This window comes from Miscanthus floridulus, chromosome 9 (assembly GCF_019320115.1).
Source record: "Miscanthus floridulus cultivar M001 chromosome 9, ASM1932011v1, whole genome shotgun sequence".
NCBI lineage: Eukaryota > Viridiplantae > Streptophyta > Magnoliopsida > Poales > Poaceae > Miscanthus > Miscanthus floridulus.
This window is the reverse complement of record NC_089588.1, coordinates 9,133,901-9,203,077: the sequence shown is the minus strand read 5'-3', so window position 1 is coordinate 9,203,077 and position 69,177 is coordinate 9,133,901. Positions and strand designations below refer to the sequence as shown.

General features: G+C 49.3%; 3 protein-coding genes and 1 long non-coding RNA gene across 4 annotated transcripts in view; 2 read left to right on the top strand and 2 right to left on the bottom strand.

The window, feature by feature from the left end:
- Positions 1-8,411: 8,411 nt before the first annotated feature.
- LOC136481309 (uncharacterized) lies at positions 8,412-9,261 on the top strand. Its single transcript, XM_066478668.1, has one exon. It carries the CDS (start codon positions 8,432-8,434, stop codon positions 9,047-9,049), a length of 618 nt encoding a protein of 205 aa, XP_066334765.1. The 5' UTR covers positions 8,412-8,431; the 3' UTR covers positions 9,050-9,261.
- A 20,777-nt stretch (positions 9,262-30,038) lies between these two features.
- On the top strand, positions 30,039-30,874 carry LOC136481307 (uncharacterized). Its single transcript, XM_066478667.1, has one exon. It carries the CDS (start codon positions 30,055-30,057, stop codon positions 30,670-30,672), a length of 618 nt encoding a protein of 205 aa, XP_066334764.1. The 5' UTR covers positions 30,039-30,054; the 3' UTR covers positions 30,673-30,874.
- A 19,247-nt stretch (positions 30,875-50,121) lies between these two features.
- LOC136481306 (uncharacterized) lies at positions 50,122-51,987 on the bottom strand. Its single transcript, XR_010764666.1, has 2 exons — positions 51,539-51,987; positions 50,122-50,610 (listed from the first exon to the last, which is right to left on the bottom strand). It is a non-coding gene; the product is annotated as an uncharacterized lncRNA (long non-coding RNA).
- A 17,050-nt stretch (positions 51,988-69,037) lies between these two features.
- Positions 69,038-69,177, bottom strand: part of LOC136479185 (pectinesterase-like) — a 1,277-nt gene continuing 1,137 nt past the window's right edge. Inside the window, exon 2 of the mRNA XM_066477131.1 lies at positions 69,038-69,177. This exon is cut by the window's right edge and continues 624 nt beyond it. Coding sequence (XP_066333228.1) covers positions 69,038-69,177 — 140 coding nt within the window.

Genomic DNA, 69,177 nt, shown 5'->3' with positions numbered 1-69,177 from the left:
TTCTGTGGGGAATGAGATGTGGATGGAGGTGGACTGACCGGCGATAACGACGGTGGTGGAGCGAAGTGGAGCCGGGGTGCGCCAACCAGGGAAGTCGCGGCGGCGGAGGCGGGCTCACCGACTGGGCGGCGTCGCGAGTCACGAGCGAGCGAGTCGGGGAAACCCTCCCGGCCTCACGAGTCATGGATTCCTACCGCGGGGAAAAGGAAGGGAATCTGGCTGAGATCCTCGGGTGGGTGGGCTGCCAAAGGACGCAAAAATTTGGCCCGGGGGAGAATGGCACGGGGAAAACGTTGGAATCCCTCCGGGAAAGCGGGCTGCCAAAGTAGGCCTTAAGTTGCAACATCCGTGCCACCTTGGAGCCATCCGTGCCACTGCTATCCTTCGCCAGGTAGCGCTCGGCGCCACCGCTTCGCCAGATAACTCGCGCTCTTTTGCGTCGCCGCCGCCGCCGCCGCCGAGACGAACGAGTGGAGTCGAGGGAATGGAGGTGGCCCGATATTCGTCGTTTTATTTTCTAGGCCTCACGAGACTTTTTTTATTTTCCAATGGTTTTGCCCCAAACCGGATGTAAACTTAGAAGGATGACCGGTCGTCCAAACAACAAAATCCAACTCAGGTCGAAAAAATTTACATGCCTGCGTAATTTTCAGAGGTTTTGAACCCAATACATGTCTTCCAAATAGGCCCTAAATTAACTATGGCTGGCTAGCTAGTTAGCTAACAACTAGTTAAGGCATGTCTTAAAAATTAACCTACCTATTAGGCGTCCTATTTAGCTACACTAGAGCTAACTTTTAGCTAACTTGCCATTAGCCCTTATCCAAATAGACCCTAAATCTAGCTTTGAGTGCCAGTTGCTTCATTATTGATGGTGCCATTTTCGAGTTACACATGAAATATTTTTTTGGGATAGCATGGGTGTATCATTCGGAATGAGGCGGTCATTCCGAATTACTCATCATGATGGAACATTTTTATGTTGACTGGGTGTGTACCAGTCAATCATTCGGCCCTGTTCGCTTTGCTGAAAAGCCATGAATGAAAGTACTGTTCGCTGATTTGTTCTGAGAGAAAAACACTGTTCGTTCACTGAAATAGTACGACTCATGAGACAAACGAACAGAGCCTAGGAAGCATCCATATCTAGTCATTCATCAGGGATCAAACACAGTACACATATTCAATATTTCTACTTTTGGCGAGTGAATATACTGTACACATCCGGTGAATCAAACCAAACGACTAAATTATTACTACTACATACAGCCAACAAACGCGACAGCAAAAGACAAAACAGATCGACACAAAAGGGAGATTATTCCCTACTATAATGCCTTGAATATAATGACGATGGACACTCAGTCTGCACTGGCGTCTGTACCGCACCCTTCCATGCATGATACACAAGCCTCGAGAAAAGCAATATCCATTCCCAGCTAGGAAGGAGCCGACAGTCATCGATCAACAGAACACAAGGGAAAGACAATATACTACAGTAAAAGGGTGGATTCTGCGATCGCAAGAGTGACCATCATATCACCACGCTCGGTCTGCACCGCACTCTTCACGGTACTTGCTTCACAACCATTTAGGCCCCGTTTAGATCCAAAATTTTTTGAATTTTGGCTACGGTAGCACTTTCGTTTGTATTTGGCAATTAGTGTCTAATTATGAACTAATTAGGTTCAAAAGTTTCGTCTCGCGATTTCTCATCCAACTATGTAATTAGTTTTTTTTTTCATCTACATTTAGTACTCCATGCATGTGCCGCAAGATTCGATGTGACGGGTACTGCGCAAAACTTTTTTGGAATCTAAACAGGCCCTTAATAAGCAGTGTCCCAGGCAGGACGTAGGAGTCACAGGCCTACCTTCAACAAGTGCCCCTTTTTATTCTTATCAAGCTGCTCCCGACGAAATGAGTCCCTGGACGTTGCTTTTGAATAATAAGAATATACCCCGTACTTCTTTGATGCTTTGGAGATATTCTAGCCCATAAAAGCGAACGTGCTGTGGAAGGCCCAGATGCAGCACCTCAAGTTGGCTTAGGTTACCCACGGAATCAGGCAACCAAAAAATATCACCACAACCTCCTAGAGAAAGGTATCTGAGATATGTAGAAGCTTCCCAATGTTCTCAAGGCAATGGTTAGCTAGGCCTTCTGTGTCTTCCAAATCCAATACTCGAAGAAACCTCATCTTTTCAGAAATATAAAATGGCTTCCAGTTTCCAAACACTGTTTTAGACCTTATGCATGATAGTTGCACTATGCTCTGGAACTCGCCCTCATCTCCCTCCCAGTCGCTGCTTATGGCAAGGTGACGTACTTTGCGGTGAGTGTTTGAGTTACAACCTTCCTCCAACCTGAAAACAAGATTTTCTTTCGTTGACATTGAAATGCTGATGTCGCGGATGAGATCATGTAGCTTGCAAGAGTCAGCCTTTCGTCTGCTGTACATTGAATTATGAGTTGGTAGTATCATGCTCCTCTCAATGAGTTTCTCAAAGTAACCATCTGCTATTTCCATGCAAGATCTATCTCGTGCCTCTGCTGAGTAACCCTCTACAGCCCAGCGATGTGCCAGACGTCTTCGGCTGATATTGCAGTCTTCAGGAAAGATAATAGGGTAAACCATCATAGCTTTTCATAAGAAAGGCTCTTACAAGCCCAATCTTTGGATTCATCTCCAACTCAGCAGTAATGTGTGCATTCAATTTTCTCCAATCCACAGCACTTTTTGTTTCTTGCTCTGCCAAGAAGCTTCCTATGGTGACTATTGCAAGGGGAAGTCCATCGCACTTGTTTAGGATCTGTTTTGCCGGTTCAACCAACTCAGGATATTCCTTGCATTGTTGAGATCTACAGTCTTCTTGAATACCTGAAATTGGTGGAATATAAAACATTCAGTACATTAAAATTAAATTATAAAGAAACACAAGGTAGGTTAGTATGACTAGGTTTAAGCATGAGCTTTTATGCCGAGGTCGGAAGTGAATTATGATTATTGTATCGACTTGATGAATCCTTCATTTGTATAAAAAAAATGACTAGAACACATTTTAATATGAATCCTTCAATAATGAATAGGCCAAGGGTAACATATATATGCGATTTGAAACAATGTGAAGTCAACACATTCAATATGGGATTTGAAGCAATGTGAAGTCAATATGCGATTATTTTCGGAAAATGCGAGACAGTCCCGTGAATGAAGATTCTTAAATGATTCTTAAGCATCACCAACTTTATTTTAGAGGGTCATAATTTTTTATCTGACAGCAAATCATGATAGAAAGTACAACAAAGTATATAAACACACAGAAAAATGCCTGAGGTGTTGTGCCAGATAGGAGAGGGGAAATGGAAAATAAATTGGCTATATTCTTGTCAGCGAGCTAGTGCTCTGTCTTTAGCCAATGTGTTAATGGAAGAAAATGGCAAGAAGCAACAGTGTTGACTAGGTCTATTATGTATCTACTACTATTTTTTATAATTTGTATTGGAAGGTATGAAATCAGACGGTTTCAACCTTTTGGAATGAACATTTATATTGAAGTGTATAATTATCACCCCTCCCATAAGATTATATGTACTGCAGATAAGTCTTTCCAGTTTTCATATTTTCCCCCACAAAATATTCTAAAGAATATATTTTCGAAGCCAGTTTCAGTACGGTTGTGCTTATACAAAGCATTATATCAAATGAATTAGACTGAATATGAGTCTTTTTCATTACCGTTTTTATGAAGAATTCACGAGCTTCCTCAGCTCCTAGAATGTTGAGCTCGTGTATACATCCCGGATTGTTGCAACAATGCTCAGCAATATCCTTTTGCCTTGTGGTGATCACTATGGTCCAGCTTTTTGCCTTTTTAATTTTACAGAATTCTTGTATTATTGTATCCCATTCTGGGGTATATAATAGGTCGTCGACAACAATCAAACACTTTCTATTCTCTGAAAGCCGGTCCAGTGCATCAGTCAAATCTTGTACAGACATCGATGCATAATTTTTTGTTGTTGTCACGAACAAAATCCATCGCACCCTTGTTTCCAGATGACTCTGCATCTAGTTGGATAGCTATACTCCTAAGAAGCTCGTGAAGCTTGAAAGGGCGCAAGACGGTCACAAAGGCATGCTTTGTAAACTTGTCATTGATGTCTTTTCTTTGGTAAACATCTGCAACTAGAGTGGTCTTTCCAATACCACCCATTCCCCACACTGCGATCACCTAAAGATGATTGTCAGAATGTTTTAAAATTAGTTTGGCAATACATTCTTTTTCTCCATTTCGCCCAGCGACCTGAGACTTCTCCACAACCCCTGCTGTCATGTTTGTGCGTGTGTGGCTCTCTCCAACCGTCATCATTTTATCAGCATCCTCGGATTGGTCCTCTTGAATCTCAGAAGTGGACCGTGCTGACCTAGACACCGACTCTGCCGAATATGTTAAGTCTTGAGAACTCATCTGTAAAAAGGGGAAAAAAATATCTTCAGCGGTGTATCATATAAGAAATTAGATTATAGTATTACTCTATAAACATGATAACCTTGGAAAAACGTTGTAACCAAACAAATTTATTTTTCTTTGACCAATAAAATATTCAAAAAATAAATTTATTCGGAAATGCACACTACTACAGATCCGAACATCAGTGCCGGTTCAAAATCCCCATCACTGCAGGTCTTTGAACTGGCACAACCAAAGCGACAGTGATGTGGTTCCTAGAAAACCAAAAAACGGACAGAAAAATAGGATTTTTTTAATACAATGAGAGACCCCACTGTCATGCGATTTTTCATGTGAAAAATGAGCGCTTCATGGCTGCCGGCACTTGAAGCCCCTACCTCTGGCTTCATGTGTTCGTACCTTAACCACTCCACTTGTAAGACGTTTGTGTCCATTTGGGATATTCACATCCTCCCCATTTTATGTCGCTCTGGTTTTGAAATAAGTATTTAGGATCCTAAACGAGTTCAAATGAAAAAGTTGTCAACTACAAAGTTTTATAACTTTTCGAGATCTACAACTTTGATTTTGATTATTTCTCCATCCGATGTTATTTGAAAACTTGGAATTTCATATGTAAGGAAATTTAGCCATAATTTTCCTCGGATAGATTATTTCAAATGAAAAGTTGTCAACTACAAAGTTGAACAACTTTTCGAGATATACAACTTTTTTGGACGTTTCTCCATCTAAGATCATTTAAAAAATTCAAATTTTAAATTTGAGAAATCAAACGTAATTTGGGTGCTTGATAGTTGATGTATAGATCATATGACCGGATAAAGGAGTATGTTTTCATCATATTCCCCGATGTCACACTCAAATGAGAATATTATCTTTGGAGACAATTCAAAAGGGGAAGTGATTGGTCTTGATAAAGTTGCTATAACTCTTGAGCATTGAATTACAAATGTTTTACATGTTGATTCGTTAAGTTACATTTTATTATCCATTTCACAATTATGTGAGATGAGTTACAATTGTCTCTTTATGGATAAGGGTGTGAAAGTCTATAGAAGGGAGGATTCCTCTATTGTCTTTACGGGTCGTCTAAAGAATAAGCTTTACCTAGTTGATTTTAATAAAAGTAAAGCTAAGCTTGAGACTTGTTTAGTAGCAAAATCTTGCATGGGTTGGCTATGACATCGCCGACTAGCTCATGTTGGGATGAGGAACTTGGCCAAACTTCTAAAAGATGAACACATCCTCGGACTAACCTATGTTCATTTTGAGAAAGATTGGGTATGTAGCGCATGTCAAGCCGGAAAGCAAGTAGGTGTACCTCACCCACCAAAGAGTATTGTCTCCACCAAGCAACCATTGGAGCTAATTCATATGGATCTCTTTGGACCGGTCGCCTACCTTAGCATCGGTGGTAACAAATATGGCCTTATTATTGTTGATGACTTTACTCGTTTCACTTGGGTGTTTTTTGTGTTTGACAAGAGCCAAGTACAAGAGAAGGCGAAAATCTTCATTAGAAGAGCACAAAGGAAGTTTGGTTTTCCCATCAAGAAAGTGCATAGTGACAATGGAACCAAATTCAAAAACACCTATGTGGAAGAATTTCTTGATGAAGAGGGCATCAAGCATGAGTTTTCAACTCCATATACGCCTCAACATAATGGTGTAGTAGAGAGGAAGAATCGGACTCTTATTGATATGGCAAGGACAATGCTAGATGAGTACAAGACCCTAGATATTTTTTGGTGTGATGCAATCAACACCACTTGTCATGCCATCAATTGTCTCTATCTACACAAGAAGTTGAAGAAAACTTCATATGAGCTTCTAATCGGTAACAAACCAAAAGGTGTCTTATTTTAGAGTGTTTGTGTGTAAGTGTTTCATACTTAACAAGAAACCCAAAACCTCTAAAGTCGCACCTAAAGTCGATGAAGGTTTTCTTCTTGGCTATCGATCAAACGAACATGCCTACCATGTTTTCAACAAAACCTCCGAGAGAATTGAAATAGCGGTCGATATGAATCTAATGGCTCTCAAGTAGAGCAAGTTGATTCAAGTGTTGTAGGTAATGAGGAACCACCGTGTGAAGCAATCAAGCAATTAGCCATTGGTGATATAAGACCACAAGAAGAAAAGGCTACAGAGGTGGAAACTTCTCAAGCTAGAGCCACTGTCGACTCAGCAACTGAAGCAAGAGCGGCAGAGCCACCCATAACAGCGGCAGTGCCGCCTAGGGAGCGGCAGTGCCATAGTCCACCAGTCCAGCAGTTGATGACTCACCTGTTCGAGGACAAGACATACAACAAATCCTTGAGCAAGATGAAGTCGAAGAGCCAGCAGACCATCAAGAAATCCTTGATCACCCAAGGCTAAGGCAAAATATACAAAGAGATCATCCTATTGACAATATCCTTGGGAGTCTTTGAAAGGGAGTAACAACTCGCTCTCATTTAGCAAACGTTTACCAAATTTACTCGTTTGTTTCATCTTTGGAGCCTCTCAAGGTAGATCAAGCACTTGGTGATCCGGATTGGGTAATGGCCATGCAAGAAGAGCTCAACAACTTCGAAAGAAATCAAGTATGGTCCTTAGTGGAAGGACCCAAGACTAATGTCATTGGCACCAAGTGGGTCTTCCGTAACAAGCAAGATGAGAATGGCATGGTGACAAGGAACAAGGCAAGATTGGTTGCTCAAGGTTTCACTCAAGTAGAGGGATTGAACTTTAAAGAAACTTATGCACGTACCGGTGGCAAGACTTGAAGCAATCCGGATGCTTCTACACTGACAATGTTACTCCCACTATGTCGGATGATCAAATGACCAAAATAAACTTTGTAGATCCTGAGAAGTTATAAAATTTTGTAGTTGGCAACATTTTGATTTAAAATCATCTTGTCATGCAAAAACGATGTTTGGATTTGAAAATTTTAAAATTTGAATTTTTCAAAAGACCTCGGATGGAAAAACTTTCTAAATGAAAATTGTAGATCTCCAAAAGTTATGAAACTATGTAGTTGACAACTTTTTGATTTGAAATCATCTTATCATGCAAAACTACGTTTGAATCTCTCAAGTTTGAAATTTGAATTTTTCAAACGACATCGGATGGAAAAGCTTCCTAAATGAAAATTGTAGATCTCGAAAAGTTATGAAACTTTGTAGTTGACCACTTTTTGATTTGAATTCGTTTAGAGCCTCAAACAACCAATTTACTCTCGGTTTAGTATAATATATGAGGATAGATAACGGAATCTAGACACAAGTGACAGTGTAGTGCAGTAGTAGAGCAACAGACACGCAAGGGAGATGTTGTGAGTTCGAATCCCGCCGGCCGCGTTAGCCGCGAATTTAGTGCAAAAAATGCAGCGACTTCGATGGAGACGGGCGGGCGTTGGCCGGTGGTGGCCTCCCCCGAATTTTTTTTTGAAAAATTTTGCTATTATTTTTGAGTTTTTTTCGTATTTTTATTTTGCCGAGTGTAAATCTTTGCCGAGTGCCCGACATGCGGCACTCGGCAAAAAAGTCTTTGCCGTGAAGGGATATGCCGACAGCTCTTTGCCGAGTGCAATTGCACTCGGCAAAGCACGCGTCTCGCGTAGTGTATGTTCCGGATCTTAAAAATAAAAGCTATCCAAAATGCATGGTGGATCATACATATGCGGCTGTCGTTGGTTATAATTGGACGATAAATATATATAATGTCCCAAAATGGCACTTGAACTAGCTAAAAGACACTTGTGAGGCCGGCCATTCATGACGTCGTTCTCCATGCACTAGAGAGGCATAGATGCAAGGAGAGCCAACAATGTCAATGCTGCATCCTAAGCCACAAACTCTGAGTGCAAGCCTGCAAAAATAGACGGTGACTGACCTATAAGTAAGGTCCGAAGAAGGTATATATATGCTCATACAGAGTTCATTGCGACCAACAACGAGTAGCTAGCCACCATGGCTTCTTCCTCTACTCATAGCTTCCTGATGCTTTTCCCCCTCCTACTGCTCCTCTCCACGGTCGTCGACTCCGGTAGCGCGCCAACCCCAGCCCCTGCAGCTACAACAGAAAAGTACCAGAAATGGTGCCAAGTAGCATCGGATTCTCAGTCGTGCATCAAGGTGATTGAGTCCATCCCTGGGATCCAGGAGGTTGATTACAATAACGCTGGCAAGGTCGCCGACTTGTGCATGCATTTTGCTGCCAATAAGACAACGGAGGCCAAGGGAGCTGCTGACACCTTGCTTGCTGCAGCAAAGGGCAAGCCTTCCAGTTGCCTCAAGGCCTGCGCCACCAACATCAAGTCAATGGCCGAGGTGTTGGTCAATCTCCCTACTGGGCAGGACGACATGAACGCCTATCTCACCTTTAAGGATGTCAGAGCCAAGTTCAAAGACGAGAAACCACCAGCCTGCGAGAAGGACTGCTGGAACAAGACGTCATCGTCTTCAGCTGACGAGACCAGCATCGTGGACAAGTTCCATGATATCTGGAATGTGGCCAAAGTTGGGAATATGCAGATTAATTATATCTTCCCTTGGCCAGACAGCGACGACGACGATAACATCCTTTAATTAATATCTGTTTTTCTATTCTATTTGTGTCTATTCCGTGTTGTAACAGCTATGACCATGCATGGTGTCATGTGAGATCACATTACTATTTGTATGTTTTGTTCTTTTTATTTTGTTTGAAGACATGGTCGATCTTGGCCCCCCAATATTTTGACAAATTATTGTAATTGTAATAAGTTGTGTTATTTATTGCAACAATGTGTGTTATGTTTGATGTTGTATTTATGTCTATGGCAACATTAAGGGGACATATAATATTCATTACACGCACCATGTTTGATGTTGTTCTTTTTTATGTCTATTGCGTCGTCTGGGACGGCCTGGAAGCAGCGGCGCGGTGACGGGAGACCGAGCTCTCCGTCTACTGCTCGAGGGCAATGTGAAGGAGCCGCCTTGCCTCATGGAGCCTCTCGTTGTTCTTCGGATCCGGCGTGTCGGAGATGTCTCCGAGGCGACAGGCGGCGGCTACCATGTTGTAGGCCGCGTGGGGGAAGCGCAGCGTGCTGGGCACCCCCGTGCGGTTGTCGTTGTCGCGAAGAGCAGCCTGCTGCTACTCCATCTCCTCCCTCGTTCTCTTGAGCTCGGCTTCGGCGGCGTCGAGATCCACCTGCCAGGACTGGAGGCGCGCATCCTTCTCCTTGAGGTAGGCCGCGTGGTTGGTGGGGCTCAGATCCGGAGGTGTGAGGTCAGGAGCATCGGCGGCGGCAGCCCCGTCGTTGATGAAGAAGCACTCGCGGGAGGGAGAGAAGTAGTCGACGTCGTCGGAGTCGTACTCCAGGCCATGCCCAGAGAGAACCTCTAGGAAGTTGCGCAGAGAGGGGACATCGGTCCCCGCTGCGCCCGAGAGGATGACGCCACGCGGTGCCTCTCGGCTAACGAGGTGCTCCAACTCGAGCTGGAACGACGCCGCCGTGTTCTGGATCCCGTACAGGAGATCACGGAGGTAGTACCAGAAACGGTCGGGTGGCGAAAGCACCTCGCCGGTGATGATTTGGTAGTGGACGTTCGCCAGCATGTAGAATATCTGGCGTTGTTCCGACACAGAGGGGTTTGGGCCTAGCCCGAGCCAGATCTGCCGGGCGAGGACCTCGAGGTCCGCTCCCACCGGCGCGGTCTCCTTGAGGGGGGTGAAGCTCGCCATAGCAGTCGACGACGTAGTCCAAGCTCCCAAAGTTGAGAACTTGGCTGAGGATGAAGGCGCCAGCGGCGACGTCGATCTTGCCGGAGAAGCAGACGCCGCCTTCTGGGGCAGCACCGCCTGCTTCAGCGATGAGGCGGGTGGCTTCGACCACCATAGAGTCGTAATCACACTCGACGCGCTCCCCTACCTGGCGCGCCAGCTATCGTGGGTTTGTTGCCGTGGCAAGCATCGTGATTGTTCGTTGGATGTCGGAAGTGTGGGTCTCCGGTGGCTCGGGTACTCAAAAACACAAGGGAGACATAGCGGTTTATCCTGGTTCGGGCTATCAAGGCCCTACGTCCAGCAGTTAGGTGTTCTACGTGTTCAGGAGCATGCAAGTCGGGGGGTTACAACGGAGGAGAATGGGGATTTGGTAGAGGATCGCTCGGTGCTATCCTATGGCTCGTCGACGGCGAGGTTTCTTCCCGGCGAGTGAGGAATCGGCCCTGTCTTTAGCCGGGTGGCCGAGGGGAACACTCAGTTGTTCCTCTGCTTCTAGGGATAGGATCTCTCTCTGGTGACCAATCGGGCTCTCAGCTCTATTCTGTTGCCCTCTCGGCCCCCTTCTCCCTCTCTATGGGAGACGACCCTCCCCTTATATTTTGAGGAAGGTTGGGTACAAGTTCGTTTGGTGTTTCGGTCTATGGTCTTTATGCACCGAGTTCAGGAGGGTGCTGTCGTGGCATGGATGGACCTCGGCTTCGTTGTCTATTGAGGAGCTAGAGGAGCTACTAGCGCCACCTGACACTGTTGTCATCGCCTGGCACTTGACAGTCAGGGGCTATTTGCTGCGTTCCAACCTCCCCCGGGTGAACCTTCTCGAGGCCTCCTTGGCCGCGAAGGAGCCTCGACCTAAGGGGCTGATGAGTGGGCCCTAAAGACCTACCATCCCTGGAGTCAGTGAAGCTGCTTGTCGTGTTGCATCACGCCGATTGCGTGACCCTATTGGAGGAGCGGTGGACGGCGCCTCGCCTCCATTGGTCTTGGAGGCACTGCGGAATCTCTGCGCCCACCGGGCTTCGAATGCTCGACGGGGTTGATAGCTCAGGATGCTGCCCGGACACCCGGGCGCTAGCCCGGGCCTGTGCTAGGTCGAAGTCAAGATAGGGCCACCGTCGCTTGGCATCCTAGGCCCTCGCGAGCCCTCCAGCCCTGAGTAGCGGCGGTAGACGCGCTCAGGCTAGGCCTAAGTCATAGCCCCCGAGCGATCTGTGAGATCAGTCGGGGGTCCATCAATTGACAATTCCTTACCAGGGACTTAGCGTACCCCTAGGTTTAACTCTCGTCAACTAGTTTAGCTCAGCTTTTCAATTAGAATATAATTTGACTAAATTAATATCATTCGCATGGTTTTGTTTAAGTAAAAATCAATCAAGCCTATAGTCTTTCTTGCGTTCCTGCAACTGTAGCAACGAGCCTCTCTTTTAGCATGCTATATTGAAGCTTTTGCTTTGATTGGTGTACTGTTCTTAGTTGTTTTTGCACTACAAGAAATGTGTGGTTTCTTGACGTATTTAGTATGACAACATGTCATAATGTTATTATATCATCTGGTTTATGACATTCTATTTTAGGCATTTCGACTTAGTGACAATAAAAAGTTGCTCGGGCTACGCAATCATAAAAAAATATGGGCAAAAAAAAAACAAAAATGAAATAATGGACCAGGCAATATCAACCCCAAAAAAGCTTGTGGCCCATGAAGAGGCTACCTGCTATGTGGGCTTTAGTAGGTCAAAATTCATTTTGTGACTTTTTTTCCTGCCATGTCAGTGCCGTGTCAGCTTTTGTCCTACGTGGCATTTGCCCATGTGGCAAGGCCTAGGATTTTGTGACTATAAACCAAAGTCATAAACCTTTATGACACTAAAATCCATTGTCATAAGCTTGTGACAATAAATATACAAACGTCACATAATCAATTTGTGACGGCGGTTTTTTGACGTTTGAATTTTCGTCAACTGAAAGTCATAAATCTTAAGTTGATATATTAATTCCATATATTTTGACATAAATAGAATGTAAAAAAACCACATATTTCTTGTAGTGTTGTTTTATGTACTTGTATGTTTCACTACCGGAGTGAGGAAGTTTGCCGTGTGCCCACGGCACACGGCGAAGCCCAAAAAACACTCGGCAAAGCCTTTGCCGAGTGTTACACTCGGCAAACGGCACTCGGCGTACACAGAGTCGCCAAACGTTTTTTGCCGAGTGTTTTTTTATCAGGCAAAGACTTTGCCGAGTGTTTTTTGGGCACCGACACTCGGCAAAAAAAATCGAAAAATATAAAAAAAACCCTCCACCGCCACCACGCGGCTCGCCCCACCGCTGCCGCCACCCCGTGGCTTGCCCCGCCGTTGCCGCGACCCCGCGGCTCGTCCTGCAGCTGCTCGCCACCGCCACCACACGGCTCGCCACCGCCGCCGCCACCCCGCCACCATGCGGCAAGTCCCGCCGCTGCTCACCACCGCCACCACGTGGCTCGCCCCGCCTCTACTCGCCGCCGCTACCACCACCGCCCGGCTCGCCCGCCGCTTCCCGCCGGGAGAGGGAGAGGAGGGAGGGGAGGGGGCGGCGCCGGGAGAGGGAGGGGAGGGTGGGAGGGAGGGGGGTGGCGGACGGGTGCTTTTATAACATGCTTAGTTTACCGAGTGTCAGATCGAGGACACTCGGCAAAGCTGGCTTTGCCGAGTGTCAGATCACAACACTCGGCAAACTAATCTTTGCCGAGTGTCTAGGGTTTGGGGCACTCGACAAATATATTATTTATTTTTTATTTCCTTGTTTTCCATAACGTGTTTTCCTTTTTTGTTCGATGTACTTTGAAAATACCTTGTCAAATTTACTTAACAATATATATGATTTTTCTACGAATATGATTCCATTATTTTATGCAGTTACAGCTCAAATTTCATTTATATCAATTAAAATTCTATAATTGCACTTAATAAATTAAAATTATGAAACAGATCTAAAAAATTACCAAAATTTCACATGAAACAATCTATGTTCTGTATTGCCTATACAAAAAGTTTTGAAGTCAAACCCCAATTCGACCGTCACTTTTACTCCAAATCTTACCGATTCCTTCTCAACGCTACGATTCTTCTTCTAAGATGCTTCGGTTTATAAACATCGTACGTGACAAATTGTGCGAAAACCTTCTCAATTTTTTACCATGGCCTCCACGTATGATATCATCATATCATGACAAATCTCATGATTTTCAGACTTCGTTTGCTTTTTTTAGAATTTAAAAACCATTCGGCCACACGTTCGTGGTCGTGTTTCCTAAACAAGATGTTCAAAATTTCTTTTCATTTCCTGGGTAAGGCCTCACACTGGACTCAATAACATGAATATTATTTTTCTACTCATTTTATTCTATTATTGGAATCAGTTACAGTTCAAATTTGACTTATACAAAAAAATTCCTAGAAATACAATAAATTAATTAAATATAGCAAACAGATCCACAAATATACCAAATTTTAACATGGAATACCACATGTTGTATGTTGAGAGTACAAAAAGTTTCAAGGTCAGAAGAGAAAAAAAATAAAATTATTTGCCGAGTGCCAAATAGTTACACGCGGCAAACATATTTCTTTGCCGAGTGCCTAGTTTTGCCAAGTGTTTTTTTTTCTAGTTTGCCGAGTGTCGAACTTTGCGAGTGTTTTTTTGCATCGTTTGCCGAGTGTTTTTTTCACAGCACTCGGCAAAGGGCTTGTTTGCCGAGTACCCGAGGAAATGCACTCGGCAAACATAAAAACACTCGGTAAATAGCCGGTTTCCGGTAGTGTTTGCTCCAGTTGCTTGGTGTTGCTATGGGTAGAAGGAGAACCATTCGTAAACACTGGAGACCAGAAGCTGAGTGCCAGAAGTTGTAGAATGGAAGATGAAGTTTGAAGATTCTCTAAGCAAGTTTCTTTGAGTGACAAGCAAGTGTAAAGAAGGAAGTATAATATGAGGTTCTCCTAGATACCTAATAACCTTAATGTCACTACACTCATCTATGCATGTGTCTAATTCGATCAACCTTTAAGGTCTTATCCTAGCTATTATTTTCCTGATCCTTGATACATATGAGGTTTATGCATATGTGTAGTTTTGCTAGTTGCTCTACTTAATAACGAAACCAGGCAGGTACGGAGATTCCTCACCGCCTGCCCGTTCAACGGGTGCGAGGCCCTATCGGCCACTTCTTCGACAATGTCACACAACTGGCATGACACATCAGAACAAACGGCTTCACTGACTCTAGGGGCAGCGGGCTCCAGGGCCCACTCGTCAGCCCCTCAGGCGGGGGCTCCTTCACGGCCAAGGAATCCTTGAGAAGGTTCACCTAGGGGAGGCCTCGTCGCAGCAGACAGCCCCTGATGGTCAAGTGCTAGGCGGTGGCAGCGGTGTCAGGTGGCAGCTGTAGCTCCATCGACTCCTCTCTACGCGATAAGGCAAGGTCCATCCACAGCGTGGCAAGGTACTCGTGCACCTCGGTGTACGTGGACCAAAGAATAGAACCCAAGCCGACTTGTACTCGACCCCTCCTCAGAATATAAGGTGAGGGTCAGCTCCCATAGAGGTGGAGGATCGAACAGTAGATGATTCCCAACTAGACCGATTTGACAACCCAGCTAGAGAAGGCCGGTTCCTTACTCACAGCGGAAGAACACCTCCGATGAGCCGTAGGATAGAACCGAGCAATCCCGTACCAGACTCTCAATCTCTATTGTTGTAACCACCGATTTGGGTGCTCCTCAACACGAAGAACACTATACTGCTGGACGTAGTGCTCAGAAGCCCGAATCGGGATAGATCGCCATGTCTCTCATGTGTTTGAGTGTCCGAGCCACCGGAGACCCACACATCGACTTTCGACGAACAACCACGATGCTTATCGTGGTTACGAACCCGCGACAGCTGGTGCGCTAGGTAGGGGAGCACATCGTGTGTGATTACGACTCTACGATGCCCAGAGCTAACCGCCTCGTTGCCGGAGCAGGCGGCATCGTCCTAGAAGGTGGCGTGCGCTTCACCGGTGAAGTCATCATCGCCGTCGGCACCTTTGCTCCCGGTCAAGTTCTCAACTTTGGGAGCTTAGCCTACGTCGTCGACTGCAGCGGTGAACTTCACACCCTCGAGGAGACCGCATCGGTGGGCGTTGAGTCCCCGGTGTTGTATCCTTCGTCGGGCCTCTTGGGACTGGACCTCGAGGTCCTCGCCCGGCAGATCCGACTCGGTCTGGGCCCAAACCCCATCTTGTCGGAGTGCCGCCAGATGTTCTACTTGCTGGTGAAAGTCCACTACCAGATCGACGCCGAAGAGGTGCTGCCACCGCCTGACCGCTTCTGGTACTTACTCCCGTACCTCCCGTATGGGATCTAGAACGCTGCGGCATCGTTCCAACTTAAGTTGGAGCAGCTCGTTAGCCGGGAGGCACCAAGCGTCATCATCCTCTCAGGCGTGGTGGGGACCGACGTCCCCTCTCTACGCAGCTTCCTCGAGATCCTCTCGGGATTCGGACCAGAGTACGACTCCAACACCACCTACGACTTCTCTCCGCCACGCGAATGCTTTATCATCGGTGATGGGGCCGGTACCGACACCGCTGCCAAGCTCACGCCTCCGGATCTGAACCCCATCAGCCATGCAGCCTACCTCAAGGAGAAGGCTGCGCGCCTCCTGGCTCGGCAGGACGATCTTGACGCCACCCAAGCAGAGCTCGAGAGGAGAAGGAAGGAGATGGAGCTACCGTAGGCTAAGCTGTGTGACAACGATGACCGCGCGGGGCCTCCCGACCTACTGCACAGCCTGCTCTGAGAAAGAAGGCTAAGAAGCTCCCGGGCACGACTCATGGCCACGATGGGTCAGCTGACCCCTTGCTCGGATACTCGGCTCCGCAGAAGGAACCGACCCGGCCGAGGCGCGTCCCGACTGTTCCCACCCAAGGGAAGGCCTCGGCCGAGCCACCGGCCTATGACCACGGCGCTCGCGGTAGGACAAGGAGCTCGGCCCTCCACGCCAACATCGCGTCCAAGGGGCAAACTGAAAGCTACGTGGCTAGAGGAGATGTTTCAAGGAAGAGTGGAAAGCAGTCTGTCATTTCTACTTCCACTATGGAGGCTGAATTTATGGCATGCTTTGAGGCTACTATTCAACCACTGTGGCTGCGGAAATTTGGGTCCAGTCTTCAGATTATTGACAATATTGATAGACCGCTAAACATACACTGTGATAACGCCACCGTTGTCTTCTTCTCCAAAAATGATAGGTACTCGAAAGGAGCAAAACATATGGATTTAAAGAACTGCAAAAGAAATGAGTATCAATCACAACTGGAATGAGGTTCTTTGCCGAGGGCCGGATACGCTCGGCAAAGAAGCCTTTGCCCTCAGCAAAGGATTTGCCGAGAGTTGCTCTCGGCAAAGGCCGGTCGGCACAGTACCTCACGGCAAAGGCTACTTTGCCGAGAGCCGCATCTCGGGCTCTCGGCAAAGGATTTGCCGAGGGTTAGCCGGCCGTCGGCAAAAATTTTCGCCGTGACGGGGAGAGGTCATGGTAAAGTTGATCTTTGCCGTGAGCCTTAGCAAGCTCTCGGCAAAGAATTTCTAAATTTTTTTCCAAAAAACTTTGCCGAGCGTCTGTCAGAAGAGCTCTCGGCAAAGAATATTGACAATTTTTTTTGACATTTTTTGTGCCGAGAGCTATGGCTCAGCTCTTGGCAAAGGCTTCCTCTTTGCCGAGCGCAATGGTCATGCGCTCGGCAAAGCTGGGATTCTGTGTGTTCCAGAATTCCCAGCTTTGTCGAGGGCATGACCATAGCCCTCGGCAAAGCCACAGCCAGTTTTAATTTTTTTTTGTTTTTGCATTTCCAGTCAACAAATAAACATATATATGACATCCACATCATAATAAGCACATCCACATATCAATAACCACATCCACATCACATAATTCACATCCACATCACATAATTCACATCCACATCACATAGAAGTCTCGAAGTTCGAAGTCACAAACAAATCTCGACACATAGACAACCGCAAGTGTAAAGTTCGACAAGCAACATAAACAAGAGGCACAGGAGGCGCCAAACTGGTCACGGCGACGGTCCGGGCTGAGAAGGCGGTGCGTGCGATCCTGGGGAGTTGACGAGGAGAAGGTTAGGGTCATTCGATGCCGCCGACTGACGCTACACAAACAAAGAAGATGCAGAACGTGTTAGACAACATAAATAGATAACCAAGCACTACATGTACTTTTTACCACCACCACCACCAACCACGCGACACCACCACCACGACCACACCACCACCACCACCACCACACCACCACACTACTACTAACCAACAAGCACACCACCACGCCACCACCACCACCACCACCACCACCACACCACCACCACAACCACACCACTACTACCACCAACAACAACCACACCACCACGCCACCACCTCCACCAACCACGCAGCCACCACCACAACCACGCCACCACCACCACCAACCACGCCGCCACCACCACCCACCACCATCACCACTAGCACTAGGTTTCACTAGGTTTTACTAGGTTTCACTAGGTTTGACATTTAGAGAAACTAAAACATTTGTCATACTCACCGGAGTAGAATCAAGCTGAGGTGGAGGTGTAGGCTGCAGCTGACTGAGCAGGAACTGTGGGACCGTTCCACCTTGGGTCATCGCAAGACCCCGCACGTAGGAGAGCACCTCTGCCATCTGCCGCTGATCCTGCTCCTGCTTGGCCTCTAAAGCTGCCAGCCTCTGCCGCTCGAGCTCCCACTCGGCCTCCAAAGCTGCCAGCCTCTGCCGCTGCTGCTCCCGCTCGGCCTTCATCGCCTACAGCTGTGCCTGCAACATTTGACGCCAATGTTTCAAGATTGCGGAGCTAAGGTATGTAAAAGTCAAAGAACTAGGAATGGAAGAGAACACTTACCTGGAGTGTCGACACCACGGTCGGGCGCTGGCGTATGGCCGGCATTGAGCTCGTGCTCGCTGCTCGGATCTGGTGTAGCGGAGGAATAGAGGTCGTGTCAAGGACACCGTCGCCAAGCCAGAACCTCCCGTGCTTCTTGCCTTGCCCCACCCTCATCACGAGTTCTGGATCAAGCCGCTCCTCGGTGGTTGGGTCATAGTCTGGCCCGTGGACTAACCTTGCCATCTCTGTGTACGCAGAGATGCGAGGGGCAATGCTGGCGTTGGTGAACGACTCGGCAGGGACTTCCGGGGTCTAGTCGGTGGCGGATGTCGCCTTGCCCAAGTGGGACAAGGCATATGACTTGAGGTGACCACAAGGGTGGCCACCATGTGACGCCGACTGCGAGAAAGACAATAACATTGTTAGAGTTGTTGCAGAATTGAGTGTTAGGTTAGAGAAATGGTTTCGCCTTACCCAAGCTTCTGAGAATTCAGAGAGGTTGCGGCTGCCTTGATGGTGTGGTACTCCTTGCATCAGCAAACGGCGCTCGCGTGCTTCATCATGCTCCTTCTTCTAGTCCTGGCTGAGCCACATGTCCACAATCCTCTCCCAGGCATCCGGATGCCGATTGCACCAGTTTGGAATCGCCTACAGGCCATCAAGCAAACGATATATCAGAAGATCAAATTAAGGAAACTTAATCTCAGAAGAAATCAATAGTAATGTTCTGTATTTACCGCAAGGTACTCCTCCTTGGTCAGCACCACCTGTCTTGCCTCGTCCTTTTTGATGCTATGCCCTTGGACCTTCGCGTAGTGCCAAATGTGCGCCTGATGACGCGCGTCGTGAATCATGTCCGTGATGCGCTTCTTACAAGAAGCGACCGCCACCTGGTACGCCCTGTGCTCCTTGCCCTCCTCGATTCTAAAGAAATCCTGCATAAAGGCACGAGGTATCAATTACTTATTAGAAGAATGCCCAATGAATACGATGTATCTGTGGCTAAAAGAATACAATGTGTGCCTGAAAGACTTACCGACAGGTCCCTGACGACCCGCTCCGCCTTGTTCCTGTATCTATGGCCACTACGATCCATGGCATCGGCGGCCAATTCGTAGTGGTTGAACTGAGTGGCCGGCTCGAACATGTCCGGGCTCACCTCCACCAGGCTAGGGAGTGCTCCCTGCACAGACCTCCTAGGATGCCATTCACTTTGCGTGCCTTGGCTCCAGTCTCCACAAGTTTCCAGTTCCTGCACAAGTGATTACAAAAAGTATTAGTTTGTATTTTGATTTTCAACATTTCAAATGAAGAAGTTTCAAGCACATCTTAAGTTACTTACCTATCCCCATAGGGTGTGATCAGCGGGCGGGCCGCTTCAGGTATTGGTCGATGCGAGAGCTTCGCGGTACCACACAAGTACACCGTCGACACACCAGAGGAAGTGGACCCCCCTGCAGTCGCCTCGTCCCCTGAGGTGGAGGACCCCCCTGCATCCGCATGCTCCATCGCGGCGGCAGGCTCCTCCACGACCGCAGGCTCCTCCACGGCCGGAGGGGTAGTCGGCTGCGTCCTGCTCGGACGCCTGCGGCTCCTCCGCCTCGGCACCGGCTCCGGCTGAACCAACGCCTCTGGCTCCTCCTGGCTGGCGTAAAGAGACTAGACGGACCTCCTGGGTGGCATCTCCTGCATTAAAAAAGAACAAAACAATTAGCATATATAAACGATACATAATTAGAAAGAGATGCAAAATGAAGATAATTACATGCAAAATGAATATAATTACAAAAACAGATAATATTACATGTATTAGAAACGATCTCCACGATCGGGATTAGCTAGATTGTACATATCGTCATCGCTATCAACCATGTCCAAATCTTCATCCGCCTCCTCATCATCACTATCAACACCTAAGTGTAATCGGTCAAGGAACACTATGTCCTTTGGATTTTCCACCTCATCTCCAGAGTCCTCGTCCACAACCCTTTCGATGTCTGTCTCCATTTTGACTAGCCCGGTTAAGTCTATCTCAAAGCTCCCTTGTAGCCCCTCTTCGTGTTGATAGAACTCTCCATCATGTGTTTCTGGGTTCAAGTTGTAATCTTCATCGTTTGGGAGAGGTAGTCTACCGTGCGGCGATATTGTGTGAACAACATACCAACCCTTAAGGTTTTCCTTGGTTTGGCAAGCATATGGACTATAATAGACTTGCTTGGCTTGTGTGGCCACAATCCATACATCATCACCTTCATAGACGGAATCCTGTCGAGTCTCGACTAGCCCAAGATGAGGGTACTGTCTCGATACCTCAGGATCAAACCACCGGCATTTGAATATGACAGGACTAAATGGTCCGGCTCCACGAAACTGGAGTTCGTATATTTCTTCAAGTATCCCATAATAGTCCTTGCCATCAGTTCCGGGCGTCATAACTCTGGTATTTGTGGTCCTTCGATGCGGCCGACTCTGCTCGTAGCTTGTTGTGTGAAAGCGATACCGAGTGACCCTTTCAAAAGGCTGAGGGTAGATTTATTTTCGTCCTCATTGTAATGAGCCGGTCGATTATGCACGCTAGGAAGGTTGCCCTTATAGTATGTTGTTGTGAAGTTTGACACCTCCTCGTTAATGAACGCCTCTGCCATGGAAGCCTCAATTCTGGCTTTATTTCAACATTTCTTGCGAATAGTCTTTAGACATCTCTCGATTGGATAGCACCAGCGGTTCTGCACGGGCTCCCCATTCGTGCCTTGTACGGGAGGTGCACAATCAAATGCTGCATCGACAAGAAGAAGCCGGGTGGAAATATCTTCTCCAACTTACAGATCAACTCAGGGGCTCTTTTTTCCAAGTCAGCCACCACGTTTTGAGATAACTCCTTGGCACAAAGCTGGCGGAAGAAATAGCTCAACTCTGCCAGCACGACCCAGACATGCTCAGGGATGAAGCCTCGAACCATCGATGGAAGAAGGCGCTCAATCCATATGTGGAAGTCGTGACTCTTCATCCCTAAGACTCGGCCAGTAGATGGGTTGGCCCCCCTCTTAAGATTCGCTGCAAACCCATCAGGAAACATTAAGTCCTTGATCCATTGGACTACAACCGTCCTGTGCTTCTTTTCCAAGACGTAATCGCCCCTAGGCCTTCTCCATGTCTTGCCGGCTCTTGGTGGTCGCATCTCTAGGTGTGGTCTATCGCATAGCCTTGCTAGGTCCGCTCTAGCCTTAGGGTTGTCCTTTGACTTGTCAGTGTCCATGAGTGTTGCCCAGAGAGCTTCGGCGACATTCTTCTCAGTGTGCATTACATCAATGTTATGTGGCAGGGCCAGGTGCTTAAAATAGGGAAGCCTCTCCAAGCCTGACTTATGAGTCCACATATGTTGAACACCATACCCCACGAAACCAACTCCGTCTTCCTTGGCGACAAGACCATCTATCTGAGCAAGAACCTCGGCGCCAATCATCTTCTGCAGTTCAGGGTCTGTCACTACGACACCTTTCGTAAAGTTCTTAATGTCTCGTATGAATGCATGGTCAAGAGGGAGGAATTGTCGATGTTTGTCGAACGAGGAAAACTTGACACCACTCTTCAACCTAATGAACTGTAGAGCTGCCTTGCATACCGGGCATGGGAACTTCCTGTGGACACACCAGGCGCAGAATAGACCATACGCCAAAAAGTCATGCATCGAGTAGTGGTACCAAACGTGCATTGTGAAGTTCCTCTTTGTAGCATGGTCGTATGTCAGTACCCCGTGATCCCATGCACTGATCAACTCATCAATCAAAGGCTCCATGAACACACCCATATGTTTCCCCGGGTGACCAAGAATTATCAGCGACAAGAATATGTTCTGACGTTGAAGAAGGACACCGAGGGGGGAGATTGAGGGGGATAACGAAGATTGGCCAACAAGTGTATGGGGCCGCCATCATTCCAAAAGGATTGAACCCATCTGTTGCAAACGCAACACGCACATTATGAGCCTCTAGAGCTTTGTCAGCATAAATGCCATCAAATGTTTGCCATGCTTCACCATCTGATGGATGTACCATCTTGTTAGGATTGTATCGGATACCATTTTTATGCCATGTCATCTGTTTCGCGGACTCCTCGCTCATGAATAGCCGTTGGAGTCTTGGTATGAACGGAAGGTACTGTAGGACTTTCATGGGGATTCCAAGCTGCTTCTTCTGCTTCCGCGTGTTCTTTCCTAAAGAGGACGCACCCGTTCTCACAAGTGTGTATCTGCTCATACGGCATCTTAAGAGCTTTGAGGAGCTTCACTGACTCGTACATGTTCTTCGGCAGCGCGTGATCTGCCGAAAGCAGGGTCCCAAAAACTGCCAGCATACTATCGAAGCAGTCTCGACTCATGTTATGCATGGACTTTAACCCCATTAAGCATCCAATGGCATCGAGTTGAGAAACATTTGTCTTGTCATGAAGGGGCCTCTTAGCCGACTCCATCATGCGATAGAATGCCCTTGCGGTTTCCTCTGGCTCCTGCTCCTCGATTTCGTCCGTACATCATACATCGAAGTGTGCTTGGTGGAAGTCATCCATCATGTCTGGTACCCCGCCATCACTATCAAACCCCTCCAAGCGTGGCCTCAATGCCTCATCTCTAATACGATGGCCTTCACCATGGCACACCCACCGGGTATAGTCTGGCGTAAACCCAAACTTGCAAAGATGTTCCTCAATGACCTTCCTGATTTTCCTATTCTTGTTTGCACATTCGCTGCAGGGACACCACACCTCTGTCGCTGCTTGAGCACCCACACCAAATGCTTTGTCCAAGAAATCCTCAGTCTTCTGTATCCATTCACGAGTGACCTGATTCTGACTACGGCGGCCCGTGTACATCCAATCACGGTTATCCATCATCTACCATATATATAACAAAGTAATATAACCATCAATAGCATATGCACCGCTTGCCTACTATCTAATAGGTAGGGATAGATCCTAATCCCACCCGCGGATGCGTAGATGAGGTTAGTTTCCATGCTCCGCTCCAATCCGAGATAGAATTTCGGCAGCACATCCCCGTTGTTCTCCCGATACACGTCCTAGAAGGGAGAGTGTGTATCTGGAGAACAACAGGGAGGTGCTGCCGAAACCCCATCTCGGACCGGACCGGACCATACAAACTAAATCATCTACGCATCCGCGGGCTGTCTAAATAATGTGGACAATCCAAAACAGATACGGTCGCAGATATGCAGAGATCCGCATACCTACGACCGTATCTCTTTCGGACGGGAGACACCTAACTGGTTTTTGCGATCTAGCTAGGGTTACGGACAAAGGGCTTATACCTAGGGTGGCGGTGGAGTGGAGAGGTGACGCGGTGCAGGCAGACCCAAAGGAAGACGCTCAGGGTACTCCGGGTCCCCTCCGTCGAGCTATTCTCTGCAAAACAAGAAACACAATTTATAAGTTTAAAATTTCGGTAGAACCTCCCCTGTACGGGGAGGCTTCCAAAACCTGCAAGGAAAAAGACGGCACGATGGCTGACATCCACAATTTTGGCACGATGGCCGACACAGCGACATATGGCACGATGGCCAACACATCCACAAAAGGCACGAAGGCCCACTAATCCTGAAATGGCACGAAGGCCAGCAACAGGCGGGAGGGGGGCTTTACCTTGCGTGGCAGTGTAGTCGGGCGACGCGGAGTCAGGATCACCCCCGTCTTCGGCTAGACGCAGGGAAAACGGCGACGACCGCTCGGCGTGACGCGACGACGCGGGGGCGTGACGGTCGTCGGCCTCTCCTTCTCCCCTCCTTCTCCCCTCCTCTCTTCTCCCTTCCTCTTCTCCTTCCTCCTCCAAATGCTCTCTGCACGGCCGGCAGGGGCGCACGGGGCCAGCTGGGGGCGTGCGGGGCCGGCCGAGGCCGCGCTGGCCGCGGGGGTGGGCCACCGGCGGGCATGGCCGGGGGTGCGCGGGGCCGGCCGGGGACGCACTGGCCGCGGGGGTGGGCCACCGGCCGGCGTGGCCGGGGGGCCGCGGCGGTGCCCGACCACCGGGCGAGGCGGGGGACGACGCGGCCCCGACGATGACGGCGCTCGGCGGGCCGGGCTGCTGCTCCGGCGGCGCGGGGATGGGGCGGGGGCGGGCTACGGAGGCGCGGTGACGGGGCGGGGGCGGGGGAGAGGCTACGGCGACGCGGGGGACCGGCGACGGCGAGAGGAAGGGGGTGCGGGGCGCGCGGGCGAGAGGAAAGGCTGACTGGGCCGTGAGTGGTCTATGTGGACTGGGCCTTTGCTGAGGGCCCAGATCCGGGCTCTCGGCAAAGTTGTTTTTTATTTTTTTTTAAAAAACTCTTTGCCGAGAGCCCTTTGAGGCTCTCGGCAAATACAATTTTTTTTTGTTTTTTTTCCAATTTTTTTCTGGTGGCTAACAATAATATTTAAAAGACATATTTAAAATTTGGAGCTTTTTTTATTTTATTAGCTATATTTAATAAGTTTATTTCATTTACTTGAATTCTTCCCGGTAATTCAAATTTGAACTGCAGGTGCATCGAATATTGGAATTGAGTGATTCAAAAAATCATATTCATGGTATTGCATGTGGTGTGAGACCGTATCCAGTGACAGATGCCAAATTTGGCGCATCGTTTTCACGGAACACGGCGAGGAACTTGCGTGTAAAGTATTTTTAAATTATATAAAATGGAAACGAAGTCCGAAATTCACGAAACTTGTCGAGGTGTCATTTCATCTCATGTATAGGCTGTGATAAAAAAATGAGTGGATTTCGAGCAAGTTGCGACGTCCGATGCCTAAAACCCAGACATCTGATGTCTGGGTTTTAGGCATCGGACGTCGCAACTTGCTCGAAATCCACTCATTTTTATATCACAGCCTATACATGAGATGAAATGACACCTCGACAAGACCACTGAGTAATCTTCCTCTACCATGTCGGTGAGAGAATAGAGAGAGACAAGGGGGGAGAGAGGCTGAGAGGAGACACAAGAAACCCTAAAGGGATATTTATATATGCAGAAACGTATGATGGGCTTGGTGAACATTCTATTAACATGATTTTTAGAGACGGACTGTCTCTGAAAATGGTATGTCCACCTCTAAACATCACTAGTTATTTTTGAGACCGCCTTTCTTTTTGCTCACCTCTGTTAATTAGAATGTTTGTCTCTTAAAATCATTTCAATGGTAGTAGTGACAGTCAAGGAGGGCATGGGATCTGGCGGCCATCACCATGCATAGTTGCCTTGACCTGGTGGACCTCTGGAGGCGTGTGATCTAGCAGCAACGGCCCAATCCATTGAGGAGGGAGTAGGATTTGTCGAGTTATAACTACTTCACCCTGTACTTCATGGTCTTTGACGTCGACACCATGCGGTGGAGATGCCATGATATTGGCATAGATCTGCGATGGTGCAGGGTGGTGCAACCTCGTCCTCCATGCTGCGGGGGCCATTGTGACCTCATCCTCGATGTTGCGGGTGAGGCGTCCACCTTGTGAACTTCGTGGATCCAACCAGTGGATTTGGTGGATTTGCTAAGGAGTGGTGTCGGACAAACTTCCATTCTTCCAGGTGGTACACGAGATCTCCTTCGGCTTTGACTTGGTCTTTGTCATCCCCACCTCTCTCTCTGTGTGTGCAAGGCGATGGTGAGGTGGCGTGTCTCGGTGATGGTGGCTATCCTAGGAGCGAACTCAGCGACAGAGACGAGCAGCGGGCCTAGGAGGGGGCTCGGCGATATCGATGATGGTGGGCCTAGTAACGGTCTCGAGAATGGACTCATGGGCGAGCTTGTGGCTTTTTGTTTTTTAATCTATTTCCAAAGATGAGCATTATAGCTGCCTCTAAAAACAATGGTTAACAGTGACCTGAACCAAGAAGCAGGGGTGCCGCCCACCTCTAGAAATGATATTTTTTTCATCTCTAAAAATAGATTATGTAGTAGTGCCACTATAATTCATCTATTCTGAGACGTGCCATTACAATTTTGGCGTTCCATGAAATACACCACATCATACGTCTCACACGGATAAGTTACTCGGATCCTTTCCTCTCCCCGATCATTTACCTTCCGTTCAAAGATGGCAACGGGTAAAATACCCATGGATATAGGTATCGTAGACCTGCACCCATGAGAATATTTCTGTGCCCGCACTCGATAACCGCCACGAGCAGAACTATGCACCCACGGCTGCTATCCGCGGGCATGCCCGCATAACCGGGAAGATGACAGTGGCCTGGGGGTGAAGACGGGCAGACAGCGACCAGCGTGGCGAGGATCGGATGGCGCCTTGGGTCAGAGCTTCAAATCCGCGAGTAGAGGAGCTGTGACATCGTGAGTGGAGGAGCGAGAGGGGACGACGGTGGGGAGGCGCGCCCACGAGTGGAGGATCCGCCGAATGGAGGAGCTACTACGACCGCGAGTGGGAAGGCGTTGGCTACGACCGCGAGTTGAGGAGCCGCCAGCCGCGACTGTGAGTGGGGACTGGGGAGGCGCGACGCCGCCACGATGCCCACGAGGCCGCGACCGCGTGTGGGGATGATACGCGAGTGGGGAGGTGGGGCGCCGGGTGATGGGGACGGGGTTCCCGATCTTCTGTCAGGTGATGATAACTATGGTTTTGATGGAGCACGACACACCGATCCGACTTCAAATCAAAAGACCCTAGCCCTGCAATCTTAGCACCACAACTCCTCTGGTTATCAACCGTGTCACTAATCTAGTTGACCTCGCCAAGAAGGCTAATCCCTGCCTGCGAAATGAAGACCAGAAGTAAGAACTCGAAAGTACGCAGCTCAATTGAAAGTGACAAAGTGCAGATGTATGATTAAGATCACGAAAGTGGGGTTCCACAATCGAAAACGATGACTATTCGAAGACAGATTGTTCTAAAGCAAAACCCAACCCCTAATGAGGGTGGTGGCTACTGATTATAATGCCTAAGGGTTGTCACACCCCCTAGACACCCCCCCCCCCTAATGAGCTCAAAGACGATACATGGCCCAATGGACCAAAAACGGTGACGCAGTACAGGGACAGATTCTGAACGTGACTTGTTTCGACGATTCCCATTGACTCCAATGGAATTTCGACATCAAACTAAATCCATTGGTTAGCTTATGAAATTAGCTTTCCATCCATATGCGGATCATCGAAAATGAAGTCCAGATACGTCCTGGGCATCCATTTTACTGCTCGTTGGTCCTGAAGTCAAGTTGGACTGGGCCTCCGGCTTGCCTTCGACGTTCTTGCTGGTCTGTCTCACCCCCACACCTTTCTGGATTTAGTAGGCTTCAATTTGAGGAAGGATTGAATAGTAATCAAGGTTCTTTTGGTCCTATTTATTTATGCAATTTCATAACTGTCCAATAACTCAGTTGCGACATGGTCCATTTTTGCTCGCTTGTTTTTGCATATCTATAATAATTTATCAATGACAAATCTGACAAACTTTTTACCAAAAATGTTCTAGAAAAGACAAACCACATTGCATAGTCACTGCAAATTTGAACGTTGGAGGTTCTCTAGATCAAAGGGCAAGCAATAGGAACACCAGAATATTGCCCAAGCAGGCAAGCTTCTAAAGTCAAATCAATCTGGATGGAATTTCCTCTCCATTCTACAGAGTCTCAAATTGATATGAAACCGCTAAAAGCATCTTCCTCTTGATTACTTCCGCTAAAAGTTTAACATCTTCCTCTTGATTACTTCTAGTACATTGCCTGTTTTGTAAAAAAGAGGGGTATGAATCTACAAATAAGCAGATGAACCTTGAAACTTAAAGAGGTGATAGCAACAGCCAGAAACAGGATCAACCAAAGATTCTGGCCTATTTTATGCAATTGCTATAGCAACAGCCAAGAGCCAGTGTACCAATGCTAAAGTTGATTTCTTACCTAGATCCTACTGAGTGCTGGCTGAAATCTGGACACAAAAAGAAGCATTCGATAACATCAAGGGACAAAACTCAGGAATATCTTACAATGGGGGAGGTCTGCAAGTAATAATATATAGCAAACGTTGCTTTCCATATGACAAATTAAAATAAATACTGAATGTGTAATTAAACTGTTAGTTTACTAATTGTTTTGAGCCACTAAAACTTATATACAGGATATAATGTCTGGAAGCAAGATATAAATATATACAATAGTACAATAAAAGCAACAATTGATGTCCCGAACATATCATTTCTAAAGACAAGTCTAGTAATAAATAATTAATTACGGACACAAAAAATGCAATTGTATTGAAACGGCACAACATGTAATCAGATAATAATTTTTTTTAGTTCAATATTATTGCCACTAACTATACCTGAGTAGATAAGTTTTGGACTGCAAGATCAGTTGTTGGCTGGCTTCTCGGTAATTCAGTAGTGGCACCGTCCCCTTAGTTCGTCATCGCTGCATGGCATCAGTCGAAATATTCTGCAGAAAGTTTCACGAGGTAGATGCGGACCAGCACCGCCGTGGAGATGTCGCGCATGGGGTCGTCGATGTTATAGCCGCGGACGCCGCAGCCGGTGTCGAGGAGACGGAGGCCTGCCCTAGCGCCGAGGGAGTCCGCGCCGACCACCAACCTCGTGGAGTCGTGAATGCGCGTGGGAAGATGCGGTTGTTGATGGGCGAAGGAAACGGCACAGGAGAGGATTCGTAGCCTCGTAGGGAGAGGAAATCACCGACGCGGGTACACGCTCTGGGTAGGTTTGGCGCGCGAAAAAAAAAACGGAGCGGAGGAGAGATCAGTAACCGATCACAGCAGGGAAAGGTGTTTCGTCGTATAAGTAAGGTCCTTCTCGCTTTAGGGTGCGCCTGTCAGATCTATCTCAAGCGCTAGATATAAAATTGAAACACATCCAAGGGTGGAGACCTTAGGTGGGTAGAGGGCTTTTAGGTGACAGGTATTTTATAATTCCTTCGCTCTTTTATAGTATAGAATAGATAGATATAGATTAGTGCCAACAGTAACCTGTCAAGCCAGGTTTGGGTAATCCTTAGTATGGCTGTGGCTGGGTGCGTGGACAGTTTGGTTGGGAGTTGTCTGGGGAGAGTGAGTTACCAACTTCAGTTTGTTAGTGCCTGGGAGTGCAAGCAGATGGTTGAGTCTTCCTGGGAAATTTGGTGGAGCTCACTCCATGACTCCATGCAGGTTTTAGACCAAGGTGTTCTAAGCCTTGTTCTCGAAAAAAATAAGTGTGCCTGTATGGGGTCCAGGTTCAGCATAATTGCCATGTCCTCAGGTTTGGTGCAGAGTTGTTCGTGCTAATCAAGGGATGGTGCCAGCACCTGAAAGATGGTTTTCTGAAATGGAAGAAGATATCGGTGGCTAGTTTGTTTGGCTAGTTAGAAGATGAAGGTAGGTTGTGTTGCTGTTCTCCGGAGCCAAGTTTTTGTGGCTAATATTGTTGTACTCCTAGATTGCGAGTAGTCCTTTTAGTATCCTTGCCTAGCTTGGCGGTCTGCCAAATCTAGGGAGCCGTTTGCTCCGCTAGTGCATGTAATTCTCTCTTCTCCTTAGTAATATATGCCAGCTATGTTCCGGATCTTTAAAAAAAAAGCTATCCAAAATGCATGGTGGATCATACATATGTGGCTGTCGTTGGTTATAATTGGACGATAAATATATATAATGTCCCAAAATGGCACTTGAACTAGCTAAAAGACACTTGTGAGGCCGGCCATTCATGACGTCGTTCTCCATGCACTAGAGAGGCATAGATGCAAGGAGAGCCAACAAAGTCAATGCTGCATCCTAAGCCACAAACTCTGAGTGCAAGCCTGCAAAAATAGACGGTGACTGACCTATAAGTAAGGTCCGAAGAAGGTATATATATATGCTCATACAGAGTTCATTGCAACCAACAACGAGTAGCTACTAGCCACCATGGCTTCTTCCTCTACTCATAGCTTCCTGCTGCTTTTCCCCCTCCTACTGCTCCTCTCCACGGTCGTCGACTCCGGTAGCGCGCCAACCCCAGCCCCTGCAGCTACAGCAGAAAAGTACCAGAAATGGTGCCAAGTAGCATCGGATTCTCAGTCGTGCATCAAGGTGATTGAGTCCATCCCTGGGATCCAGGAGGTTGATTACAATAACGCTGGCAAGGTCGCCGACTTGTGCATGCATTTTGCTGCCAATAAGACAACGGAGGCCAAGGGAGCTGCTGACACCTTGCTTGCTGCAGCAAAGGGCAAGCCTTCCAGTTGCCTCAAGGCCTGCGCCACCAACATCAAGTCAATGGCCGAGGTGTTGGTCAATCTCCCTGCTGGGCAGGACGACATGAACGCCTATCTCACCTTTAAGGATGTCAGAGCCAAGTTCAAAGACGAGAAACCACCAGCCTGCGAGAAGGACTGCTGGAACAAGACGTCATCGTCTTCAGCTGACGAGACAGGCATCGTGGACAAGTTCCATGATATCTGGAATGTGGCCAAAGTTGGGAATATGCAGATTAATTATATCTTCCCTTGGCCAGACAGCGACGACGACGATAACATCCTTTAATTAATATCTGTTTTTCTATTCTATTTGTGTCTAATCCGTGTTGTGACAGCTATGACCATGCATGGTGTCATGTGAGATCACATTACTATTTGTATGTTTTGTTCTTTTTATTTTGTTTGAAGACATGGTCGATCTTGGCCACCCAATATTTTGACAAATTATTGTAATTGTAATAAGTTGTGTTATTTATTGCAACAATGTGCGTTATGTTTGATGTTGTATTTATGTCTATGGTAACATTAAGGGGACATATAATATTAATTACACGCACCATGTTTGATGTTGTTCTTTTTATGTCTATTGCGTCAGCTGGGACGGCCTGGAAGCAGCGGCGCGGTGACGGGACACCGAGCTCTCCGCCTGCTGCTCGAGGGCAATGTGAAGGAGCCGCCTTGCCTCATGGAGCCTCTCGTTGTTCTTCGGATCCGGCGTGTCGGAGATGTCTCCGAGGCGACAGGCGGCGGCTACCATGTTGTAGGCCGCGTGGGGGAAGCGCAGCGTGCTGGGCACCCCCGTGCGGTTGTCGTTGTCGCGAAGAGCAGCCTGCTGCTACTCCATCTCCTCCCTCGTTCTCTTGAGCTCGGCTTCGGCGGCGTCGAGATCCACCTGCCAGGACTGGAGGCGCGCATCCTTCTCCTTGAGGTAGGCCGCGTGGCTGGTGGGGCTCAGATCCGGAGGTGTGAGGTCAGGAGCATCGTCGGCGGCAGCCCCGTCGTTGATGAAGAAGCACTCGCGGGAGGGAGAGAAGTAGTCGACGTCGTCGGAGTCGTACTCCAGGCCATACCCAGAGAGAACCTCTAGGAAGTTGCGCAGAGAGGGGACATCGGTCCCCGCCGCGCCCGAGAGGATGACGCCACGCGGTGCCTCTCGGCTAGACGAGGTGCTCCAACTCGAGCTGGAACGACGCCGCCGCATTCTGGATCCCGTACAGGAGATCACGGAGGTAGTACCAGAAGCGGTCGGGTGGCGAAAGCACCTCGCCGGTGATAATTTGGTAGTGGACGTTCGCCAGCATGTAGAATATCTAGGCGTTGTTCCGACACAGTGGGGTTCGGGCCTAGCCCTGAGCCAGATCTGCCGGGCGAGGACCTCGAGGTCCGCTCCCACCAGCGCGGTCTCCTTGAGGGGGTGAAGCTCGCCGTAGCAGTCGGCGACGTAGTCCAAGCTCCCAAAGTTGAGAACTTGGCCGAGGATGAAGGCGCCAGCGGCGACGACGATCTTGCCTGAGAAGCAGACGCCGCCTTCTGGGGCAGCACCGCCTGCTTCAGCGACGAGGCGGGTGGCTCCGACCACCATAGAGTCGTAATCACACTCGACGCGCTCCCCTACCTGGCGCGCCAGCTGTCGTGGGTTCGTTGCCGTGGCAAGCATCGTGATTGTTCGTTGGATGTCGGAAGTGTGGGTCTCCGGTGGCTCGGGTACTCAAAAACACAAGGGAGACATAGCGGTTTATCCTGGTTTCGGGCTATCGAGGCCCTACGTCCAGCAGTTAGGTGTTCTACGTGTTCAGGAGCACCCAAGTCGGGGGTTACAACGGAGGAGAACTGGGGATTTGGTAGAGGATCGCTCGGTGCTATCCTATGGCTCGTCGGCGGTGAGGTTTCTTCCCGGCGAGTGAGGAATCGGCCCTGTCTTCTAGCTGGGTGGCCGAGGGGAACACTCCGTTGTTCCTCTTGCTTCTCGGGATAGGATCTCTCTCTGGTGACCAATCGGGCTCTCATGCTCTGTTCTGTTGCCCTCTCGGCCCCCTTCTCCCTCTCTATGGGAGACGACCCTCCCCTTATATTTTGAGGAAGGTTGGGTACAAGTCGATTTGGTGTTTCGGTCTATGGTCTTCATGCACCGAGTTCAGGAGGGTGCTGCCGCGGCATGGATGGACCTCGGCTTCGTTGTCTATTGAGGAGCTAGAGGAGCTACTGGCGCCACCTGACACTATTGTCATCGCCTGGCACTTGACAGTTAGGGGTTGTTTGCTGCGGTCCAACCTCCCCCAGGTGAACCTTCTCGAGGCCTCCTTGGCCGCGAAGGAGCCTCGACCTGAGGGGCTGATGAGTGGGCCCTAAAGACCTACCATCCCTAGAGTCAGTGAAGCTGCTTGTTGTGTTGCGTCACGCTGATTGCGTGACCCTGTCGGAGGAGCGATGGATAGCGCCTCGCATCCATTTGTCTTGGAGGCACTGCGGAATCTCTACGCCCGCCGGGCTTCGAATGCTCGATGGGGTTGATAGCTTAGGATGCTGCCCGGACGCCCGGGCGCTAGCTTGGGCCTGTGCTGGGTCGGAGTCAAGCTCGGGCCATCGTCGCTTGGCATCCTGGGCCCTCTCGAGCCCCGAGTAGCAGCGGCAGACGCGCTCGGGCTAGGCCTAAGTCCTTCCAGAGGGTGCGCGCGAGCATACTCGATGGGTATAGCCCCCGAGCGATCTGTGAGATTGGTCGGGGGTCCGTCAATCGGCAATTCCTTACCGGGGAGTTAGCGCACCCCTAGGTTTAACTCTCGTCAACTAGTTTAGCTCAGCTTTTCAATTAGAATATAATTTGACTAAATTAATATCATTCGCATGGTTTTGTTTAAGTAAAAATCAATCAAGCCTATAGTCTTTTCTTATATATTATAAATCATTCGGTAGTCATCTCTTTTGCACCATAGTTCTGTTTTCGGTGTTTCTTGCGTCCCTATGACTGTAGCAATGAGCCACTCTTTTAGCATGCTATATTCAAGCTTTGGCTTTGATTGGTGAACTTTTCTTAGTTGTTTTTGCACTACAAGAAATGTGTGGTTTCTTGACGTATTTAGTATGACAACATGTCATAATGTCATTATATCATCCAGTTTATGACATTCTGTTTTAGGCATTTTGACTTAGTGAAAATAAAAAGTTGCTTGGGCTGCGCAATCATAAAAAAATATGGGCAAAAAAATAAAAATGAAATAATGGACTAGGCAATATCAACCCTAAAAAAGCTTGTGGCCCATGAAGAGGCTACCTGCTATGTGGGCTTTAGTAGGCCAAAATTCATTTTGTGACTTTTTTTTCCTGCCATGTCAGTGCCATGTCAGCTTTTGATCCTACGTGGCATTTGCCCATGTGGCAAGGCCTAGGATTTTGTGACTATAAACCAAAGTCATAAACCTTTATGACACTAAAATCCATTGTCATAAGCTTGTGACAATAAATATACAAACGTCACATAATCAATTTGTGACGGCGGTTTTTTGACGTTTGAATTTTCGTCAACTGAAAGTCATAAATCTTAAGTTGATGATATTAATTCCATATATTTTGACATAAATAGAATGTAAAAAAACCACATATTTCTTGTAGTGTTGTTTTATGTACTTGTATGTTTCACTACCGGAGTGAGGAAGTTTGCCGTGTGCCCACGGCACACGGCGAAGCCCAAAAAACACTCGGCAAAGCCTTTGCCGAGTGTTACACTCGGCAAACGGCACTCGGCGTACACAGAGTCGGCAAACGTTTCTTTGCCGAGTGTTTTTTATCGGGCGCTCGGCAAAGACTTTGCCGAGTGTTTTTTGGGCACCGACACTCGGCAAAAAAATTCGAAAAATATAAAAAAAACCACCGCTACCGCCACCCCACGGCTCGTCCTGCCGTTGCTCTCCACCGCCACCACGTGGCTCGCCCCACAGCCGCCGCCACCATGCGGCAAGCCCCGCCGCTGCTCGCCACCGCCACCACGCAGCTCACCCCGCCACTGTTCACCCGCCGCTGTCACCACCGTCCGGCTGGCCCGCCGCTTCCCACCCGGGCTGCCGCCACCGCCACCACCTGTGCAAAAAAAGAGAGGGAGGGAGATGGGGGAGAAGGAGGGAGATGGTGGCGTCGGGAGGGAGGGGAGGGGCGGCGCCGGGAGGGAGGGTGGAGAGGGAGAGGGAGGGAGGGGAGAGGGTGGCGTCGGGAGAGGGAGATGAGGGAGGGGAGGGGGCAGCATCGGGAGAGGGAGGGGAGGGGCGGCGGGAGAGGGTGGGAGGGAGGGGGCGGCGAACGGGTGCTTTTATAATGTGTCGAGTTTGCCGAATATCGGATCGAGGACACTTGGCAAAGCTGGCTTTGCCGAGTGTCAGATCACAACACTCGACAAGCTAATCTTTGCCGAGTGTCTAGGGTTTGGGGCACTCGGCAAATATATTATTTATTTTTTATTTCATAGTTTCCCATAACGTGTGTTTCCTTTTTTGTTTGATGTACTTTGAAAATACCTTATCAAATTGACTCAACAATATATATATATGATTTTTTACGAATATGATTCCATTATTTTATACAGTTACAGCTCAAATTTAATTTATATCAATTAAAATTCTATAATTGCACTTAATAAATTAAAATTATCAAACGGATCAAAAAAATTACCAAAATTTCACATGAAACAATCTATGTTCTCTATTACCTATACAAAAAGTTTTGAAGTCAAACCCCAATTCGACCATCCCTTTAACTCCAAATCTTATTGATTCCTTCTCAACGCTATGATTCTTCTTCTGAGATGCTTCGGTTTGTAAACATCGTACGTGACAAATTGTGCGAAACCTTCTCAATTTTTTACCACAGCCTCCACGTATGATATCATCATATCATGACAAATCTCATGATTTTTAGACTTCATTTGCTTTTTTTAGAATTGAAAAACCATGCGGCCACACGTTCGTGGTCGTGTTTCCTGAACAAGATGTTCGAAATTTCTTTTCATTTCCTGGGTAAGGCGACACACTGGACTCAATAACATGAATATTAATTTTCTACTCATTTTATTCTATTATTTGAATCACTTACAGTTCAAATTTGACTAATACAAAAAAAATCCTAGAAATACAATAAATTAATTAAATATAGCAAACAGATTCATAAATATACCAAATTTTAACATGGAATACCACATGTTGTATGTTGAGAGTAAAAAAAGTTTCAAGGTCAGAAGAGAAAAAAAATAAAATTATTTGTCGAGTGCCAAATAGTTACACTCGGCAAACATATTTCTTTGCCGAGTGTCTAGTTTTGCTGAGTGTTTTTTTTTCTAGTTTACCGAGTGTCGAACTTTGCCGAGTGTTTTTTGCATCGTTTGCTGAGTGCATTTATTTTGTCGAGTGTTTTTTCACAGCACTCGGCAAAGGGCTTGTTTGCCGAGTGCCCAAGGAAATGCACTCGGCAAACATAAAAACACTCGGCAAATAGCTGGTTTCCGGTAGTGTTGGCTCTAGTTGCTTGGTGTTGCTACGAGTAGAAGGAGAACCGTTCGTAAACACTGGAGACCAAAAGCTGTAGAATGAAAGATGAAGTTTGAAGATTCTCTAAGCAAGTTTCTTTGAGTGACAAGCAAGTGTAAAGAAGGAAGTATAATATGAGGTTCTCCTAGATACCTAATAACCTTAATGTCACTACACTCATCTATGCATGTGTCTAATTTGATCAACCTTTAAGGTCTTATCCTAGCTATTATTTTCCTGATCCTTGATACATATGAGGTTTATGCGTATGTGCAGTTTTGCTAGTTGCTCTACTTAATAATGAATCCAGGCAGGTACGGAGATTCCTCACCGCCTACCCATTCAACAGGTGCGAGGCCCTATCGGCCACTTCTTCGACAATGTCAAGCAACTGGCATGACACATCAGAACAAACGGCTTCACTAACTCTAGGGGCAGCGGGCTCTAGGGCCCACCCATCAGGCCCCTTAGGCGAGGGCTCCTTCACGGCCAAGGAATCCTTGAGAAGGTTCACCTGGGGGAGGCCTCACCGTAGCAGACAGCCCCTGATGGTCAAGTGCCAGGCGGTGGCAGCGGTGTTAGGTGGCAGCTGTAGCTCCATCGACTCCTCCCTACGCGACAAGGCAAGGTCCATCCACGCCGTGGCAAGGTACTCGTGCACCCCGGTGTACGTGGACCAAAGAACAGAACCCAAGCCGACTTGTACTCGACCCCTCCTTGGAATATAAGGTGAGGGTCAGCTCCCATAGAGGTGAAGGATCAAACAGTAGATGATTCCCAACTAGACCGATTTGACAACCCAGCTAGAGAAGGCCGGTTCCTTACTCGCAACGAAAGAACACCTCCGACGAGCCGTAGGATAGAACCAAGCAATCCCCTACCAAACTCTCGATCTCTATTGTTGTAACCACCGATTTGGGTGCTCCTCAACATGAAGAACACGATACTGCTGGACGTAGTGCTCAGAAGCCCAAACCGGGATAGATCGCCATGTCTCTCGTGTTTTTGAGTGTTCGAGCCACCGGAGACCCACACATCGACTTTTGACGAACAACCACGATGCTTGTCGTGGTTACGAACCCGCGACGGCCGGCAAGCCAGGTAGGAGAGCACGTCGTGTGTGATTACGACTCTACGATGCCTAGAGCCACCCGCCTCGTTGCCGGAGCAAGCGGCATCGCCCTAGAAGGCGGCATGCGCTTCACCGGTGAAGTCATCATCGCCGTCGGCGCCTTCGCTCCCGGCCAAGTTCTTAACTTTGGGAGCCTGGCCTACGTCGCCGACTGCAGCGATGAACTTCACACCCTCGAGGAGACCGCGCCGGTGGGCATTGAGTCCCCGGCGTCGTATCCTTCGTCGGGCCTCTTGGGAGTGGACCTCGAGGTCCTCGCCCGGTAGATCCGACTCGGTCTGGGCCCAAACCCCATCTTGTCGGAGTGCCACCAGATGTTCTACATGCTGGCAAATGTCCACTACCAGATCGACGTCGAAGAGGTGCTGCCACCGCCTGACCGGTTCTGGTACTTACTCCCGTACCTCCCGTATGGGATCTAGAACACTGCGGCATCGTTCCAACTTAAGTAGGAGCAGCTCGTCAGCCGGGAGGCACCAGCGTCATCATCCTCTCAGGCGCGGCGGGGACCGACGTCCCCTCTCTGCGCAACTTCCTCGAGATCCTCTTGGGATTGGGACCAGAGTACGACTCCAACGATGCCTACGACTTCTCTCCGCCACGCGAATGCTTTATCATCGGTGACGGGGCCGGTACCGACACCGCTCCTGAGCTCACGCCTCTAGATCTGAACCCCACCAGTCGTGCAGCCTATCTCAAGGAGAAGGCTGCATGCCTCCAGGCTTGGCAGGACGTCCTCGACGCCGCCCAAGCAGAGCTCGAGAGGAGAAGGAAGGAGATGGAGCTGCGCAGGCCAACCTGTGCGACCACGATGACCGCGCGGGGCCTCCCGACCTACTGCGCAGCTTGCTCTAAGAAAGAAGGCTAAAGGCGATGGTATCTTCCTATCAACCGAGCTCCGACAAGCTCCCGGGCACGACTCATGGCCACGATGGCTCAGCTGGCCCCCCTGCTCGGATACTGGGCTCTGCAGAAGGAACCGACCCGGCCGAGGCGCGTCCCGACCGTTCCCCCCCAAGGGAAGGCCTCGGCCGAGCCACTGGCCCAGGACCACGGCGCCCGCGGCAGGACAAGGGAGCTCGGCCCTCGACGCCAACGACGCGTCCATGGGGCAAACTGAAAGCTACGTGGCTAGAGGAGATGTTTCATGGAAGAGTGGAAAGCAGTCTGTCATTTCTACTTCCACTATGGAGGCTGAATTTATGGCATGCTTTGAGGCTACTATTCAATCACTGTGGCTGCGGAAATTTGGGTCCAGTCTTCAGATTATTGACAATATTGATAGACTGCTAAACATACACTGTGATAACGCCGCCGTTGTCTTCTTCTCCAAAAATGATAGGTACTCGAAAGGAGCAAAACATATGGATTTAAAGAACTGCAAAAGAAAAGAGTATCAACTGAGCATATTGGTACTAGTCCGATGATTGCAGATCCGCTAACAAAGGGATTGCCGCAAAAGACTTTCATTGGCCATGTCGAAAGAATAAGCATTATGGACAAAAATTCTTGTGGGTTGCCACTACTCTTATGATCAGAACAAATTAGTGACAAAAGTTCTACGAATCCAGTTGCATAAGAATAAGAGGATGACAACTTTTATGCATATCGGCTAGCGGTGAGTAGAACAAATTATGGTGAGTAGAATCCAGTGGTCACCGCTACCACAATAATTCTTGTGGTGCTATTTTTACCATTTCTAGTGATAAAAAGGGCATGCATATATGCGCGTTGCTAGCCATTAACTTTGAGTGGTAATTAAGCAAAATAATGCATGCATGCGTTTGTGGCTATTCACTTCGGAGTGGTAATTAAGGTGAGTACTAGACCACATAATTTATGCAGTAATAAATGATAGTAAAAAGACATGAATAGTGCTTGAAATATCATGCATATATAAATCTCACGATTCAGCATGAGCTAGCATGTATATATAAGTGGCTGGCTCGCCTTCATATGAAGTGCTCTGGTTAGAAAAAGTAAAAGATAATACACATGATAGTGGACTGGTTCTTTTATCATCAAGTGAACGAGAAAGATAAGAAGGAAGAGGGGAGAGAAACATTTCTAAGATGCAAGGAGCCAACATGGCACACGGTGATTTTGCGTTGTTTAGCACATGAATGATTTATTTGTGCTACGCACATATGAAAGATTTGTTTTGGTTAAATAATCAATATAATTTGTGCTAAAACGATCCTTTGAGCTTCCGCGAATTTGTGCAAATGCAGAATTCCCAGCTTTGTCGAGTGCCAGGGTCAGGGCACTCGGCAAAGAGGCTAATTTTTTTTTTGATTCTATATTCACAAACACAGCATATAAGAGATATATATAACATCTGTGACATCACAAACACAATATAGCACATATATATCACATCCATCTCATCACAAAGGCAATACCACATATATATCACATGTCGATCACACAATATCTCACATACACGACATCACAAGCATAATAGGTCCAATATCCATCGAAACAAGTCGATAGTCGATCATAGTGCATCACATGTCCATCAAGCGGTGAAAAAGAGATACAAACTACAGGTGGGGAGGAAACTGAGTGCCTGGTGAAGGAAAAGTGTCATCGCCTGCTTGCGCCTGAGATGGGTTATTCGAACCCGCCGATGGAGGCTGCATAAAGGACAAGAGATTGCATCTGTTAGAGTGGTCATCTAATGAAAGCACTAGTCGAAGCAATTTGCACTACTACACAAACTTTACTGGAGGCGGGCGTTTTCGGTTTTCCGCGGCGGGCAAAGCCGTCCGCCGCGGCCTAGAGGCCACAGTAAATCGTGGCTTAACCGCGGCGGGCGGTGTAACGTGCCCGCCGTGGTAAATATACTTTTACCACGGCGGGCACGTTAGGATGCCCACCGCGGTTAATCGTTTAAAAAATAAAAAAAAACAGGAACCCGCCGGCGAGCCCATTCTCGAGCCCATCGACGAGCTCGTCCCAGCCCAATACTGGAGCCACCGCACCTCACTGGATCCGCCGCCGGGGTCTCCTCCTCGCCGGATCCGCCGCCGGATCTGCGCCGACGCCGTAGGTTGGGGCCGTCTTGCCATGGATCCATGCCGCCGCCGTGTGGATCCATGTCGCGGGAGCAGGGAGTCGACGCGCTCGGCCTGGATCCACGCATCCACCCTAGATCCGCTGTCGTGTGGATCCACGTCGCAGGGAGTCGACGCGGCCGCCTAGATCCGCCGTCGTGTGCCCGTCCCTGCGCCGCGCAGCACCTCGCCTATGAGAGAGAGAGATGAGGGAGGACTGAGAGGAGAGAGAGGGTGGGAGAGAGAGGGAGAGACATACCGGGCGCCCTAGATCCACCGCAGACGCCGTCGCACGGGCCTCGACGAGCGCGCCTCGCTGCCGCCCTGACTCGCCTCACCTCGCCGAGTGCCGCCACGCGTGCCTCGCCGAGCCGAGCACGCCTCACCGCCGCCCTGCCTTGCCTCGCCTCACCGAGCGCCGCCGCGCACGCCTTGCCAAGCCGAGCACCGCCAGGGAGAGGAGGGCAGGGAGCGCGTCGCCGGGGAGAGAGGAGCGGAGGGAGGAGGGCCGCCGGGAGGAGTGTAGGGCAGGGGAGAGAGAGTGGTGCGGCGCGAGAGAGGAGGGGTAGGGCAGGGGCGAGGGAGAGAAGTGTGGTGCGGCACTGAGGACTCACAGTGAAACCCTAGGCTCTTGTATATATACGTGACCTCGGAATTGGACCGTATCTGGGCTCTGGATCGGACCGTATTTACTGCGGCGGGCCTTATAAAATGCCCGCCACGGTAAATCGATTTACCGTGGCGGGCACCTTAAGATGTCTGCCACGGTAAATATGGTATTTTCCGTGGCGGACATCTTAAGGTGCCCGCCACGGTAAATCGATTTACCGTGGTGGGCAAAAGTGCCCGCTGCGGTAAATAAAAAATACCTGCCGCGGTAAATCGTGGGAGTGCAAAAGTGCCCATCACGGAGTGCAAAAGTGCAACGCTGCGCAAAATCGTTTATGTAGTAGTGTTGGTTTCATACTCACAGGACTAGCTATAACTGGCGGCAGCGGTGGAGCGAACTGCGGCACAGCTACACCGTGCATTTGCCCAAAGTTCTGTAGGAACGTCGTAATCTCCGCTAGCTGCTTGGCCTGCCTTTCCCGCTCGGCCCGCTCGGCCTGCTCGGTCCTCGCTGCCAGGTCCCGTAGCTCCAGAGCCATCCTCTCGTTCTCAGCCTGCAACATTTCAATCGAATGTTTCAGTAATGCAAAGGTAACTAAGTTATTTAAAGATCGTATGTCCATACCCCTTCATTCCAAGCTTTGACCAATTCATCAATCACAGGCTCCATGAACACACCCATATTCTTCCCCGGGTGTCCAGGATTTATCAACGTCAAGATCACGTTATGTCGTTGAAAGGCGACGCCAGGGGGGAGATTGAGGGGGATAACAAACATGGATAATGGAGCCACCGCACCTCAACTGGATCCGCCGCCGGGGTCTCCTCCTCGCCGGATCCGCCGCCGGATCTGCGCCGACGCCGTAGGTTGGGGCCGTCTTGCCATGGATCCATGCCGCCGCCGTGTGGATCCATGTCGCGGGAGCAGGAGTCGACGCGCTCGGCCTGGATCCACGCATCCACCCTAGATCCGCTGTCGTGTGTGGATCCACGTCGTCGCAGGGAGTCGACGCGGCCGCCTAGATCCGCCGTCGTGTGCCCGTCCCTGCGCCGCGCAGCACCTCGCCTATGAGAGAGAGAGATGAGGGAGGACTGAGAGGAGAGAGAGGGTGGGAGAGAGAGGGAGAGACATACCGGGCGCCTAGATCCACCGCAGACGCCGTCCGCACGGGCCTCGACGAGCGCGCCTCGCTGCCGGCCCTGACTCGCCTCACCTCGCCGAGTGCCGCCACGCGTGCCTCGCCGAGCCGAGCACTCCTCACCCCGCCCTGCCTTGCCTCGCCTCACCGAGCGCCGCCGCGCACGCCTTGCCAAGCCGAGCACCGCCAGGGAGAGGAGGGCAGGGAGCGCGTCGCCGGGGAGAGAGGAGCGGAGGGAGGAGGGCCGCCGGGAGGAGTGTAGGGCAGGGGAGAGAGAGTGGTGCGGCGCGAGAGAGGAGGGGGTAGGGCAGGGGCGAGGGAGAGAAGTGTGGTGCGGCACTGAGGACTCACAGTGAAACCCTAGGCTCTTGTATATATACGTGACCCTCGGAATTGGACCGTATCTGGGCTCTGGATCGGACCGTATTTACTGCGGCGGGCCTTATAAAATGCCCGCCACGGTAAATCGATTTACCGTGGCGGGCACCTTAAGATGTCTGCCACGGTAAATATGGTATTTTCCGTGGCGGACATCTTAAGGTGCCCGCCACGGTAAATCGATTTACCGTGGTGGGCAAAAGTGCCCGCTGCGGTAAATAAAAAATACCTGCCGCGGTAAATCGTGGGAGTGCAAAAGTGCCCATCACGGAGTGCAAAAGTGCAACGCTGCGCAAAATCGTTTATGTAGTAGTGTTGGTTTCATACTCACAGGACTAGCTATAACTGGCGGCAGCGGTGGAGCGAACTGCGGCACAGCTACACCGTGCATTTGCCCAAAGTTCTGTAGGAACGTCGTAATCTCCGCTAGCTGCTTGGCCTGCCTTTCCCGCTCGGCCCGCTCGGCCTGCTCGGTCCTCGCTGCCAGGTCCCGTAGCTCCAGAGCCATCCTCTCGTTCTCAGCCTGCAACATTTCAATCGAATGTTTCAGTAATGCAAAGGTAACTAAGTTATTTAAAGATCGTATGTCCATACCCCTTCATTCCAAGCTTTGACCAATTCATCAATCACAGGCTCCATGAACACACCCATATTCTTCCCCGGGTGTCCAGGATTTATCAACGTCAAGATCACGTTATGTCGTTGAAAGGCGACGCCAGGGGGGAGATTGAGGGGGATAACAAACATGGGCCAACATGTGTAAGGGGCGGCCATCATGCCATAAGGATTGAACCCATCTGTTGTCAGCGCGACACGTGCATTACGAGCCTCATCGGATTTCAGATGATGTTTGTCATTAAAGCTAGTCCATGCTTCACCATCAGATGAATGTACCATCTTGTCAGGATTGTACCATTTGCCATTCTTGTGCCACGTCATCTGTTTCGCGGTTTCCTCGGTCATGAATAGCCTTTGAAGCCTCGGCACGAAGGGAAGATACCGTAAGACTCGGACAGGTATCTTAAGCTGCCTCTTCTGGCCACCACCATCACCAGACTCTACCTCCAGGAACCTAGAGGCTTTACACTTCGGATAGTACTTTGCCTCCTTGTGTTCTTCTCGAAATAGGACACACCCGTTCGGACAAGCATGTATCTGCTCATACGGCATCTTCAGTGCTTTAAGGAGCTTATGTGCCTCGTACATGGTCTTCGGCAACATGTGGTCCTTTGGAAGCAGGGTGCCAACCACAGCCAACACCTTATCGAAGCCTTCTCGACTCATGTTCAAATCGGACTTCAACCCCATCAAGCAACTAATGGCATCCAGCTGAGAGACCTCAGAATGAGCGTGAAGGGGTTTCGCCGCCGAGTCCATCATGTACTTGAATGCATCTATGGCTGCTTGCATCTCCGCCTCCTCACGTCCTTCAGCAAACTGTGCTTGGTGAACGTCATCTACCATGTCTGCTACCCCGACATCAGCATCGAAAGCCTCGACACGTGGTCTCACCACCTCCTCTCTCATACGATCGGCTTCACCATGGTGGACCCACCGGGTGTAGTTTGGCGTAAACCCATTCTTGTGCAGATGTATACCCATGACTTCCTAGTTTCACATTCTCCTGTTACCACACTTGCTGCAGGGACACAAAGCCATTTTCGGGTATCTAGCGGCCTTGCCAAATGCACGCTTCAAGAAACGATCGGTCTTGTTCATCCATTCAATGCTGACATCACCCTGACTTGTCCGGCCCGTGTACATCCACTAACGGTCCTCCATCCTCTAGCATATATAACATCTCCACAGGTGACCATCAATTGCATCTACGTGGTGTCCCTACTCTCTAATAGGTGAGGATAGGTCCTAATCCCACCGGCGGATGCGTAGATGAGGTTAGTTTCCATGCTCCGCTCCTATCCCAGACAGAATTTCGACAGCACCTCCCCGCTGTTCTCCCGATACACGTCCTGCAAGGGAGAGTGTGTATCTGGAGAACAACAGGGGGTGATGCCGAAACACCGTCTTGGACCGGAGCGGACCATGGAAACTAACCCATCTACGCATCCGCCGGCTGTCCAAAAAACGTGGACAATCCGAAACAGATACGGTCGCAGATATGCAAAGATCTGCATACCTCCAAAGATATCTCTTTTGGACGGGAGACGCCTAACTGGGCTACATCGATCTACGACGACAGACAAGCGAAAAAAGAGGTGATTTATATCTAGGCTGTCGGTGAAGTCAGGCTAGCGGGGCAGTGGCGAGTCGACGCAGTGGTGAGGCGACGTAGTGCAGGAAGACCCGCAACACCGACGAAGACGATCGGGGACCTCCGGGTCACCTCCGACAGGTCCTGCTCTGCAAAAGAAGAAACACGACACTATAAGTTTAAAATTTCGACAGCACCTCCCCTGTACGGGGAGGTTTCCAAAACCTGCAAAAAAACAATGGCACAAAGGCCAACAATCACAAACGGCACGAAGGCCGATAAGCACAGCGGCACGAAGGCCGACATCACAACGGCATGAAGGCCGACAAGCAGAGAAAGGGTGGATATACCTTGCACACGCTCGTAGGCGGTTCGGTGACGGTAGGGGCATCGGTGGGATGGGCACGCGGAGAAGACGGCCGAGGCACCTCCTCCTCCCCTCCACCTCAGCTTCCTCCCCCTCTCCCCTTCTCCTCCTCCTTCCTCTCCTCCTCCTCCTTCCTTTTTCTTCTCTTTTTTCCTTCTCCTTCTCCTTCTTCTTCCTTTTCCTTCTCTTTCTTTCTCCACTTTTTTCTTCCTTCTTCCTGATCTCTTCCTCACACTTCTTCTTCTTACTGCTGCTCCTCCTCCTTCTTCCAAGGCTGGCGGCAAGACCAGGGGAAGACTCACGGGGGCGCGCGGTTCAGCGCCGTGAGGGGGGACGGTCGGCGCACGTCGGCGGTGGCAGGACCGCGGACAGCGGCGGCGGGCCGCGCTAACGGCGGCGGCGAGCGCCTGGGGGAACCGCGCGGTCGGGTGGCGCGGATGGGTGGGGGGGTGCTCGGGGGCGGGGATGCAGGGGCGAGGGCGCGCGGTTGCGGGGGCCTTCACCGGCTGGCCGCGCCAGCGCGCGCGTGTGCCGGCTTCCGCGTGCGGGCGGCGCGACGGGGACGGCGAGGGCGAGCGCCTTGCGAGGCGGGACGTCCGGGGCGGCGTGGGCGGCGAGCGGCGCTGGCGGTCATGGGAATCGCGGCGAAGCGTCCGGCGGCATGGTGGCGGCGGCGTGCGTCGGTACCACGAGCGGAGCGGGCGGGCGCAAGGGAGAAGATAGGGTTCTGGGGTGGGGGGGATTTTGGGCCGGCGGCCCATTTTCTATTGCGCCTTTGCCGAGTGCTCCAGAAAGGGGCACTCGACAAAGAATTTTTTTTATTTTTTTTTAAATCTTTGCCGAGTGCCACGTGCCCTGGCACTCGGCAAAGGCTTCTTTGCCGAGTGCCAAGGATGGCACTCGGCAAATTAATTTTTTTTTGTTTTTTTGGCCCCATATTTTTTGTGGTGCCTTGATACAGTAATTACATCTCCATTTCAAAATTTCGGACAATTTTGAGTTTTTTTACTATATTTCATTAATTATTTTTTTTCGATGAATTTTTTCGAATATTCCAAATTTTAACTGCAGGTACATGGAATAATCGATTTTGGTCATTCAAAAAATGATATTCATGATATTTAGCGTATGTTGAAGCCGTATCCAGGAACTCACATGAAATTACGAGCATCTCGTTGTCGTAACATGACGAGGTACTTGCGGCGAAAGTGTATTTAAATTATATAAAATCCAAACAAAGTCCGAAAATCACAAAACTTGTCGAGGTGTCTTGTTATCACATGCGGAGGCCGTGGTAAAAAATTGAGAAAGTTTCGAGCAAGTTGTGACGTCGGACTAGGAGATGTCTGGTTTTAGGCATCCGACGTCACAACTTGCTCGAAACTTTCTCAATTTTTTACCACGGCCTCCGCATGTGATTAGAAGACACCTCAACAAGTTTCGTGATTTTCGGACTTCGTTTAGATTTTATATAATTTAAATACACTTTCCCCGCAAGTACCTCGTCATGTTACGACAACGAGATGCTCGTAATTTCATGTGAGTTCCTAGATACGGCCTCAACATACGCTAAACATCATGAATACCATTTTTGAATGACCAAATTCCATTATTGCATGTACCTGCAGTTCAAATTTGGAATATTCGAAAAAATTCAACGAAAAAAAATAATTAAGGAAATATAGTAAAAAACTCAAAATTGTCCCAAATTTTGAAATGGAGATGTAATTACTGTAGCAAAACCCCACAAAAAATATGGGGCCAAAAAAACAAAAAAAAATTGCCGAGTGCCACCCTTAGCACTCGGCAAAGAAGTCTTTACCGAGTGCCAGGGCACGTGGCACTCGGCAAATAATTTAAAAAAAATAAAAAAATTCTTTGTCGAGCGCCAAACGGCGGGGCGCTCGGCAAAGGCTGACGGCAGGTGGCCGCCGTCACGCCAGCCACCTTTGCCGACGGCCGGAATTTGCCGAGCGTCCGGCACTCGGCAAATTTTTTTTGCCGACGGCCAATCTTTGCCGGCGCTTGGCAAAGGCAGATTTTTGCCGACGGCCAATCTTTGCCAAGTGCCAAAGGCAGATTTGCCGACGGCATTTCTTTGCCGAGAGCCGCTGGGTCTGGCTCTCGGCAAAGACTGCCTTTGCCGAGTGCCCGATGGAATGCACTCGGCAAACTATTTTGCACTCGGCAAAGTAGTTCTCTCCGGTAGTGGAGTGTCCAAAACATGGGAGTGATCGGTATTGGTATGGACTTTGAGCCAAGTTGTTATTTGGTTGGTTTGGGTGAGCTGCGCTTGCCTGGAAACATGGCATTGGGCTTCTTTTTTGGCTGGAATGGGTGGTGTGGTTTCCGGTTTACCCAAGCTAGCTAAGCTCTGGATCGAGTTGTTCCTGTTGATGGAAATAACGTGGCGCTGTCCATCGGTTGTTGCATCTGGGGCGCGTTTCTCTGCTTGCATATATAATTGCTCGATTCTTCTATTTTTATCTGTCTAAAGCTTTCTTTCTTAGGTCTCGGAAGTTTTCCAACTCTGTCTCTGTGTCGTAGACATTTTCAACTGTCTTAATTTGTTGCCATTTTATTTCTGTTTCTTCAGTGGCTTTATTTTCAATTTTGCTTGGTGTTGCGAGTTGCTCCCCAAACTTGCTTTTCTTTAATTTGGATCGTCCAGCCAGTGTGCTTTAGCAATGTTATTTTGGTGTTAATAAGCTTAGTCCGGATCTAGCTAGTCTTTGCGTTGGGGCTAAGATATTATTGGGTTATGATGACAAAGTAGCTTGCTAGTAGTCGGCCTTATATTAGCTGGAGATTGATCATCACGCGTACGTATGTACGTCCATGAGAACTAATCAACCAACATACATACATACATACATACATATAATAATATATGTACAATTAATTATTGGGTTATGAGAAATAAATAATAAACATGGCTGTCTCGAACGCCCATGCATTCCCATTCCATTACTAGTTCAGAAGCAGAAAATTAAGCATTCAACTGTCTGCATATTACAGTGATGGAGACAGTGCACACAGATTAAACATGGCTGCCTCGCGCCTTACTAGCAAATCGATCGATCGAGATTCGAGACACACACACACAACTACGAGAGAGATCGAGACTGCAAGCTAATGAACCAAGACACGACCGACGAAGATCCATCGATCTGTCCATCGACGAGCTGAGGACGGATCGAAGAACATACTACACACAACAAATTAACTAAACAAAGGCACACACACACAATAAGAACACGAAACTAACAAGTACGTACTACTACTCACTCCGATCCAGCAGACTGCTGCTGAGATTCAGAGGCAGGCAGGCTAGGCAAGATAGCTACTGGTACGTACGGTGCTTCCATGCACGCACAAGCATGGACATGGATCTGTCGTCGTCGCTGATGGAGATGGCCGGACTGCTCGATGATGATGAGGACGGAGGTCGGAGATCGGAGAGGTCGGAGGTCGGAGGTCGGAGGAGCTAGGTCTTGCTAGCACTTGCCCTTGTTGGAGGGGCTGGGCACGCCGGGTCGCGGATCAAGCCGCGTGCGTAGGGGATGATGTCCCTGCCCTCCTTGTCCTTGGGCATCCAGGCGCTGGCGTTGACGAAAGGGTCCGCGGTGTACTGTGCCGCCTCGCCCCAGTCGGTGACGACGCGCACGGCGGTGGTGTTGATGCGGCGGCTCGTGTCGGCGCCTGGCCCGTAGTTGGCGTACTCCAGATACACCACCGTGTCTGCAATGTGGCCGTTGCTCCGGTTCCAATCCACCCAGCCGGTGAAGTTGACGATGGAGCCGAGGAAGGTCTCCATGAAGATCACGTGGGAGTGTTCCTTCCACGGGCGGCCGAGGAAGGTCTCCACCCCCGTGAGGTTCGCGCCCTCGTCGGCGGTGACCGAACAGTTCTGGAACGCAAACCCGGATCTGTCCAAGGGCTTGCTGCGCCCCTGCGCGGTGACCACGTTGCCGGGCTTGCTGGCGCCGGAGCTGCGAACCAGGAGCCGGCAACCGAGGAAGGCCGCCCTGGCGTAGCCGAACACGAAGTCTACGGTGCCGCGGATGTCCGTCTCCAGATACATCTGGTCTCCGGTGTCGGCGTCGAGGGTATCCTGATACCCCTTGATCGAGCACCGGTAGACCACGGAGAAGTGCGATCTTGACAAGAGCGCCACCGCCTGCAGACCCTCACAACTGGATTCAGGTTCTTTGCCGAGTGCCTGAGGCACTCGGCAAAGGCCAAATTGCACTCGGCAAAGCCTTTGCCCAGTGCGGCACTCGGCAAAGAACACACGGCAAAAAATTGATCGGCAAAGACCTCTTTGCCGTTGCCGAGTGCCCCGAGGACACTCGGCAAAGAAAAGCGACCGTCACGGCGCCGGTCCCGTTGACGGTCACTTTGCCGAGTGCCAACCCTGCAGGCACTCGGCAACGATTTTTTTATTTTTTTTTAAAAAAAATTCTTTGCCGAGTGCCAACCCTGCAGGCACTCGGCAAAGATTTTTATTTTTTTAAAAAAAAATTTTTGCCGAGTGCCAACCCTTCAGGCACTCGGCAAATATTTTTTATTTTTAAAAAAAAATTCTTTGCCGAGTGCCAATCCTTCGGACACTCGGCAAAGATTTTTTATTTTTATTTTTACAAAATTTCTTTGCCGAGTGCCAACCCTTCAGGCACTCGGCAAAGATTTTTTTTATTTTTTTTTTAAAATTTCTTTGCCGAGTGCCCTCTGACTGGCACTCGGCAAAGTTTGAATTTTTTTTAAAAAAAAATTTAAATTTTTTAAAAAAATTATATGCATTTTTATGTCATATAAATCGTACTGTTGGGAGTAGCTTATGATCTACATTTTTTAAAACCACAAACCTAACATGCTGCTCTAAACATACTAGAAACTTTTGCACGCTTCGCGGCACCCTACCAATCAGATTGTGAACGCCCATAATTTTTTTGTCATCGTAAATGAATCCAGCTATAACAATCCTGGCAACATTCTTTAAAAGATAAATTTCGGTATCATTATTCCTAAACATTTATATCAACTACTTTAAGCATTGAATCCCAAAGATTACTGGGAAATATTGATTATTTAGCTGGTGCTGGGTAAATTAACCAAACAAACAAACAAATTGACTACTGGAATGTATCTCCTCTTTGGCAACTAACCAAACAAATTGTATGTCCACAATACACTTGATAAATGTAAACAATTGGTGCAGATCCAATCATCCAATTGTTGTTAACTGGATGGATAGACAACCAGACGTGCAATAAATAAACACATACAGATCATATTAAAACAGACTTCATATGATAGACAACCAGCTCAGAATTTCTAGTCATGGCAATGTTTATGTCATCCATCCACTGGGCCTAACTTGAGGTACAAAATTACTGTTTTTGAAGTCGGACAAAGTGTAGACAATCATTTTGAGAAGTCTATAACTCCTCCTAATTGACTCAATCTAAAATATGAAATATGAGTATATAACTCTTTGGAAGCATAAGCAAATTAACTACAATTCTCTAATACATTGTATCACGATATTCAGAATGTAAGAGCCCAAATAATCGATCTTATCTATACTGTACAGTTTCTGCAGAGCCAACAAAACTTGTATATTAGCAAATAACCTGTTTCCAGTAGTGATTGCACGATCTACGTTTAGTTGCTTCTCTTGCACATTCTCTGTCTGGCACTACCCCAACACCTGCATCATAGTGCCTGACTAGTGATCAGACTGAGATCAATAGGTCATGTCTGTTTGATGCTCTGTAAAGTAACCAGCTGCTGTCGAGAAGTCTCATTGCCTGAAATCCTAAAAAATAAGAACAATCATAAATAATATGATGCTATAACAGGAACAGGTATGAGATTTACGCGGAATAAAATTATGAATTGACCAGTTCAAGGCTTGTCAGCAATCTGCATCTTGTTGGCCGAGTCACGGCAAAAGAAAATCACGCCCTAACCGGCAGGCATTGCTGATGAATTGACATAGTTAGGGTAGTAATCTGTTGGGTGCTTGAGGGTAAAACTAGAAACAATTTTTTAATCAAGATTGACGAATAGCAGCAATAGAAATCGCAAGATCAGCTAGCAAATTGGTATAGGTCATAGATGCATGCAGCCCAGGTGTGCAGAGACTCGCACACAGGCACCGAGGAATTTTCATCAAGATCTACTCAAAATAAGAATCAGTAAATCACTTGGAAGATAAAAAAAGGTACGGATCATCTATAACACGAATTGGACCAGCAGAAGCTGCTCGTCTGCCCGAATATGCACTCGAGTCGTCGCACATTATATGGATTAAGCAAATCATATGTCAAGACCACCATGAACTAATTGTCATTGTTGTCTGCATTCATGGGACAATGCTAGAAGGAAAATCGAAATACGTATACAGTGAAGCAATAGTACTCACATATATAATATATTCTAAAGGAATAATCTGTGCTAATCCGATGGGAGTGGCCTCCAGGTTGAACGAGTACCATAATATAGTTACCAGAACGTGTACAGTTGGTTATGATAATTAGAGAATGTCTTCAGTAATTACGAGAAACTATTTACGATAATTAGAGATCGAATGCCTTCAGTAATTTACCATAACTTGTGGGAGCTAATAATATTTACGAGATTTTATATTATGAACTTTCCTACGATATTTGCGAGATCTATATGTCAGAAAGGAAACCAGAGATTTAGAATCAATTATCACTAGAAAGAAAAGAGAGAATCACCAAATCCGTGCCTCCTCGTGGACGAGGCCTGCCCAGGTCCTACATCCGCCATGGCAGAAGGCCGCCCGGGCTGTCCATAGGGACAGCGCCCCCTACCATGCTTGGAGGTGGCCATCAACGCCACGACGGGGAGCTCCGGACTGGCCGCCCCCTCCATGGATTCGTCGTGGACCAGCCCTCGCCCAGATCTGCCATGGGAAGAGGGCTGCTGAGGGTACCGGAGGGAGGGCGCGCCACAGGGCCGTCGGCGAGGTCGACGCCGCAGTGAGGGCACGCCACAGGGCCGCCGGCGAGGTCGACGCGGTGGAGGTCTCTATCGGTCACGCGGTGCAGGTCGACGCCGCAGGGAGCGCGCCACTGTCGCTCAGTGCTGGCGGAGAACGCGAGCAGGGCCGGCCATGGCCTAGCGGGCTGCGCGTCGGAGCTGCGCCGGGCCGCCGTGTGCCGAGCCTCGCTGCGACGCCAGAGAAGGGAGTGCATGTGTGCGGGCCAGTTGGGCCGGCAGGTTAAATCACCCCTTCGCCGAGTGCCTCCGATCTGGCACTCGGCAAAGGTTTTTTTAAATTTTTTTTAATTCTTTGTCGAGTGTCCCAGACCTGGCACTTGGCAAAGATTTTTTTTTAAAAAAGACTTTGCCGAGTGCCCCTGGCACGGCACTCGGCAAAGATTTAATTTTTTCAAAAAAATTCTTTGCCGAGTGCTCCTGTGGAGGCACTCGACAAAGAGGATTTTTTTTAAAAAAAATCAAAACCTTCTTTGCCGAGTGTCTTACTATTGGCACTCGGCAAAGACCCCCTTTGCCGAGTGCTATGCCCCGGCACTCGGCAAAGTTTTTTTATTTTTTTTGTTTTTGGCCTCCAAATTTTTTGTGCATCCCTTTTAAAGCACCAGGAACTCCTAGTTAGAATTTGAGGATTTTTTATATCTTTTTTGTATATTTAGTTACTTTATTTCGTTTACTTGAATTTTTTCAAAAAATATAAATTTGAACTGCACGTGGTACGAATAATGGAATTTAATGATTCAAAAAATGATAGTCATGTTACTAGGTGTAGTGTGAGGCCGTATCCAGGAACAGACCCGAAATTTCGGACATCTTGTTCACAAAACATGACCGCGAACTTGCGTACAAAGTGTTTTTAAATTCTATAAAAAGCAAAAGAAGTCCGAAAATCATGAAACTTGTTGAGATGTCGTGATATCATATGTGGAGCCTATGATAAAAATTTCAGAAGATTTCGTGCACGTTGTCACGTACGATGCTTACAAACCAGGACATCTCTACACGTGATATCTGATCTCACATGTGGAGATATCCTGGTTTGTAAGCATCGTACGTGACAACGTGCACGAAATCTTCTGAAATTTTTTTCATAGCCTCCACATATGATATCACGACATCTCAACAAGTTTCATGATTTTCGGACTTCGTTTGTTTTTTATAGAATTTATAAACACTTCACACGCAATTTCGCGGACATGTTTCGTGAACAAGATCTCCGAAATTTCGGGTCCGTTCCTGGATACGGCCTCTCATAACACTCACTAACATGACTATCAATTTTCGAATCATTAAACTCCATTATTCGTACCACGTGCAGTTCAAATTTCTAATTTCCGGAAAAATTGAAGTAAACGAAATAAAGTAACTAAATATAACAAAAAGCCACAAAAAATCCCCAACTTGTAACTAGGAGTTCCTGATGCTTTAAAAAGGTTGCACAAAAAAATTGGAGGCCAAAAACAAAAAAAACAAAAAAACTTTGCCGAGTGCCGGGGCATGGCACTCGGCAAAGGGTGTCTTTGCCGAGTGCCAGCCATCAGGCACTCGGCAAAGAATGTTTTAATTTTTTTTAAAATTTCCTCTTTGCCAAGTGCACCCACAGGAGCACTCGGCAAAGAAATAATAAAAAAAATTAAATCTTTGCCGAGTGCCGTCCAGGGGGCACTCGACAAAGTATTTTAAAAATAAAAAAAAATTTCTTTGCTGAGCGCCAGATCTGAGACGCTCGGCAAAGAATTAAAAAAAAATTTAAATCTTTGCCGAGTGCCAGATCTGGGGCACTCGGCAAAGAAATTAAAAACAAAAAAAAACAAATCTTTCCCGAGTGTCTAACAGCAGGCGCTCGGCAAAGAAGGACGTGGCCGAACACTGTTACGCGGGGCAGCCTATGCCGAGTGCCGAGTTTTTGCCGAGAGTCTGGCACTCGGCAAAGAAGTCCTTTGCCGAGTGCACTTTTTTGCCGAGCGCGTGGCACTCGGCAAAGTGCAATTCTTTGCCGAGTGCGGCACTCGGCAAAGAAGGTCTTTGCCGAGTGCCCGATTTTTAACACTCGGCAAAGAATTTTGCACTCGGCAAAGTCTCTGTTTCCAGTAGTGCCTCTGGGCCTGGCGTGTTCTGGATCGTGAGGTCCTGGGCCATGAAGCCCTTCCCATGAACACCTGCACCATGCATGCGCAACAAGCAAAGTCAAGAAACATGCTCATGCATGCATGGGTGATCGACAAAGGAGACGCGCGTGTGATTGAGGATGATCGGCACTTACTCACGGTAGCAGTGTCCGGCGTGCTGAGGTTGTGAAACCGGTGGCTCTTGTTCCCGGTGATCACCGTCTTCCCGGCGCCTTCTCCGATCAGGATCACATGCTTCCGGATGATGTTTACAGTCTCATTGTACACTCCCTCCTTGATGAATATGGTGAGAATACTTTGCTCGCTACCAATTTGGTCCTCTTGCGCCGCCAAAGCAGCGGTGATGCTGGCAAACTGGCCGTCGCCGCTGGTGGCGTTCTTGGCCACGACAACGCGCTTCGTCCCCACCATTTCTCCGAGCGATGGCCGCGCTCCGCCCAGGGCCAGAAGCCGCTCGACCCAGAGCGGCAGCTTGCCACCGCCCAGCGCCTCCGTGTCCGTGCTGGTGGAGAGGCCGTGGCCGCAGCCGCCGACTGTTGGCATTTGCGGCAGCGTCACCGCCGTGGCTGCAGGCGGCCAGTGCCCATTGCCGCCTGTCGTGGTGGGCGGCGCTTCCGTGTCCGTGGTGGAGAGGCCGCTGCCGCCCCCGCCTACAGAGTCACCGCCATGGCTGCGGGCGGCCAGTGCCCACTCTCGCCTGTCGTCGTTGGCGGCGCCTCCGTGTCGGTGGTGGTGAGGCCGCCCCTGCGGCCAAGTGTTGGCAGCGTCGCCGCTGTGGCAGGCGGCCGCACACCGCCCCCGGTCGTCGTTGGGGCAGGGCCTCCGAGGTACCGGAGGTGCCACCAGGAGCCATGATGGTGGCCATCAGCAGGCATGCAAGAACAAGCGATGTGGAAGTAGCTTGCGCCATTGCTTCTTGATGGATGGATGGATGGAGCTGCTCACAGTGAACCGAGCTAGGTCCTTTTATGCAGGAGCAGGAGAGACTGCCCAGGGAAGACGACATGCTACGTACCATGCTACGTACAACTATATATATATATATATAGAACTACCTGCAGCTGGCTACAAAATAACTTATTCTGTAGCAACTTTGAGTTACGATAATTACTATGTTAATTTACGAGATTTATAGTAACTCCTTACTAAATGGTTTACTATAACATTATGGTAAATATTCCCATATGTTATAGTAACCCAACTATCGTAAATATGTATTGACATTATAGTAAATTAATATATAAAATTATCGTAAATAGAGGTGACTACAGAATAACTTATTTTGTAGCTGGCTACTGAATATACTCGCCCATATATATATATATATATATATATATATATATATATATATATATATATATATATATATATATATATATATATATATATATATATATATATATATATATATATATATATATATTGCTCAAAGACCCAATACTGGAGCCACCGCACCTCACTGGATCCGCCGCCGGGGTCTCCTCCTCGCCGGATCCGTCGCCGGATCTGCGCCGACGCCGCAGGTTGGGGCCGTCTTGCCATGGATCCATGCCGCCGCCGTGTGGATCCATGTCGCGGGAGCAGGGAGTCGACGCGCTCGGCCTGGATCCACGCATCCACCCTAGATCCGCTGTCGTGTGGATCCACGTCGCAGGGAGTCGACGCGGCCGCCTAGATCCGCCGCCGTGTGCCCGTCCCTGCGCCGCGCAGCACCTCGCCTATGAGAGAGAGAGATGAGGGAGGACTGAGAGGAGAGAGGGTGGGAGGGAGAGGGTGGGAGAGAAAGGGAGAGACATACCGGGTGCCCTAGATCCACCGCAGACGCCGCCGCGCGGGCCTCGCCGAGCGCGCCTCGCTGCCGCCCTGACTCACCTCACCTCGCTGAGTGCCGCCACGCGCGCCTCGCCGAGCCGAGCACGCCTCACCGCCGCCCTGCCTTGCCTCGCCTCACCGAGCGCCGCCGCGCGCGCCGTGCCGAGCCGAGCGCCGCCAGGGAGAGGAGGGCAGGGAGCGCGTCGCCGGGGAGAGAGGAGCGGAGGGAGGAGGGCCGCCGAGAGGAGTGTAGGGCAGGGGAGAGAGAGTGGTGCGGCGCGAGAGAGGAGGGGTAGGGCAGGGACGAGGGAGAGAAGTGTGGTGCGGCACTGAGGACTCACAGTGAAACCCTAGGCTCTTGTATATATACGTGACCTCAGAATTGGACCGTATCTGGGCTCTGGATCGGACCGTATTTACTGCGGCGGGCCTTATAAAATGCCCGCCACGGTAAATCGATTTACCGTGGCGGGCACCTTAAGATGTCCGCCACGGTAAATATGGTATTTTCCGTGGCGGACATCTTAAGGTGCCCGCCACGGTAAATCGATTTACCGTGGTGGGCAAAAGTGCCCGCTGCGGTAAATAAAAAATACCTGCCGCGGTAAATCGTGGGAGTGCAAAAGTGCCCGTCACGGAGTGCAAAAGTGCAACGCTGCGCAAAATCGTTTATGTAGTAGTGTTGGTTTCATACTCACAGGACTAGCTATAACTGGCGGCAGCGGTGGAGCGAACTGCGGCACAGCTACACCGTGCATTTGCCCAAAGTTCTGTAGGAACGTCGTAATCTCCGCTAGCTGCTTGGCCTGCCTTTCCCGCTCGGCCCGCTCGGCCTGCTCGGTCCTCGCTGCCAGGTCCCGTAGCTCCTGAGCCATCCTCTCGTTCTCAGCCTGCAACATTTCAATCGAATGTTTCAGTAATGCAAAGGTAACTAAGTTATTTAAAGATCGTATGTCCATACCCCTTCATTCCAAGCTTTGACCAATTCATCAATCACAGGCTCCATGAACACACCCATATTCTTCCCCGGGTGTCCAGGAATTATCAACGTCAAGATCACGTTATGTCGTTGAAAGGCGACTCCAGGGGGGAGATTGAGGGGGATAACAAACATGGGCCAACATGTGTAAGGGGCGGCCATCATGCCATAAGGATTGAACCCATCTGTTGTCAGCGCGACACGTGCATTACGAGCCTCATCGGATTTCAGATGATGTTTGTCATTAAAGCTAGTCCATGCTTCACCATCAGATGAATGTACCATCTTGTCAGGATTGTACCATTTGCCATTCTTGTGCCACGTCATCTGTTTCGCGGTTTCCTCGGTCATGAATAGCCTTTGAAGCCTCGGCACGAAGGGAAGATACCGTAAGACTCGGACGGGTATCTTAAGCTGCCTCTTCTGGCCACCACCATCACCAGACTCTACCTCCAGGAACCTAGAGGCTTTACACTTCGGATAGTACTTTGCCTCCTTGTGTTCTTCTCGAAATAGGACACACCCGTTCGGACAAGCATGTATCTGCTCATACGGCATCTTCAGTGCTTTAAGGAGCTTATGTGCCTCGTACATGGTCTTCGGCAACATGTGGTCCTTTGGAAGCAGGGTGCCAACCACAGCCAACACCTTATCGAAGCCTTCTCGACTCATGTTCAAATCGGACTTCAACTCCATCAAGCGACTAATGGCATCCAGCTGAGAGACCTCAAAATGAGCGTGAAGGGGTTTCGCCGCCGAGTCCATCATGTACTTGAATGCATCTATGGCTGCTTGCATCTCCTCCTCCTCACGTCCTTCAGCAAACTGTGCTTGGTGAACGTCATCTACCATGTCTGCTACCCCGGCATCAGCATCGAAAGCCTCGACGCGTGGTCTCACCACCTCCTCTCTCATACGATCGGCTTCACCATGGTGGACCCACCGGGTGTAGTTCGGCGTAAACCCATTCTTGTGCAGATGTATACCCATGACTTCCTAGTTTCGCATTCTCCTGTTACCACACTTGCTGCAGGGACACAAAGCCATTTTCGGGTATCTAGCGGCCTTGCCAAATGCACGCTTCAAGAAACGATCGGTCTTGTTCATCCATTCAATGCTGACATCACCCTGACTTGTTCGGCCCGTGTACATCCACTAACGGCCCTCCATCCTCTAGCATATATAACATCTCCACAGGTGACCATCAATTGCATCTACGCGGTGTCCCTACTCTCTAATAGGTGAGGATAGGTCCTAATCCCATCGGTGGATGCGTAGATGAGGTTAGTTTCCATGCTCCGCTCCTATCCCGGACAGAATTTCGACAGCACCTCCCCGCTGTTCTCCCGATACACGTCCTGCAAGGGAGAGTGTGTATCTGGAGAACAACAGGGGGTGATACCGAAACACCATCTCGGACCGGAGCGGACCATGGAAACTAACCCATCTACGCATCCGCGGGCTGTCCAAAAAACGTGGACAATCCAAAACAGATACGGTCGCAGATATGCAAAGATCTGCATACCTCCAAAGATATCTCTTTCGAACGGGAGGCGCCTAACTGGTCTACACCGATCTACGACGACAGACAAGCGAAAAAAGAGGTGATTTATACCTAGGTTGTCGGTGAAGTCAGTCTAGCGGGGCAGTGGCGAGTCGACGCAGTGGCGAGGCGACGTAGTGCAGGAAGACCCGCAACACCGACGAAGACGATCGGGGACCTCCGGGTCACCTCCGACAGGTCCTGCTCTGCAAAAGAAGAAACACGACACTATAAGTTTAAAATTTTGACAGCACCTCCCCTGTACGGGGAGGTTTCCAAAACCTGCAAAAAACAACGGCACAAAGGCCGACAAGCACAAACGGCACGAAGGCCGATAAGCACAGCGGCACGAAGGCCGACATCACAACGGCATGAAGGCCGACAAGCAGAGAAAGGGTGGATATACCTTGCCCACGCTCGTAGGCGGTTCGGTGACGGTAGGGGCATCGGTGGGATGGGCATGCGGAGAAGACGGCCGAGGCACCTCCTCCTCCCCTCCACCTCGGCTTCCTCCCCCTCTCCCCCTCTCCCCTTCTCCTCCTCCTTCCTCTCCTCCTCCTCCTTCCTTTTTCTTCTCTTTTTTCCTTCTCCTTCTCCTTCTTCTTCCTTTTCCTTCTCTTTCTTTCTCCACTTTTTTCTTCCTTCTTCCTTCTTCTCCTCCCTTCTTCTTCTTACTGTTGCTTCCTCCTCCTTCTTCCAAGCCGGCGACAAGACCAGGGGAGCACGGGGGCGCGCGGGGCCAGCGCGTGCAAGGGAGGATGGCCGCGCGCGTCAGCGGTGGCAGCACACGCGGACAGCGGCGGCGGGCCGCGCTAACGGCGGCGGCGAGCGCCTGGGAGCCGCGCGGTCGGGTGGCACGGCTGGGATGGGGGTGCTCGGGGGCGGGGGATGCAGGGGCGAGGGCGCGCGGTGGCGGGGGCTCACCGGCGTGGGCGCGCCGGCGCGCGTGTGTGCGAGCTTCGCGTGCGGGCGGCACTACCGGGCGGCGCTTGCGAGGGCGGGCGGGCGGGGGCGGCGTGGGCGGGCGAGCGGCACTGGCGGGCCGGGGAAGCGCGGCGGAGCGTCGGCGGCATTGTGGCGGCGGCGGGCGTCGGGAGCGAGCGGGCGGGCGGGCGCAAGGGAGAAGATAGGGTTCTGGGGTGGGGGGGATTCTGGGCCGGCGGCCCATTTTCTATTGCGCCTTTGCCGAGTGCTCCAGAAAGGGGCACTCGACAAAGATTTTTTTTTATTTTTTTTTTAAATCTTTGCCGAGTGCCACGTGCCCCGGCACTCGGCAAAGGCTTCTTTGCCGAGTGCCAAGGGTGGCACTCGGCAAATTAATTTTTTTTTTGTTTTTTTGGCCCCATATTTTTTGTGGTGCCTTGATACAGTAATTACATCTCCATTTCAAAATTTCGGACAATTTTGAGTTTTTTTACTATATTTCATTAATTATTTTTTTCGATGAATTTTTTCGAATATTCCAAATTTTAACTGCAGGTACATGGAATAATCGATTTTGGTCATTCAAAAAATGATATTCATGATATTTAGCGTATGTTGAGGCCGTATCCAGGAACTCACATGAAATTACGAGCATCTCGTTGTCGTAACATGACAAGGTACTTGCGGCGAAAGTGTATTTAAATTATATAAAATCCAAACAAAGTCCGAAAATCACAAAACTTGTCGAGGTGTCTTGTTATCACATGCGGAGGCCGTGGTAAAAAATTGAGAAAGTTTCGAGCAAGTTGTGACGTCGGACTAGGAGAAGTCTGGTTTTAGGCATCCGATGTCACAACTTGCTCGAAACTTTCTCAATTTTTTACCACGGCCTCCGCATGTGATTAGAAGACACCTCAACAAGTTTCGTGATTTTCGGACTTCGTTTAGATTTTATATAATTTAAATACACTTTCCCCGCAAGTACCTCGTCATGTTACGACAACGAGATGCTCGTAATTTCATGTGAGTTCCTAGATACGGCCTCAACATACGCTAAACATCATGAATACCATTTTTGAATGGCCAAATTCCATTATTGCATGTACCTGCAGTTCAAATTTGGAATATTCGAAAAAATTCAACGAAAAAAATAATTAAGGAAATATAGTAAAAAACTCAAAATTGTCCCAAATTTTGAAATGGAGATGTAATTACTGTAGCAAGACCCCACAAAAAATATGGCGCCAAAAAAACAAAAAAAATTGCCGAGTGCCACCCTTAGCACTCGGCAAAGAAGTCTTTACCGAGTGCCAGGGCACGTGGCACTCGGCAAATAATTTAAAAAAAATAAAAAAATTCTTTGTCGAGCGCCAAACGGCGGGGCGCTCGGCAAAGGCTGACGGCAGGTGGCCGCCGTCACGCCGGCCACCTTTGCCGACGGACGGAATTTGCCGAGCGTCCGGCACTCGGCAAATTTTTTTTGCCGACGGCCAATCTTTGCCGGCGCTTGGCAAAGGCAGATTTTTGCCGACGGCCAATCTTTGCCAAGTGCCAAAGGTAGATTTGCCGACGGCATTTCTTTGCCGAGAGCCGCTGGGTCTGGCTCTCGGCAAAGACTGCCTTTGCCGAGTGCCCGATGGAATGCACTCGGCAAAGTAGTTCTCTCCGGTAGTGGAGTGTCAAAAACATGGGAGTGATCGGTATTGGTATGGACTTTGAGCCAAGTTGTTATTTGGTTGGTTTGGGTGAGCTGCGCTTGCCTGGAAACATGGCATTGGGCTTCTTTTTTGGCTGGAATGGGTGGTGTGGTTTCCGGTTTACCCAAGCTAGCTAAGCTCTGGATCGAGTTGTTCCTGTTGTTGGAAATAACGTGGCGCTGTCCATCGGTTGTTGCATCTGGGGCGCGTTTCTCTGCTTGCATATATAATTGCTCGATTCTTCTATTTTTATCTGTCTAAAGCTTTCTTTCTTAGGTCTCGGAAGTTTTCCAACTCTGTCTCTGTGTCCACTACGGAAGAGACAAAATTCCCCGAGTGTCGCTGGCTTCCCCGAGTGCCAAAAATCGGACACTCAGGAAAGAGGATCTTCCCCGAGTGTTGCACTCGGGGAAGAATTGCACTCGGGGAAGAGAGGCTTTCCCGAGTGCCTCAGAGAACCTGGCACTCGGTAAAGAGCAGCACTCGGCAAAGGCACTCTTCCCCGAGTGCAACACTCGGGGAAGATCGGCACTCGGCAAAGAAACATGCTACTTGACGGTTCACCCCGCCCACGCCGTTAAAACTTAAAAAAACAAAAATTCTTCCCCGGGTGCCTTTCCTGGCACTCGGGGAAGAGGCCCTTTCTCGAGTGTCAGAACAGGACACTCGGGGAAGAGGCTTCCTTCCCCGAGTGCCCTGTCCTGGCACTCGGGAAAGGGACTCTTCTCCGAGTGCCAGGGAAGGCACTCGGGGAAGTATTTTTGTTTTTTTTGTTTTTTTACCTCATTTTTTTTGTGAGGCCTTCCCACATTGTTTAAAACTGCATGTTCATATTTGGGACAATTTTGACTTATTTTGTTATATTTCGTTAGTTTTTTTTTATTTCGTTGAATTTTTTTGCATACTTCGAATTTGAACTGCAGGTGCATAAAATAATGGAATTTGGTGATTCAAAAAATTATATTAATGATATTTGGTGTATGTTGATGCCTTATCCAGGAACTCGCATGAAATGTCGACCATCTTGTTGACGTAACATGACGAACAACTTGTGGGAAAAGTGTATTTAAATTATATAAAATCCGAACAAAGTCCGAAAATCACAAAACCTATCTGGGCGTCGTGTTATCGCATGTAGAGGCTATGATAAAAAATCGAGAAGAATTTGACGAAGTTGCAACGTCGGATGCCTAAAACCCAGACATCTCCGCAGATCACATCTCCGTAGATCTCCGCGGAGATGTCTGGGTTTTAGGCATCCGACGTTGCAACTTCGTCGAAACCTTCTCGATTTTTTATCATAGCCTCTACATGCGATAACACGACGCCCAGACAGGTTTCGTGATTTTCGGACTTCGTTCGGATTTTATATAATTTAAATACACTTTTCCCATAAATTGTTCGTCATGTTACGTCAACAAGATGGTCGACATTTCATGCGAGTTCCTGGATAAGGCATCAACATACACCAAATATCATTAATATAATTTTTTGAATCACCAAATTCCATTATTTCATGCACCTGCAGTTCAAATTCGAAGTATGCAAAAAAATTCAACGAAACGAAAAAAACTAACGAAATATAACAAAATAAGTCAAAATTGTCCCAAATATGAACATGCAGTTTTAAACAATGTGGGAAGGCCTCACAAAAAAAATGAGGTAAAAAACAAAAAAAATAAAAATTCTTCCCCGAGTGCCTTCCCTGGCACTCGGGGAAGAGGCTCTTTCCCGAGTGCCAGGACAGGGCACTCGGGGAAGACTTAAAAAAAAGGCCCAGCAGGCCTTATCTAAACCTAACCGGCCACCCCACCCCAAACCGGCCAGCCCGCCCCGCCCGTGCGCTACCCCACCGCCGCCAGCTCCCTCTGCCGCTGCCGCTTGCCGCGCGCCCCCACAGCGCTCGCTGGCCTAGCGCCACCGCGTCCCACAGCCCTCGCCGTGCGCCCCCGCAGCCCCCGCAGTGCCGCGCGCCACCCGCAGCCCCCGCAGCGCCGCGCGCCGCCGCAGCCCCCGCGCCGCGCGCCCCAGCAGGCCTCGCCGGCGCGCTCCCACAACCTGAGACGGCGTCGCGGCCCCGCCGGCGCGCCCCCGCAGCCCCCGCGCCACGCGCCCCCGTAGCCCCGCAGGCCCCGCCGGTGCGCCCCGTAGCCCGAGACGGCGGCGCGGCCCCACCGGCGCGCCCCTATCCCTACGCGTCGGGGCCCGTCCGGCCGGCGCGCCCCCTCCCTGACCCCGAGGCAAGCCGCCTGGCCCCTGTTCGTCCGTCTGTCCGTGTGGAGCCCGGCCCCTGGCGCTGGTCAGGGAGCAGAGAAGGAGGAGGTAGGTGGAGGAAGGAGGAGGGAGGAAGAAGAAGGTGAAGAAGAAGGGGAAGGGGAGGAGAAGGAGAAAGAAGGGGAGGAGGTGCCTCCGTCGCCACGTCCTGTCCCGTTGTCTGCGTCTTCTTCTCTGCGTGCACGTCCCGCCAACGCCCAAGGTATACGAACCGTCCCGTTCTGGTTGTCGGCCATCGCGCCGTTTATGTGTTGACGGCCTTCGTGCCGGAATTGTGGATGTGTGGGCCATCGTGCCCCAAATGTGGACGTCGGCCATCGTGTCGACGGTTTTTCTTGAAGGTTATCGAAACCTCCCCATCTAGGGGAGGTTCTGCCGAAATTTTGTACTTATAGTGCTGTTTTTCTTCTTTTGCAGAGCAGGACCTATCGCAGGGGAATCGGAGCACCTAGGCGACCCCGATCGTCTTCGTCGGCGCTGCGGTCCTACCTGCACAGCGCCGACTCGCCACTGCACCGACTCGCCACTGCGTCGCTAACCTTTCTCCACCGCCACCCTAGGTATAATTAAGCTCTTTTCCTTACCGTTGTCGTACGTAGATCGGTGTAGCCCAGTTAGGCGTCTCCTGTCCGAAACAGATATGATTGGAGGTATGCGGATCTCCACATATCTATGACCGTATCTATTTTGGATTGTCCAGGTGTAATTGGACAGTCCGCGGATGGGTAGATGGGTTAGTTTCCATGTTCTGATCGGATCTGAGACGGAGTTTCGGCACCACCTCCCTGTTGTTCTCTAGATACACACTCTCCCTTCCAGGACATGTATCGGGAGAGCAGCGGGTAGGTGCTGCCGAAATTCTGTCTCGGATCGGAGTAGAGCATGGAAACTAACCTCATCTACGCATCCACGGGTGGGATTAGGACCTATCCTCACCTATTAGACAGTAGGCACGCCGTGCAGATGCGACTTATGGTTACTTTACTCCGTTATGTGTATATGCTAGAGGATGGATACCCGTGAGTGGATGTACACGGGACGCCCAAGTCAGTCTCAAATCACCCGTGAATGGATGGATAAGACCGAGAAATTCTTGGACCATGCATTTAAGGCAGCTAAGGGAGCGAGAGACACGTTCTGTCCCTGCAGCGAATGTGAAAACAAGAAAAGAAGAACAAGGGAAGTCATGATGAAGCATCTTTGCAAGTATGGATTTATGCCAAACTATACCCGGTGGGTGCACCATGGTGAACCCTACCGTCCTAGAGAGGAGGTCGTGAGACGAGGCTTGGAGGCATTTGATGGTGATGGTGGGGTAGCAGGATGGTTAGGTGACTATGCGGATGCGATGTTCGCTGAAGGACGTACGGAGGACGAGCAGGAGGATGGGGAGGAGGAGCCAGAGCCAAGCGCTAAGGTGTTCTTGGACATGTTGGAATCGGCACAGAAGTTCCTACATGAGAAGACATCGATTTCTCAACTGGATGCCATTGGGCGCCTATTGGGGTTGAAGTCACAGCACAACATGACTCGAAAATGCTTCGATGATATGGTGGCAATTATTGGGGATCTGCTTCCGGCGGGTCATCAGCTGCCTCCAAACTTGTATGAGTCAACGAAACTCCTTCGGGCACTGAAGATGCCGTATGAGCAGATACATTGTTGTCCAAAGGGGTGCGTCCTATTTAGGAAAGAACATAAGGATGCAAAGTACTGTCCAAATTGTAAATCCTCTAGATATGTGGAGGTAGACAAAGGTGATGGCAAGAAGGAGCAGAATGAGAGGATCCCCATGAAAGTCCTACGACACCTTCCGATCATACCGAGGCTCAAACAGTTATTCATGAAAGAGGAGTCCACGAAACAGATGAGATGGCACAAGAATGGTGTTCGATACAATAAAGACAAGATGATACATCTAGCAGATGGTGAAGCATGGAAAAGCTTTAATGCCAAGCATCGTGGCAAAGATGAAGAGGCCCGTAATGTACGTGTTGCGCTGGCAACGGATGGGTTCAATCCTTATGGAATGATGTCGGCCCCATACACTTGTTGGCCCGTGTTCGCTATCCCCCTCAATCTCCCCCCCGGGGACCTACTTCAACGGCAAAACATATTCTTGACATTGATAATTCCTGGACACCCGGGAGACAAAATGGGTGTGTACATGGAGCCTATTTATGATGAATTGATCGAGGCTTGGAATGAAGGCGTATTGACTTACGACCGAGCTACAAGGAGGAACTTCAAAATGTATGTTTGGTACCAATACTCCATGCATGACTTTCTGGCGTATGGGATATTCGCCGGCTGGTGTGTCCACGGGAAGTATCCATGCCCGGTATGCAAGGCAGCTCTACAGTTCATTTGGTTGAAGAAGGGTGGCAAGTTCTCGTCGTTCGACAAGCATCGACAGTTCCTCCCTCTTGACCATGCATTCAGAAGAGACACCAAGAACTTCATGAAAGGTGCCACGGTGATGACTAGTGCACCTTAGAAGATGACTAGTGCCCAGGTTCATGCTCAGATAGATGCTCTCGTGGTCCCAGCGCAGGAAGATAATCCAAAGAAGGGTAAAAGAAAGAAAGGTAATCCAAAGAAAGATAAGCCAAAGAAAGATCGCTTTGTGGGCTATGGTGTGGAACATATGTGGACTCATAAGCCGGGATTGGAGAGGCTTCCCTATTTTGATGGCCTTCTCCTTCCACATAACATAGATGTAATGCACACTGAGAAGAATGTCGCCGAAGCACTTTGGGCAACACTCATGGACATTCCTGACAAGAATGAACAGAACTCAGGCAAGAAGAGAGATAGAGATTCTGACAAGGGAGCAGTACCTACAAGTAAATAGAAAACATCTCCTATTGATCTCTTTTTAGATTAACTATGCGTAATTTGATCTTCTGATGGCTTGTAGGTGATTCCGAGCTGGTGCGCCACCTTTCTCGATTGCTGGGCTGCTATAGTGGACAGATGGTTGGACACGGACTGGCAGAAGGCGCACCAAGAGAAAAGCGAGCACCGTATGCTGATGCTAGGTGTACCTCACCATCAGGGCAGCGCCACCCTCAGCAAATACAAAAAGACATATGTAAGTCTCCACCACTTGTCTAATCTAGCCGCGCTCAATTCTGCATGATTCCTAACCACATGTTGTTGTCTTTCTCGCAGGAGGCGGCGCACGGTGGCCAGCCAATTGGCCAACTCACGGCGTATGCTCTGGCCCACATGGGCCCGGCAAAGTCCAACATCGAGTACAACCCGGATGCGGGCCCAGAGGCATACACCAACTCCAGCGTCCACACCCGCCTCAGTTCGTACACAGAGGCATCAAGGTTAGTCCACGGGTCGGACTACGATCCGAGGACCGAGGAGCGCCTTGATCCTGAGCTAGTGATGAGGATTGGGCAAGGCAAGAAGCATGGGCGGTTTTACATGGGCGACGGCATCCTCGAGACGGGCTGTACTCCTCCTCTCAACCGCCTACGAGCAGCGAGCACGAGCTCTAGCGTGCCCATAAGCCAACGGCAGACAGCGGTGGCTTCAATCCAGGTAAGTATTCCAGTTTCATTCGTCGTTCTTTTACTTTTACGTTCCTTAGCTCTGCATTATTGAAACATTGGGGTCAAATGTTGTAGGCCGAGCTGCAGCAACTTCGGGCTCAGCAGACAAGTTTGCTGGTTGAGAGGGAGGCTGAGCGGGCCGAGCGGGAGTCCGAGCGTCAGAGGGTACAAGCTTTGGAGGCCCAGCAAGATGGTTTGCTCAAGTTCGTGCAACAACTTGGGCAGAAACAAGGTTGGGAGATCCCAGCAGAGCTGCTTGCACCACCACCACCACCACCATATCGTCGAGAGTCTACTCCGGTGAGTATGAGTACGGATGTTTTACTTTCTTTGCTCATGCTTAGTGTCAAACCTAGTGATGGCCTTCGTGCCGGATTTGTTGATGTGTCGGCATTCGTGCCGGATTTGTTGATGTGTCGGCCTTCGTGCTGGAAATGTGGTTGTCGGCCTTCGTGCCGACGTTTTTCTTGCAGGTTTTGGAAACCTCCCCGTGCAGGGGAGGTGCTGCCGAAATTTTCAACTTTTCTTTACACTCCTTATATTTTTATCTTGTCACTCACGTGCAATCTCCTCTCTTTTTTGCAGCATCAATCGGGTGGGGCGTCGAACCATCTCGAAGGGTCGCCGGCATCGCACGTCGGGCCATCCCCACCTGGACCGTCGCCGGGATCGCACGCTGGGGCGTCCCACCCCTCACAGTCGCCGTGAGCCGCCTTCGGAGTCGTTTTTTGTATTGAACTTGTGAACTTGGAATAGTGCGTACTTTTGAACGTGTGGTTTGTAATATATTGTGGATTTCGGACAAATTTGGTCGTTTGTGATATATAAATGTGGTTTGTGACATATTGTTGTTGATTTGTGGTTTGGTTTGTGATATATATATATATGCTTTGTTGTTTACATGGAAAAGCAAAAAACAAAAAAAAAGAATTTTAGAGGTGGCTTCCCCGAGTGCCTGTGCTGTGGCACTCGAGGAAGAGGGATTTTTATAAAAAAAAACAAATTTCTTCCCCGAGTGCCTGAACTTCGGCACTTGGCAAAGAGTATTTAAAAAAAATTCAAAAATCTTTCCCGAGTGTTGCACTCGGGGAAGAAAATCAAAAAAAAAACAACGTTGGCCGCCGGCCAACGGCGTCAAGTCTTCCCCGAGTGCCAGCACGGCACTCGGCAAAGCCTTCCCCGAGTGCACGATTTTTGACACTCGGGGAAGGCGACTTTTCCGTGAGAGGATTAGCCGGAGGCTCTTCCCCGAGTGTTGCACTCGGGGAAGGCTTCCCCGAGTGCAACTGGGCTTTCCCCGAGTGCAACCGGCACTCGGGGAATCCAGCGGTTCCTGTAGTGGTCGTAGACAATTTCAACTGTCTTAATTTGTTGCCATTTTATTTCTGTTTCTTCAGTGGCTTTATTTTCAATTTTGCTTGGTGTTGCGAGTTGCTCCCCAAACTTGCTTTTCTTTAATTTGGATCGTCCAGCCAGTGTGCTTTAGCAATGTTATTTTGGTGTTAATAAGCTTAGTCCGGATCTAGCTAGTCTTTGCGTTGGGGCTAAGATATTATTGGGTTATGATGACAAAGTAGCTTGCTAGTAGTCGGCCTTATATTAGCTGGAGATTGATCATCACGCGTACGTATGTACGTCCATGAGAACTAATCAACCAACATACATACATACATACATACATACATATAATAATATATGTACAATTAATTATTGGGTTATGAGAAATAAATAATAAACATGGCTGTCTCGAACGCCCATGCATTCCCATTCCATTACTAGTTCAGAAGCAGAAAATTAAGCATTCAACTGTCTGCATATTACAGTGATGGAGACAGTGCACACAGATTAAACATGGCTGCCTCGCGCCTTACTAGCAAATCGATCGATCGAGATTCGAGACACACACACACAACTACGAGAGAGATCGAGACTGCAAGCTAATGAACCAAGACACGACCGACGAAGATCCATCGATCTGTCCATCGACGAGCTGAGGACGGATCGAAGAACATACTACACACAACAAATTAACTAAACAAACGCACACACACACAATAAGAACACGAAACTAACAAGTACGTACTACTACTCACTCCGATCCAGCAGACTGCTGCTGAGATTCAGAGGCAGGCAGGCTAGGCAAGATAGCTACTGGTACGTACGGTGCTTCCATGCACGCACAAGCATGGACATGGATCTGTCGTCGTCGCTGATGGAGATGGCCGGACTGCTCGATGATGATGAGGACGGAGGTCGGAGATCGGAGAGGTCGGAGGTCGGAGGTCGGAGGAGCTAGGTCTTGCTAGCACTTGCCCTTGTTGGAGGGGCTGGGCACGCCGGGTCGCGGATCAAGCCGCGTGCGTAGGGGATGATGTCCCTGCCCTCCTTGTCCTTGGGCATCCAGGCGCTGGCGTTGACGAAAGGGTCCGCGG

Coding starts and splice junctions, on each gene's coding strand:
- LOC136481309 (XM_066478668.1), top strand. CDS start 8,432: ATGGCTTCTTCCTCTACTCATAGCTTCCTGATGCTTTTCCCCCTCCTA.
- LOC136481307 (XM_066478667.1), top strand. CDS start 30,055: ATGGCTTCTTCCTCTACTCATAGCTTCCTGCTGCTTTTCCCCCTCCTA.